At 36.3% G+C, this 72,089-nt stretch overlaps 1 protein-coding gene across 1 annotated transcript; it reads right to left on the bottom strand.

Moving 5' to 3' along the window:
- Positions 1-12,353: 12,353 nt before the first annotated feature.
- LOC131847403 (uncharacterized) lies at positions 12,354-65,890 on the bottom strand. Its single transcript, XM_059196979.1, has 8 exons — positions 65,702-65,890; positions 49,457-49,557; positions 43,346-43,554; positions 24,499-24,639; positions 20,911-21,113; positions 20,249-20,433; positions 17,147-17,270; positions 12,354-13,852 (listed from the first exon to the last, which is right to left on the bottom strand). Exons 1-8 carry the CDS (start codon positions 65,888-65,890, stop codon positions 13,742-13,744), a joined length of 1,263 nt encoding a protein of 420 aa, XP_059052962.1. The 3' UTR covers positions 12,354-13,741.
- Positions 65,891-72,089: the final 6,199 nt, after the last annotated feature.

The following is a 72,089-nucleotide window of genomic DNA, read 5'->3' as shown; positions in this document are numbered from 1 at the left end:
TAAGATAATGAGGTGTTACAAGATATGGATAAGCCGTGAAAGCTTTTAAGGATGTTATATTTGGAACGTTAGGGGTAATTAGATGTGTAATATTATGATATAAACACAAGTAGGAAGAAATTGGCAAACGTAGCGTAGGACGCCCCGCAGTGTAGCGACGGCATATGTAGGGTTTCGGATAAACAAATCAAATCAAATGAAATCATAATATCTTTATTCATATAGGTCTATTACAGACTCTCTCTATGATATGTCAAAAACTACCGTTAGTTCGGAGAGCATTCGAGCTAAGAAGATCTGACAAGATACTCACCTCTTATTCTTTTTAAATCTGCTGGTGTATGTTTACAAAAGTACAGATATATTGTCAAATTAATAATTAGGGAGAATAGAGTGAGCACCAACATATACTATCGCAATTTTGTCAAAAGCAAATAGTGTAACCAGTGTCCGTAACAGAACGGACCAGTTCCCATAAGTAGCACCCGTTCACGAGTATGACGGTAAAGATTGGACAGGAAGGGCTAATGATCGTGCGCAGTGGCGTATCTTGGGTGAGGACTATGTCCAGTAGTGGACTGCAGTGGGATGACATAATAACACAATATACACTTCACATTAATATAAGATGTGTATGTCTGTGTAAGCAATATTTAATCCTATATTTGATACTTATAAACTTTTAATTTTTTACTTTCAACTACTATGCAACTCGGCACGACTTCAGTTCAGGTAAGCTGGCAGAAAATAAGTTGGATTTTCTACACTCTACATTTTTTTCTACATTTTTTCAATATTCATATATCATGCGTCTCTAGAATAAAATATTTTTGCTAAATATGTTTTGTATCTTCAATTTTTGCAATTATAAAGCCAATATATTATAATATCTTGCAAATATATATATTTGCAAATAATTAAATAAATAGACTCGCACCGCCTTTTTAACCGGCTTCTAAAACTGGTGGAGTTTGTATGTTTTATTTTTTAGCTCAGAACCATGTCACTTCTTACTTAATACTTTAACGCAAGCGGAAGCACCATATCATAATCTTAAATCATATCAGTGCCTATATAATTATATGGTACATGTATTGAATATATAGTAACAGTAATAACTATGGATAATTCATACAGTACCTACAATCAGATTGAAATACTAAAATACTTACATTATTTAAATATGTATAGAAATCACTTAAACTTTCATTAATACAAATATTTGCATTGTGCGAGGAATCGAACACACGACCACTTTAAGTAAGGCGGTACGCTAACAACTAGACCACCGAGATCGTCAAATTTGGCAGATTTAATGAAACGAATAAATGAGACGCGTCGCACGAGAAATCCCATAACACATTTCCATTTCCGTGAGGCAAAGATAATAAAGTTATAGCCACGTTAATATATTTGCATAAATTATGGGGAACCAACAATAAAGGGAGTATTCTAACAAACTTTTTGTCACTCCTCGCCAAGTGCGAAAGCGACTGCTGAAACCGCAGCGTACTGCTGTTCAGACATTAATTAAACTTTGTGGCATATACAGTTTAACATTTTTTTAATAGTATTTTTAGTAATTCCAGACCAATAAAAAGGGGAGTTATGTGTGCAAACGTCCGTGGTATCACAGTCAACAAATGGATTGACCAATTTTGATGAGTGCTTTATTGTTCGAAAGCTGATGATGTACCTAGCTTTCATTAAGGTGTCGAGTGATTGCTTATTTAGTGTAGTAAATATAGTTACCGAATAAATTTTATGAAGAATTTATGTCGAGAATTTTTTAATTTAATTTTACTCGTTGTTTTATCGTTACTTGTTATCACAACGATAGTAGATGATTTGAACTATATTTATTTACGTCCTCGGTGGTCCTGCAATTTAGGATCCTACCTTATTTCTGGTGATTATGCGTTGAATCCTTACACAGTACAATTGTTCGCATGTCTAATAATATTATCTAGTTGTTTTATAACTACTATATAAAACAAGTAAGTAAGTGTGTAAATATAATTATTAATTGTGTAATATGTACAACAAGCTATGCCGACCTAAAAAATACAAAACATTATTCTACTTGTCAATTTTCTTTTTATTTCAAATAGGATGTAAGTGGCACTCATATATTGCAATCGAATATTGCGAGGTACTAACAACGTCATAAATCGAGTGCAGATATTACCACTTTAGTAATATGGCCAGGGTTGTCATAATTTAAATTTCAAATTGCTAAACTACAATGCATCTGTTATCTCACCGCTTTACTTAGTATGGTCGTAGGTTCGATTCTCGCACGTCTGTTTTCATTCATTCATCATTATTCATAGTTATGATCTATTTATAAGTATGGTTTTTCTTTGTATTTTCTATGAATGGATATATCAGAAAATGCACAAATTTCTTTTATATTTTTTATTACTCTACATATACATAATAAAAAATATAATAAATTAAAAAGTAATAAGTTAAAAAGTAAACTAATTAAACACTTATAAATACATATTATATGAAAGAGTAAAAACTCTTGGCACAAACATTTTTATGATTAAAAGGAGGCTTCTATATTAGTAGTAGTACCAGTAAACATTGTGTCTCCCAAATAAAGACTTTTTAATTTAAATTGATAAAATCATGTTTAATTAAAAACCACAAACAAGTTTATGGTCTGCAATAAATTAATGTAATAGTTTTATTTTGTAAACAAATTGCGTAACCCAAATAAAGAATATATATAATATACTATATACCCGGCAAACGTTGTTTTGCATTAAAATTTAAAAAAAAAATTAGGGGTGGACTACCCCTAACATTTAGGGGGATGAAAAATAGATGTTGGCCGATTCTCAGACCTACTCAATACGCTTATTTCAACTTATTCACAATTTCATGAGAATCGGTCAAGCCGTTTCGGAGGAGTATGGGAACGAAAACTGGGACACGAGAATTTTATATATAGATAGAATCACATTTAATTAAAAAACAAAAACAAGTTTATGGTATGCAATAAACTAATGTAATATTTTTATTTAGATAGTAAACAAAAATACCTACCCAATATCTCACAGGGGATATCAGGATGCCAGATTCAGATATATCAACCCTAAGCACTCGTACATCGTTGGCGGCGTGCCAATGAACTAGTATCAAAGCGAGCGAGGCTTCTAAAATATGTAGCCATCTCTCATTTCATCAGTAAATTAATGTTGACGCTGCAATCTTCTCTAGCCTGCAATGAAATTTTCAACAATAACATTTTTTATTTTTGTCTGCGTTTTTAGTAAAATAACTGTACATCGCCCCCTTATGGCTACCAGGCCAGAAGTCACTGGAACTGCTCGGAGTTTCTCTCTGACACTCGAAGTACCAAGCTCCTGCACACTAAATCTGTATATATATATATAATAATCTCAGGACAATTCACACAACGCCATCAAAACTCAAGTAAAGCTACCTAATGCTTGCGTTACGTGTACTAGATAGCTGATACAAATACATATATACGTTATAGATATATGTATTTTTTGGTAAATACATATTATAGATAGGAAATGCCTAGACCGACACAAACAATCATAATCATAAATACAAAAGTTTGTGCCGTGCGAGGAATTGAACCCGCGACCATCGGAAGTAAGTCGGTGTGCTAAACCGCTAGACCATCAAGGCCGTTAATGCTTACAAGTAAAAGTAAAAGCAGGCAAAAGTAAAAAAAAAGTCAAGTAGTATGTAATACTATAGAAATAGAAATAATCTTTGTTCAAATAAACTTAATACAAACACTTTTGAATAGTCATATTTTTTTATTCTACTAACTACTTTACTCCTTCGAAACGCAGAATCATTACATGAAGAATGAGCAAGTAACTTGCGTGTTGCTCTTTTGAATAAATGTTTTTTTTTTTAATAAATAATTCCACAATAACAAGTAAGAGGCATGTGATAATCAACATAGAAACCGCTACGCACTCACTCTTAGTGAATCCGACAATGTTGTCTGCGTAAATATTTTTTAATTGGCTATTGAAATTCTTCAGTACCAAAGAACGGAGAAATATTTTTAAGTACCAATTACAAACGCAATAAATTCACAGAAACACTACACTTCATCTTAATGTTGGCAGTTGACAATCCTTTTGAGTACTCCACCTAATATAAAAGTGGAAAAATGTTTTTGTTACGTAATCTTATATATAAAATTCTCGTATCACAATGTTAGTTACTATATTCTTCCGATACGGCTTGAGCGATTTTTATTAAATTTTATTCAGTAGGTCTGAGAATCGGCTATTATCTATTTTTCATATCTCTAAGTGATAAGAGTTGTCCACCAGTAACATTTTTTTTATAATGTGGCATAAAAAATACATACAACAATATAAATTTCTCCTTTCTATCACTTTGATTTTAATTGATATGGCAAAATAACGTTGGCAAGGTCAGCTGATTTTTTTATTTCTTTAAACTTTATTGAATTGTGTAATAGGCGGGCTTAATGCTATTAGCATTCTCTACCAGCCAACCTTAAGTAACCTAGTTATATATGTATATTCTTTTAATAAATATATAGCTGTATAACTTTATAACACCTGCGTCACGTCACGAGCAAACTTAAATCCCAAGCGAAAACTCAAACAAATTCCCCAAACTTCCCAACAAATATGACGTTACCTTTAATATAAACAATGGTAGGGATTAACGCAAAATATACGCAAATTAAACAGTACACGGTCATTATATACGCTTTATGCTAAAACCTGTAATGCGAATATAAAATGGGTGCTTTATCGAAATTAAAATGTGACCATTTGTCATCGTACATTTAATTATCTTTGGACCTTAATTACTTATACATAGAATTCTAATTACCTAATTATATATGGGAGGGATTACTGGTTGAATAAATGTATATTTAGTCGGGGCATAAATACTGTTACAATTAAAAATAAATAAAATATTTTATTTGAATTTGGAATTTGTCATTCTTTTATGAATGTTCGTTTGGTTTTTCACTCATTTTCGCGCCAATCGGTTGTGATGTACTTTTTTGATATTTAAATGGAGAGGGATGGTAAAGAGAATCGAATCGATGTGTTTGCATTACGCTGTAATGCACAGCGATTCGGTCGTAATGATTACACAAACTAGGTATGGAGATAAATACAATTTTTTAAATGCTCGAATTTATGGCAAGACTAAGTATAGGTATTTATTTTTTTAATATCATAGATGTTACTTACTGCCTTAATAAATGGTTTTCACCATAAGCTGTTAGATCGTTTTAGTAACGTTATGGCAACTATCTCGAACATCATACAATCATATAACGACCGTGATACTCCATGTGTTTTTATACTTTCACAGTCATATCTTTCTCCGAATCGAAGCAAAGCAAATAGTTTAGTGGCTAAAATATGTGAGACAAAGGTAATCCAGCCAGACTTTCTGCAAAGAACCTATCTAAGAAGAAATATAATAATAATAACTTTGAACAATTCTGTTAGGTTAAATAAAATATACTTATATATTTAAAAAAAATGTATAGGTACTCATAGAAAACATTCACTCCTATACAAACTACAAGTAGCATAGATATGAATACAACGTTTTTAATCGTGGGAGAATTGAAACCACAAACGTTGGCGGTATGTTGAACTGCCAGACTATGTAGTTTGTCAATATATGACAATAATATAGAGCGAATTCCTACTTTAATATAGAACCGCAGCGCATATCACACCTTCATCTAATAAATCAGCACTGGAAAATTCCAGCACATTATTGGTTTTCTTTAGAGGACATTTTATATAGGTCGTTTAAACAAAAGCACTCAAACGGTTGTTAGCACGTCCGCATCATAAATACTCCGCGCAGATTTAGTAGGCCCCAGTACTGGTATTTCTAAGGAATCCAATAATAAATATTAGTGGAAAATAACCGAAAGGTTCAGACTCTAAGTAGAGTGGTAGGTAAAAGATGCGAGCGAGACCTGAATCTTAAAAAAATATTTAGGTGATACGTATAGATAACTAGCGTGATTTTTTTCGTATGGAACAGGCTATGGTCAAATACCATACTGCTTAGTTTTCGGTATGTTACATACTTTGTGTAAACATATGACTTTTATTTTTTTTAGAAATATCTAGAGTAAATTCATGTTACTTTTTTAAAGTTATTAAAACTCAACTACAATATTTAAATAAATGCGAAACTACACGCATTTCATATTTCGAATAGTTCATTTATATTTAGAAAAATATTTTAAATCGCGACTTCTATTTGCCAGACAACGATGGCATGAGAAGAAATAAAAAATACTTCTTTCACAGAGCAAGTATAATTACTATGTTATAAAAACCCACTGACTGAGATGAAATCTTCAAAATTTCTTTATACTATTGTTAGCAAAATGTAATATTAAAAAAAATTATTGCATACAAAAAAAAAAAATTATTATACTACTAACACCTATAGATTATAACGATTGTATATACAGGGATATTTCAAATTTCGAACTCCAACATTTTAGAAAATGGTAGAGTTCGAAATTTAAAAATACGTTGTGTCTTCCTTTTATAAAATTCCCGCTAGAAGGGAAGACATCTTATTCACTGAATCCAGGTAAGTCACTGATATTAATATCTACGTAGTAATGAAAAGCAAATAAGCAATAACTTCTAATGGTGAAAGATACTTCACTTATTCATATCGAACAACTTATAAAAGAACAATTTCATATGGAAGAACTCTTTCACATGTCAAGTATACCATTCAACATCAAAACAAAAAAGTGTGTCAAGAAGGTGCCAAGTTCTATTGTGCAAGAATACGATAGGGCAAATCGAGTGTCTTAATGCCAATTCTAGCGGCTTTGTACCCTCGAATCCGTTATAAGCATCGCTTTGTTATTCCCTCCACGTACGGTTCCCTAGTAATTGGAATTCCCAGTGAGATTCTGATCTTATACTGGAAATCAATGCCATACATCTCGTTTTTAGAGTTTCGATAATTCGTAATGATGTCAAATTGGCATAGCCCACGAATGTTGCTGTCGAATCAGAAATCAAGCCGAGCGTCCTGATTGTCAAAGGCCAATTGGGATTGACGTATTATATGAATCATACACCATAATTCATGTATTACTCAGTTGTGACTGACAGAACAAATTTTGTTAGGTAAATGTATTTCAAATTTGAACTTTATGCTAACAATTATAATGATTACCAAATATTTGATATTTGTATTGATATATATGACTGCCTCGGTGGTTTACCACACCGGCTTACATTCGATAGTCGCAGGTTCGATTCCTCGCACGGAACATTTCTATTCATGAGTATGATTACTTGTATCGATCTGGGTGTTTTCAATGTATATTATATATTTGTATCAATTGTCTAGTGCCCAAGCTCTGCGTGGCACTGACACTTAATGTGACTAAGAGTTTCATAATTTCTAACTCCCCTCATCCTTGTCACATTTCTGACTCCCCCTCCTTGGTGTGACGTTGCGTATCTACAAATAAATAAATTAACAAATAAATAGCATTTATATTTTTTTAATTTCCAATTAAAATATATTTTTTTAAGATGTAGATTGTGAAATGTGATATCACAAATATTATGCCTCCTCCCATCCATTGTCACACTATGTCACACTACCAATTCTCGCTCCATTCCGTAAAGAGTGATACAATTTATTAATGAATATTCCAATATATTAATGTGACTCTTTATCGTCAGAGATTACCGTTCATTACGGTGCATTGATACGACCATCGCAATACAATGGGGTGGCACAAAAATGGAAAATAATTACAACGAAGTCTTTTTAACGCTCCATACCTTTCTGTATAAACCTACCGCTCAATTATTGAGGATATTATAGTATGGATAAGATGTAGACTGTGAAATGTGACGTAATGAAATTTATGACTCCTCCCATCCATTGTCACAATATGTCACACTTCCAATTCCCTCTCTACTCTGTAAAGTGTGACACAATTAATTAATGACCTCTTACCATGAATATTACAGTATATTAATGCGACTCTTATCGTCAGAAATTACTGTTCCCGAGGACTAAGGTGTAACGCATTACAACCTTCAGTGCCTGAAATGGGATATCGTCATGGTACACCATTACGGCGCATTGTTACGACCATCGCAACACAATGGGGTGCCGCGAAAATGGAATTACAACGAAGTCTTTTTAACGTACTATACCTTTCTTTATAAACTTACCACTTAATCATTTCAATTGGCTGAAATTAGAAAAGACAGACAGATTTAAACAATAACTTCTACTTCCCGTAAAGTTTTATATGTTATTAGACCTTATATCAATACTAATTGTATCCCACAACGCTGCTCGCATAAATTCGAGTACAATTAAATCGGCGTCAAACCCGTTCTATCTTCATTGGGAAATCTAAATTTAGTCTCGGTAGTCTAACAGTTTAGCACACCACCTTACTTCCGATGGTCGTAGGTTCGATTACACGCACTGTACAAACATTTATATTCATGAGTATGATTGTTGTTTTATATGTATATTGAGAATAATAATAACCCAGGATAATTCACACAGAGCTATACCAAGCTAAGCAGAGCTTGTGTTATGGGTACTATACTAGTGATATACACACCATAAAAATGTATTTAGTCATTTGCTTCAGTTATTTAGTACCCATTACACAACACTAAGACTGGATAATTTTTCGTATTTATAATATTAGTAACATAATCGGTAACTAAATAGTGATTTATGTTAGAATTGTTGCTAATTATGGTGATTTATCCCAAGTTCCGTTGGTTTAAGGAAGTTTGCTCATATTAAGCCAGAATCATATTAAGTCTTCACTTAACAAAACAAAGATGAATGATGATCATAAAGAATTTAGCCCCAAACTTTATAACAAACAACATACTAATGAAGATGGACGCCTGTGTGCCACGTTTTGATAACTATATCACAAAGCGAATATTATATGAGATATATAAATTTGAAACGAGATATACTTGTTTGATCTTGTGTTAAATATTTATAAGTTTCAATACTATGATAATGAGGCTTATTAAATGCTGAATATGGATTAGATATTAGAAGTCGCTGATTGTTTTTCATTACTGACAGATTGGCACATCATGAAATGAAAGCTTACCGTTTGATCTAAAAATATATTCCCTATACATGATTTTTGGTATTTCAATATTAGCATATAATTCTTTTTAGTCTCATTTCTGGTATATATTTACCAAAGCGGACTGTGCGAATTCGTTTGCGTGTCCCACCTATTTTAGCTTTTTTTATCTCACGATGCATACCAATCACGGCGGCCCATCTTATGGTGAATAGTTACCGTACCCTATGGATGCTTGAAACACCAGGGGTGTCACGGACAATTTGTCGACTCTTAGGAAACCTTAATATACTACTCTTCTTGAAAAACCCCATGCTGTAGTTTCTAGAGAAGTTAATCAGCTTGCTTGATAAGGTGTCTTTCTGTTGGAATGGTTCTCTGGAATAACAACGCATGGTAGGGGTATTACGAGCCCCTTGATGACTTAATATCCATGTAGTTTATATATATTTCCGACGTTTGCATAAATATTACCTTAATATTATGGAAAGTACATATAAATTTAATATTAATATTGTTGTCTATCTTCATCGAACTTATGTTCTGTATACAGTAAATATAATAAAACTCTTAATAATAAAAAAATACAAAATATGAATTATAAAACTATATACGTAATAATACCTAGTATATATATAATAATTCTTAGTTGTAGACCACTCATGCATAAATGAAATATCTAATTTGGAATGTACACACTCTATCCTGAGGAGATAAAAACCAACTCTAAAGAGCTCCTAAGAATATGCTTCAATTCTTGTCCCTAAGGGCCCAGGCAACGAGCTCTAAAAAAGGACTGCTACTACTAGTCTCTTTAGCACCGATTAATAACCCAAAAACCGTAATTAAAAAAAAAACTTTAACATTAGAAATGTTATATTTGACATAAATAATGTTTTAAATTGTATTAGTCATACAAAGTAATCAATATCACATACCAATATACGACGCTGTTGTTAATAGTCAGTCCATTAAATATAGATTGGTTGTCTGCATCCATATTGATGTGTAATTGAATTTGGCGAAGTTAGTCCTAACTCTGACGTCAATAATTCATGTACATTACGTTCCTACGAGACGGTACATGCACTACAAATTAGTTAATTCCCACGAAACATACAAACTATTAGGTATGACATTATACTTATTTTACTATAAGATTAAAATTAACAGGTTACCCGAAGGTTGCTTGTAAAAATTGCTTTCATCAATAAGGACGACTCGTTGTGTATATAGACATAATTTACTCATTAATTGTTCTATGACAGAACAATTACTGAGTAAACTATATAATGATAGAATTTTGCAGTATACGATGTTAGAACTTCTATCATTGTATACTACAAAAAAGCATATTTTATCTATCTAATTAGTGTATATGCTTGAAAATAACACTGTAAGATATGGCTTTTTATATAATTGGAATAGCAAACAGACTGACCCACCTAATGATGTTGAAATGACAGTCAACCTCCGGTACTTCATCATACACATTCTTATCACTTGAAATCTGAAACCACAAGTCGAATATGGAGATAAAATTAAAAGTGCTTAATTTAATTTATTTTTATGATTATATTTTTATTGTTATTAGTTTGCAAGTGAAATGTCTATAATTTTTTACTTTGCATGTTTTTATTTCTCGGGATAAAGTATTATACCTTAATAGAGAAGAAATCCGTCGTTTAGCAGTCTGCCCTACCTCACCTATTACGCGAACCAATTCTACCGGAGTCCTACGCGCTACGCGACATTGTGATCCTGGCAAACTGGTCAGAGTCACTGTACGGTTCTTAATGAGGTAAGAATCCCACACATCGCGAGTATCGTATCCTTCAAAGTTTACCAGGCCTCACTGGCATGGTAAACTTTTATAATTACTATATTAGTACCCTTGTAGGGTATGATAGTATTACTCTACTAACATTTGAATACTCTAACTGTAACCACAAATCAGAATTGGAAACTAGTGCAGTAAATGACTAGGTCGGGAGATACTAAAAAAATAGATATAGAAGTACATACAGTAGAAAAAATAAAACTATAAAAATTAGTAACCTTCTTTAATCACATATTCAAGAGAATCATAAGTAACAGTTTTCTTTTGAAGCATCATAAAAAATGACAGAACATAATATTAAGATTGACAGTTTATTCTTAGAAAATGTTTTCCCTCGTATACTCATAAAAATGTCAAATGTCAAATAAACATTCCATTGCTGTGTTCATCTCTTTCTTTCAATCTTAATTCTTAATGTTAGAAGGTAACAAAATAAGATATCTGTTTAATAACAACTTTATTGGAAATTTTACATTTTTATGAAATTAAATTTCATTTATCAATTCTCAATAAAGCTTTTAAAAAAAAAAAAACAATAATAACATATGAGCAAAGATGACTGCATAGATTCAAGTTTCTTATATAATATGTCTGAAACTTACATTTATAAGACTAGTATGTACATTTAGACCGGCTAAATTGTAAGAAAAACTAATTTCGACTCTAATCTGTTACACATAAGTACTTAAATTTATTCTGATGTTTTATGTTGTAAGTTATATCACTATAGGTTTACTAGCAGTTCTCACACTATCATATATATAGGATCTTATTGGTATAAAAGATCACTTCATTTATTCATTTTTTATATTACGAAAAAAACAAACTATTTTAGATTTTTGATATTATCTAGTAAATTTACTTTTAATATAAATTATTTAGTTATAAATCTAAGACTTACATAGGATCCTATATGTATGATATTGAGATATCTCAAAGACAGAATATATATGACTCACATTTGATGACTAAAAATCCACCAGTTCAACCACTTTGTCCTTATTTTATAGATGAAATAATACACTTTATTTATCTTTCTTTACCGAAAAAAATGTGAGAAATTTAAAAAAATAAGGCGTAAGTGATAATACTTTTTTATTTAACTGCAATGGTAAATAAGCTGACGTCTCACCATATGGTAAGACCATTGTCTATATGCAGGATTGCTATTCGAGAAAGCTAAGATGTCAAATCTCCTAATCCCATAATTTCACCTTTCAACCAAAACACATTTACAAAGCACGTAAAAGATTTCAATGAGACAACGGTATCCACGCAGGTGGCTTTCTACAAAATTTACGTCAATAAAAGAATTAAATTGAATATAATAAAAAAAATTCAATTCTGGATTTAAAAAAATGTATTTATTTGTATATGGACTTGTTATTTCTTGGTTGTATATCTTACATGTTGTAAATGTGTAATATCACCTTTATAAACAAAACGTATATGTTCTAACTATGAAGATATCGTATTCTTTACACATTTTATTTATATATATGTAGGTATATATATGCAGAATGGTATATGAATTTGCTGACTTATTTTTATAATTACACACAAGAATCTGCGCACATTTCATGAACTTATAATATCACTTCAACTTAACGTTTACTTTCAAAGTAAATATTTAATATCAAGTATGTTCTCAATTTTACTATCTACAGCTGATACTAATTCAACATTATATAGGGTAGAACCAAAATGGCGATCAATAATTTAGAACGTTGACAAATAAATTGTGTGCAACTTTTTTTCAAACAAACTGAAGAGACAAATGGTTATTTAATTATTTAATTTGTAATTAATAAATTGGACAAACTTACCTATGTGTATCCATTTTTATTTTTGTAATGTTGATCTACAAGAGAAGGACACTGTTCTGGCACGGTTGTATGAATGTAGCCAAAAATCTATTTTTTAGACTGCAACACTGCAACGACGGGGATTCAGCGGGCCCGAGACAAAACGTCAACGGTTAAACGTTCAGATTCAAAATTTTCACTAACGATCGCATTACGCATATGCATTGGGCACAGTATGGCGGCCTGTGAACAGGGATTCGGACAAAAAAAGCATTATGCGAGCAGCCCGCAAACAGAACGGACGGGTTGTGTGCTTTTCTAATAATTATTGTAATAATTCAAATTAATTAAAAAAGTTTTTATTACATTCAAGATAAACAACTCACAAATAAGCGTAAACAACACTGCTAATAAATTATATTATTCAGCGCGATATACATTTATTGTTATAAGTTTGTTGTTTACTATTTACTCACATACTCTACATTCTCTCATTGAATTTTATTGGTTTATTTTCATACGTATTAACATACTCGTGAACTACATACAACACACAATTGTAATTTAAGTAATTGGGTAATGAATAACAATAATATGCGTGTATATACACACATTTTCATAGAGATGAGAATATTAAAACTAATAGGTTTCGATTACTGAATATATTGACCACCATTTCGATTAGACCATATATTTTATCGTGATACAAACTGTCACAGACACATGAAGTACATTACGATGGTCCTAGTTTATATACTCATTTCTTATACACAGAGATCTTTCACAATTATCATCATTTCATTCTCGCAGCAATTTCAATTTTCTGGATATTTCATTATAAGTCCAAAATCACTGTGTCCTTACATAAAATATTTATATCAAACAGTACGATATCACTCGTTATTTTTTCTATTACATTACTTATTATCGTATTTTCTTCACAGGTTTCAGTTACGTGTCACGGAGTGTAACGTAAGGGGTTGTTATTCCGTTCACTTGGCTCGAACACTGCTTTTGCGCTTGTCCGGCTTTTGGCACCAACACCAACTGCTCCAGATCGCCCTGTCATCAAAAATGTACATGACTCTACTATATGGACGTGGGTAATAGCAGCTCGGTAATTGTCTACTTTTAAATTGGATTCTAAAATAAAACTAGTTTTGACAAATTAGTGTAGGAGAAAAGGAAAATAAACTTTTACGGTTAATAAAAACACATGAGTAGATATACTATAAAGGTCGTTAGTAATAACAGCTAATTTTAAATTATGTTCTTAGAAAAAAGTAGTATTTTTTTGAATTGATGTAGAGCGTTTATTAAAATAATAAATATATTTATTCGAGTAACAAAGATTAATTTTTTGTCAGTAACATTATCACAATTGTAATTTCCTAATTTAGACTTTGGGATACGTAACCCTTACGATTTTCAAAAAGAAACATGAAAGTATTATAAAGGATGTAGGTAAATTCACATGTAGTCAGTAAGTCTTAGCAAAAAGGAGACTAAAAATTGTCTAAAAAAAATAGTAAACTTAAATATATTTAAACATATTGGCAAAGTTATGGAAAACTGTTTTCTGTTTTTATTGAATTTATAGGTACTATGACCTATAAATTCAATAAAAACAGAAACTTCCACATTTTTGGAGTTTATTGAAAATTAATAACAAGCCTTAAAAAAACATACGAACGTTATTATTTCCATGTAGATAATAACATTGAAAAACAAACAAGAGAAATTTATTGGAGATATAATGTATCCGTAAAGCCTGATTTAAATATCGTGCAAATTAATGTTCAAGGTTATTTCATCATTATTTTGCAGATTTTTTTCATTATTTTACTTGATTTCAGTTTTTAAATTCCTAGATATTTGAATACTCCGTGACTGCGGATAGATCCTACTGCATTTTAAAATAGAATAGTACGTCTGAAATTCTGTTATAGTTTTGGTATAGAGCCAAGAGAATAGGATAAAATTGTATGATTAAGTTATTGACTGTGTGCGGCTTATGCAGAAACAAAATGAGAAAACCGACTTCAAAGTAGGAAGCCAAGTGTCGAATGAGTAATGTTACGTAAAGTTTTAAGAAACTATAGATTTTTAATACATTGTGCTATAGTTATAATGGTTTTTTAAACTATTTACATGTGTTCGTAACTGGTTACTTTACAGTTTCACGAAATTAAATTTGACAAGGGCAGAGGGTAGTTCAATTCCGCGGAAGGACTCATGGCTCAACGGCTGAAGGCCAACTCCTGCTGATGGATATCACTTTAGTCGGAGAAAAGTTACGTCTTTGCATATAGCAGCATTATAACATCAGCTTTGAAGTTTACATAACATTATTTTATGCTATATTTACTTAGTACAGCAATATGTTATCATATATGCTAACAGCTCACAAAAAGATAATATAACAGTAATTGTATCATATTATAAGAGTGCGTTCCTCCCCCAAGCAAGCAGAAGAACAAAAGAAAAAGTTATTTCTTTTTTCAAAATTTCCACATTATTCTACAACGTCAATAAAGTAAAGGGTACACTAAGGTAAAATTCAGGTAGAATACTAAAGAAATTGAACCATTTTCACAGAGAAACTAAGTGTAAATCTGACATTAAATTTTGAACTTTTCGAACTAAACTTACCATCTGACCACGGTTTATATTAATAATGTAAAATATTACTATTTACATCTTTGGTAAAATTGTTTAGTAATATCAATAATGTTATTAATTCTCCCTTTACATCTAATCCTGTACTGGGAATTCTTGAGTCGATTTGAAACATAGCTTTAAATATGCAAATATCTGCAAAGCTGCCATGTAACATATGAGTATTAAGGCACCTCTGCAATGTTAGAATAAATAAAGCCGTCAAGATCAAGTTATATTTACGTAGACTGCGTAGGTACTCGAGTCAAGTCGAGTAAAGTCAAGTTGTGTGTGAAAGTCATTGAAATGCCTGAGTTAACAATATTTTTTGTTACTTTGAAGTCTTTTAAAGAGATTCGAGTAACAGATATGATGATTGCAAGGAGAGATGCGTCAAAAACATAAAAGTAAATTGTTGAAGAATTTATAAAGCCAGATTAAAATGCTCTTACTTTTTATCTATGAATAAAATATAATATTTAAAAGTAATTTGTGACCGTATAATTAATTTCAGAATATTTTTCAATGAACAAATAGATTGACAAATAAATTATATAGTTATTACAAGGCACAAGCAATTTTGATATTATAAATATATGTAATTTTACATAGTTTGACTTGACTTAAGATTAATTAATTTATTGAAGCTGTAGTAATTTAAAAAGGTCGTAATTTAATATGAAAAAGAATATTAATTCTCTGCTGTATCACTAGAATCACAAAATCTATACTTCATTCTCAAGTTACGGCTTACGACTTTTTTTAATGAAATAAATCTTCATTATAGTTTGATGGAAATATATATATATATATATATATATATATATATATATATGGTTTATATTACTTTTAGGTGGATTTAAATATTCTACACTCCATCATCTGATTCGCAATGAATACTTAATCACTAAAATTTCCCTGTTGCGAAATTTCAAGCGCAAAATTTTAATGACAAATTATTTGTAATGGAATTAATAATTAAATTAATCTCAAAATTCTAAATGACAGTATTAATACATACCTTTTATTTTACTTTAAATTACATCAAAGAAATTATTTAGAATAAGTTTTGGACAAAATTCACTATTCTTTAGTGGCGCTGTCGATATTCATTATATTAAAAATTATCCTATGTATTAGGATATGATCGATCTGTATAAGAAATTTCATTCGAATCAGTTTTGTAGTTATTCCATATTATTATTCTAGAATTATTCATTTTTGACACAAAAGAATAACAATCATTTACATATACTGTTATGAATAATAACAATAGTGTATGTAAATGATTTTATAGACATATAAGTATGTATAAACATATAGAAATGAGCAAGATAAAGAGGCAAAAAGGGAAAAGGGCGTATTTATCGGTGAAAAGCGATTTTATGAAATGGATTTCATTTAATATTGTATAAATAACAATTTAAAGTATCTAATATAAACACGAAACTCTAATGAAATTACTACGTTGTTATTTTCTAATCATAGGTTCATCTGAATCTTGACACAAACGAATAAAAACTCACGTTTTCTGAGCTAGTAACAATATGGGTAAACAAAAACATACTCGTATTTCAGTAAATTCCAGTCAATCAATTACACATAAGTAAAAAAAAGATATAAGGGTCCTAACTAAATATTTGGGCAGTTCTCTTTTACGGGTCGCTTCAGTTTTTATTTAATAAGTCGTCCACTTACCGAAAAGAGATAGCCTATAATAAGATCAGCATCCCTCGGTGTAACCAGGGCGTCTTTTTCTAACACATCAGTCCTTAGCCAGCGGCAGTCGACATATGCACGTACTGTGTTGTCATCATGAACACTACACAAAGAAAGAACATTACAATTATTATCTATAATTCATTTATATTATTGATTGGGTGTTAACATGAATAATTATATGGTAAATAAAGTGAGAACGTCGAGAGAGGTAAATACTTTCATTTACCATAAAATTATTCGTGTTAAGATCCGGTTAACAATATAAATAATGTGTATCAAATACGAAAGATTAAAATATTATATTAAAATTAAATAATATTATATTAAAATTCAATTGAAATTTTGTAAGCGTAAATATTTACGTTCCGCTCTATTAGGCTTATTCTATTATTATAGTGAATACAAAGGTATTGTTTTAAATATTGTACATTTTTTACATTCTCCTAGTACTACAATATTACAGTTTGTATTAATAGTACAATATTTTATTGAGTTTAGTTATTCTAGAAAATTATCATAATAGCATGTTTTGTATGTAGAAGAATCAGAGAAATGCACCCTTAAGAAACATCAATATAATAATGTTTATGTACCTACCTAATACATAGCAATAAATATACTATACAACTACCACTATTAATAATTTCATAAACTGATTTTCATAGATTGTTTGAGTTCAACCTGGCGTAATATTAATATGAATTTAGTATACAAAATTCATAGGTGAATTGATATTAATTTCACGGCTGAAATGATTAAATCCAACAAGACCTAACTCTATATAATATTTACCAACCGCTTTGTATTTATAACCCTTTTCGACCTACCAGGTGAGTGAGATAAAAAACATGACCGTAATAAACTATATGAAAATTCTACGTACGAATTCACATGTTAGCTGCTAACATGTACAAGCAATCTCTGGAGAGATATACCTTTCGATCATGTTAGGGTATCCAACCCACCTTCCAATTTGATTAGAAACATGCTACGCGAGATTAGTACCAAATTAACTGGAAATATATTTCAAAATTATCTTATTTATATAATAATTGTTTATCATTTATTATATTTGCACCGCCAACAATTATTATCTGCACCAACTATGGTTGACTGGTAGAAAATGCCGCATGGTGTAAGTCCGCCAAATGTACTTGTATTGTGTGCATTGAAGTTAAATAAATAAATATTCACCCTTTTTATTTTTTGACTTACTCAATTTAAAACTCTGTGACATAAAAAGGGTTTTATTTAGTAAAATTATAATATTAATTGTGACAATAAAATCACATGAAGTTAATATTAGTGTGAACTGCTTCATTCATATTAGACGACTATATTGTCTTTCATGAACTATTGATAATATAAGAACGGATACGTTTTTGTATTTATAAAAATTAATCGAAAGGAGAAAGGTACATAGTATCACATTGCGTTGCATTTGTCTTACAGCTCATGACAAATTTGAGATCTACTGTGTGGTCAAAATAATAAATACCTTCTCTTTTCATTATGATATTATGACAAGTCAAGAGGCCTGTAGAGAAAGAGATATTGAAAATTCGTTTAAATCCATAAAAGTACTCCTAATATAGCAGTAATTATTGTTCTTAAACCAATTATTTATTGTAGTTATTTAAATGAATTCCATTTCTTTTAACTGAGTATTATTATCACTATTATTATCTTTTTATACAGACATAAAACACCATTTTCAATACAATGATTACACATACACTTTAATATTTATCATAAAATTCATATCTAAATAAAAACGCAATGTAATATTTACTAGTCGACCCTGTAAATTAATTACAAAAAAAATATTGCATAATTTTAATTAAAAGTCTGATACTACGAACTTTGTGTCGAGTTTTCATTTTCGCTTCATTTGAGATTAAATTAGCCCATGGTATGGAAACGAGATATCATTAACTCGCAATTTACGATGTATATTTTACTTATTAAAATAATTTATTGACGTATATTTTTTATAGCATAAGGGACAATTGAGCTTGTGTCTCACCTGATGCTAAGTGATTACACCGCCCATATTCTTATCATTACGCATCACACATAATATATAAATATAAATAAATAAATAAATAAAAAATATATATAAATATATATACATCTGTCTTGAATATGTCAGTCGCCACGCATCTTATTATATAAGATGTAGTATGATTTCAAATATGGCACTAGATCTTAAATTAGGTCAGTTGTAAATATTGTAACATCCCTACAGTACAGTTACATTTAGTTTATTTTTTGGAAACTGCCAACTCTCAAGGGATTTAAATTCAGTTCCTCAGGAGTTGTTGCCAGCCAAAGGGGCCCCGAGGCCCGAACATGCACCCTCTTAGGGGATATATGGAACATCTTTGTCTATCTTTTATTTGACGTATGAGCTATGACAGTGACATTATAGGGATGCGTGACAGCTCAGTCCTGGTGTGGTACCAAGTGACTCTATGCCGTGATATTCATGGTGCTGTTCATTAGGTGAGCCGATTATTTGTATTTGGAATTTACATAACAAGTAATATTTTTATTTACCACTAAATAAAACTGGTGTAATAGCGCCTCTGTAATCTGAACTTTAATAGGATTTTCTATATTTCATCTGCCGAGTTTGATACGCTTTCGCGCTGTGAGGCTCAAATATATAGCTATTAATAAACTAGTATATTGTTTTGAAAATTACAGAAATAAAATTTTAATATGAACGGTGGATAAACGCAATAGCGTTTATCCACCGTTGATATTAAAATATCACCGCCAGAAACTAAAATATCATCCTGACCATAGGTCAGGATGATATTTTAATTTCTGGCGGGTACTGCGATGGTGAAACTCAGTAGCTGGTATTAGTATATCCTAACTATTATTCAGACTACGTTCCGTGATATATGAAGTAGAAAAAGCACAGATATGCCATGACTCTTCCAAAAGCCAATGGGTTGAGTCTATCACAAAGACATTGACGTAGACGACGTTACCTCACGTCTACCTTAGCAAACTTATATTTACTGAAAGAAAGTCATTGCAAAATAAGATAAGCTTTTAAATAGCTACCTGATAGCAATATGGTGCCAACGGAAGTCGTACAAAGGTACTGCCAGATATATTGATCTTGAGGAACCGGAGCCGGCGTGTACCAGTCGTGCAGCACCACGACCAGCCAGCTCTAGAGACAGGAACGACCCGGACCGGTGACGCGACCTTATGGAGAATAAGGTTCCCTGTCCGTATCCTGCACTCTGTAACAAAATATTCTGATAAATATGTAATACTGGCTGAATGTAGAGGCATATGTTACTTTTTTACCATTTGTAAAATTTTTCTTTTCCATATTTTCATACCCCAATAATAAATTTAATATTTTTTATGTATGTTATGTAATCATATACTGTGGCTGGTTTTCAGAATTGAGCTATTAAAATAAAAAGTTGTATAAATAATTCTACTATCAGTTGCTGAAAATAGAGCATTCAAATAAATCATTAAGTTTTTTACTATATATTGCGTAACAGTGATTTTTCCTAGATTAAAACCGAAACTACACAACAAAATGTAGCTCATTATATATAATTTGTGTACAAAATTTTATATACAATTCTTACTAGTAAATTATGTCTAACTTACTAGTAAGAATTGTATAGCCTAGCGTAATCGCTCAGCTATGACATAATAAGCTAGGTCAGATAGCATTAACATATAATACAATATTCACAAACCTCAGGTCTCAACCTTAGTGAGACAAATAAAGTGAACTCTCTTGGAAACGTCTTCCCCGCAGCAAAGAGCTCCGAAGATGCGATCCATATGTAAGAGTTGGGTCTTAGACTGAAGGCATGTGGTCGATCAGCCACATGACCCCACCGGGCTTGTGCTGGATGGAAGTTCCGTCTTGCACCCGGTGCTAAAGGGTTTATCGCTCCTGTACAGACAGGTGAAGAAACATATCGATTATTATTAGCAGGTCATGGGGGCTCAAGGCCTCATTGTTAGCAACGTTAGTAACGTGTGTCAGTAATAGTGGTCTGCTCTGGACACCATCGTTATTAATGGCGGGTAAAATTGCCATGACGGGCTTACAGAGCTTCATGCATCTTATCATACTCTACTAGTGCTTCATCATTGTATATATTTAGCACTGGCAGGTGTATCACACATAAATGTCGATTATCCAAAAAAACTATATTTTCCTTAGTAAAATAACATCTAGTTGATACTTTGCAATTATTGGCTGTAATTATGCTAACTTCATTCTTATTCTGAAATTTTCCATTAGTCTTTCGTACCTTGTAATTTGTCTGTAAAATTGTTTGTTTTTTGTAATTTGTTTGTAAAATCTTGTAATTTATTCAAGTTATGTCACATCCCCCTGCAATCCTGAATTCAATTGCAAAGCAAGGCATCCTATTTGCATTACTGATTGAAATAGCATTACTGATGTAAACATCATGCTTTGGTGTTTTGTGCATAAAATAAAAACTGATTGTTGTGCATGTATATACAGAAGATATAATAATATGAGAAAAACTATCATTTGGAGACTTTATCAACGTACTAAAAGTCAAAATTATGATTGCTAGAATTTTTGTCTGTTTTCCTGAATGTTTGTGGGCAAAACTCAGATAAATTTGGTTACAGTTTATATTAATAAAACAAAAATAATCTTTATTTTGATAAACTCTGATAAACTTTGATAAACTCAGTACTTTTGTAGTAGTTTTTTTTATAGTCATATTTTTTATTCTACCATCCATTCCGAACGCAGATTCAACACAAAAAGAATGAGCAAGAAACTCGTATTTATATCTTTTGAATAGATGTTTTTTTTATACATAACTTTTGGTATTTGTTTTAATTTAGTATTTCTTTTATACCAATTGGCGTGTAAACAAAACTGTTATGAACTATTGGTGTACGAAGCCGAACAATCAGTTAGAGTATGATTTGAAACTTTAAGTGCACAAAAACTGGTATATATTTAAATATTTCAGTTAGTTTTTGCCATGTAGATAAAGTTAGTCCCTGTTGTAACCAAACTGTACGAGTCTATCCATATTTCACTCGGTAACTGTGTAACCTCATTACTATTCCACACTAAAGGCAGTCAAGGTGCATTAACGGATGACTTTCCTGGCAGTTTGTTTGGTAATAGTTCCTTCCATGCTCGATCCGAAAGTGTGAGGTGAATATTTTATAAAGGAAGTGGCTTTGTGTTTGACTACAGAACTTGTTTCAACGTGTAATATATGCGAAATATGATCCAACTTTGCAACATGTTCATGCCGGGTAATTTTGCTATCCCTCACGCCGGTTATACCTAAAAAATTTTTCATTCTTCTTTATCAGGTTATTAACCTTTCAGAGATGATTCTGGAAATTTAACGAAACCAAAACCCAGAAATTCTGTCAACGATCATTTGATAGAATTTTTGGCTCACCATAGACTGCCAACTGTTTGAGGGTCATATTATGCAGTAATTATAAGTGAATAATATATCACCGTTTTTATAATAGTATAGAATATTGAAGTTCTCTGAAATTTCACGCATAAATTTTTAGATTTGAAGAAGATTTAAGAAGATTTTCAGATTGTTCTCGCAGACCACTTCCAATGCTTCCACGAATCACTTTTAAGGGGCACTGCTTTATATAATTGTATATCTAAGTAAACATTTAATACTTTTAAAAACGAAGAAGCGAATTTGAAAACACCCGTCGATTTTTAACTAAACAGAACCTAACTTCGAAGCAAAAGTCGTTTCATTTTATGAATATTATATAATCTCTTTGAATTTGGTAAGAATTTTTGCGTTGCTCCGACCTTCTTTACATTTTAATTGAATTTCATAATAACTACAAAATCATTGATGACTGATGACGACCTGATCGTACTAACGATCTTTGGCTATTGTTAGTAATGGGACTAGCAAACCAATTGCTAGCAATGTACCATGTCAATTTGACCTCCATGCGGTAAGTTTCTCCTTGAACTCTTCGTCGTTAATTCCTGATGAATTCCTCAACATGAGCATAACTAACCCTATTTCATACACATCCTATCGCCAGTATATACCGTTAACACAGTCGAATGCAATGAACTGATCCATTTGAGTTAACATCCATAAAAGAATGCTCTTTGCGAAATAAATTATTTATTTTGTAGAAAAACAATGAATAGTTGTTTATGGGCCCTTGTGATGGAGTTTTCTCCTCCTAGGATCGCAAAGTGTACTTAACAATCAGAAGTTGAAAGTTCGGTCTGGATTATGGTAATGAGTTTACAGATTGCTTTGTTGAATATTGCACCATTGTTTTAAAACAGAATGATATTCAAATGAAAACTTTTATATGCTACAGAGCTAATTCTAATTTAAAAGTAAATATTAAAAATCAATTGCTTATCTGAACATATATAATTTAAATTCAATTTTCAAATTGTGTGTTTGTAAATACATATATAATATATGTACATAGTAAACACCCAAATCAATACAAGCAATCATACATATGATTACAAATGTTTGTACTGTACGAAGAATCAAACCTGCTACATCGGAATTAAAACAGTGTGTTAGACCACAGAGGCCATCAAAAGAATAATAACACAAATAAGAACATAACATCACAACACCAATAATAGATAAAATCTTAGGTAATTATTGTAATACAATTTCTGCACGCATTCTCAATAGTAAACTAACTCTTAGTTTTCACTATCTTTTAAAATTATCAAGTAACTATCTTTTGCCCGCGGCTTCGCTCGCGTTAATTTATCCCCTTAGGGGTGGAATTTATTAAAATCCTTACTTAGGGGGTGCTTACGTCATAGTAATTTTATGCATGCAAAGTCTTAGCGCGATCGGTTTAAAATTGACAAAGTTTCATACAAACTTTCATCCCCTATTTTATCCCCTTGGGGGTAGGATTAGTCAAAATCCTTTCTTAGCGGATGCCTATGTCATAACATCTACCTGCATGGCAAATTTCAGTCCGATACGTCCAGTGGTTTGGGCTGTGCGTTGATAGATCACTATGTCAGTCACCTTTGAGTTGTATATATTTAGATTTATATGTAAAACAACGTTGCTAAAATGTTTTCAAATATATACAACCCGGCCTCAACAAAAATTGTATATTCAGGTAGTGATGTAAGATTACAAGCACCGGCTTGTAACCTTGTAAATTACGAAGTTACTTTACAAGATCATTAATACTGCAAAGATCTGTATGCAATATTCATGATATTCTACTACTATGTATACATTTTTTTAATTATAATCTAAGTATCGTACTTTTAAAGATTGTACCTTCACAATTGAAGGAGTTACACGACCTGGCCTGGTCTCCATAACCCTCGCAGCTCGACCTGGAACAATACCTCCGCCTCATCTGTCTGCCGCCTCCACAGGATCTACTGCATGCGCCCCACTCCCCCCATCCCGCCCAGCCTGTAAATTATACATATGATTAGCATTTGTTCATATTTATCTAGAAAATTAAGAAAAAAAAAACAGAATAGCAATCAAGTTGACGGTCTACCGAATGGAAAGCAGTAACTGTCACAAACATAAACAGCATTACGGACGTCATGAATTAGGTGTCAGTGTCCATAGATTACCGTAATCGTTTACCATCTGATGGGCCGTATGCTAATTCGCCACAATCGTAGTATAAAAAAATAATCTCTTATGCATTGATAGTCTTCAGGACTAAGTTGTCATGCTTCCAAATACTGTAATTTCACTGCAAAATCTGACTCTTCGAACCAAACTGGAACACTGGAAAACTAGCAGCTAGACAGAAGTAGGTGAAGTAGAAGCAGGATTGCCAACATTGATACTTTGTATTGAGAGACCTAGCTTAGTGGTAGTAATAGTGAGACAGTCAGAGTTGCCAATCTTAAAATAGTTACTTTTGTATTAAAAACAATTAAAAATCTGATAAAATCTTGTGCTGGCCGCTGCCCCCGGGAGTCGGAAGGCGCGTCGGCAGGCACCGAGTCGCTGGTACGCCCGGACGTCAATCTATCCTCCTCGAGGTGAGAGAGTGCCCTTTTCAAAGCACTCCCTACCTGAAGGGCCTCAATCAACGCCGCGGGCGCGTTGCGGGTGAAGGACCAGGTGCCTCTTTATAGGCACCACGATGATTCGTCCTGAGAAGGACGTTTACACGATGCTGATGCGACGGTGACACGATGCGATGACACGATGCGTGAAAAGGGTTGTGACGACTATGCTTGACGATGGCGATGATGGACGGGCAGTAAATGAGAAAACGGTTCTTGTGGTTCAGAATGCAGAGGCGAGGAGAATTTCTTCAATGGTTGATTTTGCTATTCAGAAGTCGAGTTCGCTATTCGCTAATCGAGGTCAGATTCGCTATTCTGAGGTCAGATTCGCTATAATTTGTAGCGCTTTTGGACGCTACTTATATACGATTTTTTGCTACTAGCCAGCGGACCCTTGGCCGCCCTATTCTCCTCACCCCTTTATACAATTTTTATTATATTTTATCAATCTTACATTTTGTGTTTACAATTTGTGCATCAAACGTCAATACCATCTTTAATTTACATTTTTATTATGATGTGTGCGCTGCGCGACGTGCGGTTTAAGAATAATTCGCGATTTCGCGGATCGCGCCTTTTATATGACCTCGCTCCCCTTCCCCCTCATATATATATAGCGCGGGAGAGCGAGGTCGCGCCACGATTCCGCTGACCGACGCGCTAGCGAACGCACGTATGTGCTCGCTAGTCCCGCCGCCGTCTCGCTGTTCTCTGCTCCCTCGAGCAAACCACCGCGCGCACGCACGTAGCGCAGTTACGTTCGCGCGTTCTTAATCATATACTTCGCCGCGTGTTAGGTGCACTCGGTGCACCTAGCGTGGCCCGGGGCCTCCGTGTCCCGCGCCGACCGCGGCCGACCGCGCTCTCGGCATCCGTTCCGACACAGTGCTACCGGACTTTCCGCGTGTGTAGTGTTGTGTTGTGAGGACTGAAGGAGAAACTCTCTTCGTTCAAGTGAAGTGAAGTGTTGTGTGTGGACGTTCAGTGGCACGGACTGTCGTGAGTTAGGGAGGTGCGTCACGCCTATTGCGCGACGCGCCGATCCGAGCCGCCGCCGCTGCCACCAACACCCGCCGACGCCTGCTGCCTGCCGCCCGCCGCCGACGCCACCAAGTAGGTTCGCTTAGGTACACATTTTTCACTCAATAAGATTAGTGATCTTACATATTAGGGTCACATATCAATAGGCACTCACCCCCCTGCCTCACCCGGCAGGGAGGCCCCCGCTGACACCGTCGGCTGCACCCGCCGACGACCGTCCTTATCTTAAGTACCCTATTGTTTCATTGTATTGTATTTGTATTGTATTGTTGCATTGTTATTGTATTATATTACTATTTCTACTCTTATTCTATTCTTTTGAACAGTGGTAATTAACATTACCACTGTTCAAAAATGTCCTTATCAGAGGCCGATATGCCTCTGTTCTTCCAGTTCCTGGAAAAAAAGTGTCCCGGCATCTTAAATGCTTTTATAGCATTCAAAGCCGCCAAGCCTGTGCACTTAGTGTACAGCTCGCCCCACGCGTCCCCAATGATGACTCAGACTGACACTGACGAATTCGAGGACGATTCCCAACGGCTCCCGCCGCTACCCCCGACCCAAGCCGACCAGGCCGATCCCGCCTCTCCGTCCATGGAGCAGGACGACTCCGTCGCGGAGCTTGACGCTCCTAGTATGGAGCTCGACGCCATCCGCGACGGCGACGTCCCCTCTCCCATCCCCCCGGTCTCCTCAGACGAGGACGATTTTATTCTTGTTGGCAACAAGCGTGCCAAGAAGGCCCAGGGCTCCCAGCCAGCCAAAACAAAGCGTGCCCATGACGGCACCGCTAAAACCGCCCCCGGTCCGAGTGCACGCAAGTCGCACCCCGAGACCAAAGCCCCGCCCCCGTCATCATCCAGGACAAAAGTGCCTGGAACACCGTATCCAATATGCTTAAAAACAAGCATATCAATTTCAGCCATGCTAAGGCTACCTCAATAGGGATCAAAGTATCAGTCCCATCATCTGACGACCATCGTCGTCTCACCACCTTCCTGCGGGAGAAATACATAGGTTATCACACCTATGCTCTCGAGGAAGAGAAAAATCTCCGCGTTGTAATACGCGGTTTACCCAAGGAGCTCTCAACAGACTCCATCCTTGAGGACCTTCAGTCCCAGAATTACCCAGCGCACGAGGTACATCGTATGTACTACAGTCGCGCTCACGCAACAAGGCCGCTATCGACCTTGTTCTAGTCGTATTAGATTTATCCCCAGAAGGCAAATCGATCTTTGATATAAAGAGCGTTTGCCAACTATCCTCGCTCTCCGTAGAGGCGCCTCGCAAGCGTACCTACCCCGGACAATGCCACCGTTGTCAGAACTACGGGCACTCTGCCCGTAATTGTTTCGCTCGCCCACGGTGCGTCAAGTGCCTAGGCGATCACGCCACCGCAGATTGCGGCCGTAGGCCCAACACCCCCACGCCCCCCAGTTGCACCCTCTGCCTCACAGAGGGTCACACCGCGAATTACCGCGGTTGTTCACGCGCCCCACGTCCCGCCAAAAAGAAGGCCACCCACACCCAGGGCAACCGTGCTCCGGCACGTGCCCCCGCCAAGGCTCAAACACAACCCGAGCCACTCGTACCCGCCCTCTGCCTGCTAACAATGCCTGGATTAAACCCCCGGCAATTGTAAGCAAGGTAGCACCCAACCCGCCCGCCCAGAAAGCCCCGCCCGCCCAGTCGGCCCCGCCCGCCCAATCGGCCCCGCCCATGCCCATACACAAACCCGTCCCCAAAACACTGCCCGCGGCCCCCAATGCCAACGGCAGCTCCCTCGCGCAGGACTTCGCATTGGTCGCTCGCTTAGCCAGCACCATCGACCCTAACGAGATTGCCCTTCTGGCCTCCAAGCTCCGCCTGTATAAGGAGTCGCCCCAAAATAGGCTCGCAGCCGTCTGCGAGCACATCGGCGTACTTACCGCCATCCTCAATTTTAACCTGTAATTATGGGTACTCGAGCTCAGAGAGAAAAGCCTCGGTCCGTTCGAATAGCGTTTTTTAACGCGTTCGGATTAAAAAACAAAAGGAGGAAATCGCCTCCTTTCTCACTGACCACCAAGTCGATATTCTCCTCGTGCAGGAGACCCTACTGAAACGTTCAGTCCGCGATCCTAGAATCGCCAATTACAACTTAGTTAGGAACGACCGCACCGCCTGTAGAGGCGGCGGTACGCTCATATACTATAAACGGTCCCTACATTGTATACCGCTACAAACACCGCCTCTCACTCATATGGAGGCCTCCGTCTGTCTTCTCGGCATGACCGGCCACCGACCGCTCGCCGTGGCATCCGTATATCAGCCTCCCGGCAAACTACTGCTGGAAAGCGACCTACGCGCCCTCCTAGATATCAACAGCGCCACCATTCTGGCTGGCGATTTGAATTGTAAACACACCCGCTGGAACTGCCACGTGTCCACGACAAACGGCCACAAACTAGACAGACTAGCCGACTCGCTCGAATTCGAGATAATCGCCCCGCTCCGCCCTACTCATTATCCCCATAACGTGAACCACCGACCCGACATACTGGACATGGCACTGCTGAGGAACGTAACCCTACGGGTGAGCTCCCCAGAAGTCCATGCCGAGCTTAACTCGGACCATCGACCGGTAACCCTCCTTCTGGGCCCTCCGCCCGACACGCCACTATCAACCAAAACAATAACAGACTGGCAACGACTCGAGAAATCTCTCGAATCGACCGACACACCGATACTAAACCGTATTCCCGACGTCATAGAGTCCACCGAGGACACTCTATATATATATATATATATATATAACCACCTGCAGTCGGCAGTCAAGGACTGCTCCAGGGAGGTACCGGCGACGGACGACCGTCGCTGGCAGCTCCCCGATGACGTAAGGAGGTTAATAAGCGATAAGAACGCAGCCACTAGAGCGTACGATCGCTACCCCTCCGAACCGAACCGGGTGCGCCTGCGAGCCTTACAGCGTAGCGTTAAGGAGCGCATCGCGCAGATCCGGGACGGTCGGTGGGGCAAGCTCCTAGAAGAGATAACGCCATGCCACACCGCGTACTGGCGCATAGCGAAATCTCTCAAAACCGACCAACAGACAAACGACATGCCCCCGCTAGTCCGACCCGACAACACTATAGCCTTCTTCGACGAAGACAAGGCTGAGTGTCTAGCGTCCAACTTAGAAGCCCAATGCTCCCCCAGCACGCTCCCAGTCGAGGCAGGTCATCTCGAGAAGATAGACACCGAAGTCGAACGCATCGCGTCCACCCCGCCCACCGAATCCCTCTCACCAGTCACGCTTGATGAGGTCAAAACGCTAGTTGAACAACTACCTATCAAAAAATCACCCGGCTCAGACGGCATATCGAATAGATTAGTCAAAAGTCTGCCATCCCAACTTTTGTTATTACTCGTCGCTATTTTTAACGCGGCGCTGTCCAACGCTATATTTCCAGACAGCTGGAAAGAAGCCGTGGTCATTGGCATCCCCAAGCCCGGTAAAAATAAATCCGACCCGTCCAGTTATCGTCCTATCAGCCTCCTCAAGGCTATAGGCAAGCTGTACGAGCGAATCCTCCTCGCCCGCCTAAAGGAGTTTATATACTCCAAAGGCCTGCTCATCAATGAGCAGTTTGGCTTCCGAGCCAAACACTCATGCGTCCATCAAGTGCACCGCATCACGGAGCACATTCACAAAAACAATCTGTACTTCGCCACCAAGTCCCCCAAAGGCGGTACAGGCGTCCTATTTTTCGATGTGGCTAAGGCTTTCGATAAAGTCTGGCACAACGGCTTGATTTACAAGCTTCATCAGTTAGGTGTCCCCGACAGGCTAGTACTCATTGTACGAGATTTCCTGTCGAATCGCTCTTATCGCTACCGTATAAACGGAGCGTTATCCGACCCGCACCCCATACGAGCCGGCGTCCCTCAGGGCGCCGTCCTCTCTCCGATGCTCTACTCGTTGTACACCAACGACATCCCCAAATTCTCCGACTTAAAAGTCGAAATATCGCTGTTTGCCGATGACACGGCTCTCTTTACATCCGCCAAGTCCCGTGCGACAATAGCCAGACGGCTTCAGAAAGCCGTAACGATACTGGGCGAATGGTTCCGTCGGTGGCGCATAGAAGTCAATCCCGAAAAAAGTGCAGCAGTGTACTTTAGCAGGGAATTCGACTCTATGAATCACCCGATCGAACTATTCGGCCAAAACATCCCGTGGGTTTCGAAAACGAAATATCTCGGCGTCACCCTAGATAGGAAACTAACGTTTCGTCCTCACATCAAGCGTGTCCGCGACCGAGCCGCCTTTATACTAGGGCGACTCTATCCTTTTATTAACAAGCACAGTAAAATGTCGCTTCGCAACAAGCTGACATTATACAAGGCTTGCATCCGTCCCATCATGACCTACGCTAGTCCCGTATTCGCCCACATACCCTACTGCTTAATCAACAGACTGCAGGTCATTCAGAATAGGTTTCTGCGTCGAGCCACCGGTGCGCCGTGGTTCGTTCGCAGCGTAGATCTCCACCGCGATCTTAATCTGCCCTCCATCAAGCAGTTTATGAAGGAAGCGTCTCGACGCTACTTCGACTCTGCCCAATCCCACCCTAATCCGCTTATAGTCAGTGCGGTCGACTACGCACCGAGGAGTAATATCCGACATACGCGACAACGTCGCCCGAGGCACGTTCTCATTGACCCCGACGACCCCATAACGGCAGGTAACCTCCCCACGGGCCCACCCGTTCCACCCCGACCACACTTTTACACACACACACGACACCGTCCTCGCCGGCGAAGACGACGACCTCGAACACACAATATCGCGCATTCAACCGGGCGCTTGCGCGCGCCCGGGCGCTCCACACCGGCGCCCCCGGGCGCCTCTCCGATCGATCCCCCGTCCAATTCAAACGGGGATCGAAATTACGACGGCCTGAGCCGAGGTTCGAACCCCTAGTGGTGCCCTCAGACTAAAGTCGTATCCGTCGGGCAGGAGTTGGCCTTCAGCCGCTCCATAAGTCCTTCCGCGGGTTTGGAGTGCCATCTGCACTCGCCCCATAACGTCCGGTGAAGCTGTAAAGGCCAGCTACGGCCAACAGCATTAGAGTAGTCCGAAAAAAAAAAAAAAAAAAAAAAACGAGGTCGCGCGTCAGTCGAACGAATGCTGCCGCGCAACGCACATTACAATTATTATTACATATCTACAAATGATTACATAATGATACTTTAAAAGATCCCTTTTTATAGTTTATGCCTATGTATTTTGGGATCTATTTTTTATACTATATTCTATTCTGTTTCTATTTGCCGACCTATTTATTTTTTTAGGGATTGAAACCACAACCATTATAATCATTTATTTGTCATCTTATCCTATATATCCAAGCATTTTCGTAAATAATAACATAAAGTACTTAAATCTCTATAAACTTATCCCTATCAAATCTATTAATCTTAAGGTGTTACTATGTAACAATTGTACTATTTATAAATTTGCTATCTCTAATCGAACTTATTTCTACAATCTATGACTATACATAATCTTTAAGCGGTGGTCCGGAACATTATTCTCCCGCCGCTGCAGCGGTCGTCGAGGGCGCTGCAGGAGCCTTGTCTGGTTCCGGAGCCCGCTCTTCACTATCAGCAACTCCCGTTGGCAGGACCACGAGTCGTTTGGTTGGCCTCCTCAGCACGCCATTCTTGGTCTGGATGTCGGCCACTCGGATGACGCCGTCTGGGCCGGGAAACACTGCTATTACTCTCCCGCGCGGCCATGTGTTGCGCGGGAGATTGGAGTCGACGATCAGGACTAAGTCTCCGATGCGCAGAGGTTGCCCCGTGCCGCGGGGCTCCCGCCGGTGTTGAAGTTCCGGTAGGTACTCCCGGAGCCATCGGCTCCAGAAGTGGTCTGGTTTAATCTGGTATTCTTCTGTAGCCGTACGTGCTAACCGGCAACCCAGGACAGCGGCTTGCAACTCGAGTCTTGGTATAGATACTATCTTCAGAGGTGAAACTCGCGCCTTGGCTATGGCGAGTGTCACGTGAATGTTGCCGTCCTTGTCTTGCACTCTCCAATACACGGCGGCGGCGTAGGCGTCCTCGCTTGCGTCTACGAATGTGTGCAGTTCCCTGGATGACGCGCTGCTCAGCTCCGGATGACATCGTGGCACGTTGATATGGCGTAAATTGACTAAGTGCTGTGTCCACTTCGTCCAGTCTTCGGCTAACTTCTCAGGCAATTTCTCGTCCCAGCCGATGCCGATTCGCCATGTTTCTTGTAAGATACCTTTCGCTTGCACGGTGACGGGTGATGCTAATCCTAGTGGGTCGAAGAGAGACATGACCGTACGGAGGGCTTCTCTCTTCGTCGGTGTGCGACTTCCGTTGACTATCTCTTGCGGAATTCGGGCCATATTTAAGTTGAAGCCCAATGTGTCCGTGGCGGGCCTCCATGTGAGGCCTAATATTTTCTCTTCTTTGTCGGCTCTATCTATGGAGACGGTCCTATCTTCTATTCTTGTGCTGTTGTATTTTTCTTGTAGTTGTGGGCTGTTCGATGTCCACTTCCTTAAATGGAATTTTGCTTTCCTATGTACGGTGTCAACTTCATGGGTGATTTTCATAGCTTCTTCCTCCGTTTGGAAACTTTGAAGGTAATCATCCATATAGTGGTTATGGATAATTGCGTCGGCTGCTCTTGGATATTGTTCCTTGTGTTGTTCTGCGTTGTGGTTCTTGATGTACAAAGCGATGCACGGTGAGCAGGCGGCGCCGAAGATCACTGCTTTCATTCTATATTCGCGGGGTGGTCCCTCCCGCCGGTGTTGTCGCCACAGGAACCGCAGGACATCTCTATCTTCTTCGTTGATTTCTATTCGTAGAAACATTTCTTCTATATCTGCGGCGACGGCTATTGGATGTTGTCTGAATCGCATTAACACCCCTGGTAACGATTGAAGTAAGTCCGGACCGGTCAGCAGATGATCGTTGAGTGACGTCCCCTGGCGCGAGCGGCTGCATCGAAGACTGGACGAACTTTCCCCGGCTTAGCTGGATGAAGCACGGGAAAGTGCGGAAGATACCAGGTGCGGGCGTCCGATGGGGTGGTGGCGGCTTCTTCTGCGTAGCCTTTTTCTATTAGGAGCGCTATTTGTCGCTCGTATTCTTCTTTCAGCTGTGGATTCCTATCTATTTTCTTCTCTGTGCTGTACAGCCTGTTGAGCGCCGCATCGTAGTTGTTCGGCAACTCGACTTTATCTGTTTTCCACAGTAGCGATGTACTATATCCCCCATCTGGCAGAGCGCGAGTCTTCTTCTGTAGTATCTGTAGTGCTCGCTCTTGAGGGTCGGCGCGTGTCTTTCTTGGCAGCACGCCTAGTGATTCTATAGAGAAATATCTTCTTAATTCCTATTCTATCCTCGGCCCCCTCACGTATGTGATATACATGGTGGACTTGATGGCCGAGACTGCGAGTGGACGCTCCATGCAGCACCCACCCGAGCGGAGTTTTTGATGCGACTGGTTGTGACGAGGATCCTCGGCGAACTTCTATGGCCAGTAACAGTTCCCAATTGTCTTGGCCGATGAGGATCGTTGGTGTGGCGTCGTGGTAACACAGTATCTTCTTGATGCCAGCCAGGTGTTGACATCGTCGGATATCCCTTTCTTCTATTTGTTGTTTGGCGAGTTTGAGTCCCTTCATTGTCCTGGCGGAGATCTCATACTCCTCTTCTGGTCCGCATAACGTTAGAGTTACGCGTCTCGAACTATTTGTTCGAACCGTTGCGCCGGCCAGTGCTTCTATTTTCAGTGGTTCTGTCGGCCCCTCCGCGCCGACTCTTGTGGCTATTTCCTCATCTATGAGGGTGACGGTAGATCCATCGTCGAGGAGGGCGAAAGTGTCGATGCTGGCCCGCGGTCCGACTATTTTCACCGGCAGTATTTTGAGATAACTGCGCGGCGAACGTGTGAGCGAGACGCCTGTCGATACTGTTGCTGTCTCTGTCTTCTGTGTCTCGCTCGCTGCCCTGTAGTGCAACAATTTGTGATGCATACGTGGACAGTCATCTATTCCGCAAGTCTTCGTCTTGCAGTTATGTGTCTGTGTTCGATATTGTAGGCATCGGAAACACAGACGTTGCGCCTTCGCTATTTCCCAACGCCCGTAGCTATTTTCTTTCTTGAATTTTTCACACTGTTGCGCCGCCGTGTGCGAATTTGATTTGCACACGGGACACATTGGCTTGTGGCGGGGTGGGCTGTCCGTCTTGCTCGCTGTATGTGTTCGCTGCGGACGGGTTTGAACACGACGACTTTCCGACGGCTTCGGTTTGTCGTCCATGCTTGCTATCTTCATGGGTTCGGCGCTTACGCTATAAATTTCAGCTTCTATCTTCACGAAGTTGTAATACTGTACTAAATCCGGTACGTCTTCGTGGGCTTGCTGCTGGCAGTAAACATACCACCTATGTCGAATGTTCGGCGGTAGTTTTTCTATTAATAACTTCGCCACTTCCGGGTTGTATAGGAAGTTGATCTTCTTCAACGTCTTCAATGATACGATGCTATTCTTGACGGCTGTGGCGAATCTGCAGAACTCCCCCGGTGTGTCCTTCGGTGGTGGAAGACTCCGCAGCTTTGCTATTTCGACTTCTGCTATGTTGTTCGGTCGACCGAAGGTGAGCTCCAACTCGTGCATGATCTCTTCGGCCGGCGTGTTTGCTATTAGGAGGCTCTTCATTGCTGACCTAGCCTCCCCTCGTAAGGCTCTCCGGAGCCTTTCTATGTTCTGCGACGGCGTTAGATACCCCGCAGATTCTTCGTAGGCTGCCTTGAAGGCCAGCCAATCGGTATGCGCCCCGTAGAACGGTGTGAGTTCCCCTCTATACTGTGCTGCTAGGGGACCCGACGTTGACGCTTGTGGGTGCGGCGCGACGGCCGCTAGCGACGCTGTAGTCGCCCTGACGATTTCGGTTACTGCAGTTGCGAGATCACCAACTTGAATGGTGTCTGTGGGTGCCAATCGTTGGTGAGTTTCTATGGTACCCCGAAGCGGCTCCTCTATTCTCGCCGGTGTGGGCCTCTTCGGTGGATTCGGTGGTGCTTCTGGTGGAGGCGGTGGTGGCTCGGACTGCTGCTCGAGCCATTCGACGACCCTATTGTGGCCGTCTTGCGATGCTGGTTCCGACGGTTCTTCGTCTTCTTCTCCGAAGGCTTCCAGTCGGGCTAGCTTGGCCTCCGCCAACTGTAATCGATAGCGAATGACCTCTTCTCGGGCGATAGCGATTTGTTTCTGTCTCTCCTTTTCTCTATCGGAGAGCTGTGATCGCGCCGTTGTTTGTTGAACGACGGTTTCTTCGACGTCTTGTGTCCCTTGTGGCGACCTCGGCGGTATGCTATGTCGAATAGGGAACGGGTTTTCCCTCCGCGGTGGGTCTGGGACCTGTTCTGCATCTGTTTGATGCTCTTCTGTCTTCTCCTCTTGCATCTTGCCAGTTCTGCTTCGTGTGACGGGCATCTTCTATTTTGTCTTCTATTCTTCTTGATCCGGCTCGAAGGACCAGCAGATGTGCTGGCCGCTGCCCCCGGGAGTCGGAAGGCGCGTCGGCAGGCACCGAGTCGCTGGTACGCCCGGACGTCAATCTATCCTCCTCGAGGTGAGAGAGTGCCCTTTTCAAAGCACTCCCTACCTGAAGGGCCTCAATCAACGCCGCGGGCGCGTTGCGGGTGAAGGACCAGGTGCCTCTTTATAGGCACCACGATGATTCGTCCTGAGAAGGACGTTTACACGATGCTGATGCGACGGTGACACGATGCGATGACACGATGCGTGAAAAGGGTTGTGACGACTATGCTTGACGATGGCGATGATGGACGGGCAGTAAATGAGAAAACGGTTCTTGTGGTTCAGAATGCAGAGGCGAGGAGAATTTCTTCAATGGTTGATTTTGCTATTCAGAAGTCGAGTTCGCTATTCGCTAATCGAGGTCAGATTCGCTATTCTGAGGTCAGATTCGCTATAATTTGTAGCGCTTTTGGACGCTACTTATATACGATTTTTTGCTACTAGCCAGCGGACCCTTGGCCGCCCTATTCTCCTCACCCCTTTATACAATTTTTATTATATTTTATCAATCTTACATTTTGTGTTTACAATTTGTGCATCAAACGTCAATACCATCTTTAATTTACATTTTTATTATGATGTGTGCGCTGCGCGACGTGCGGTTTAAGAATAATTCGCGATTTCGCGGATCGCGCCTTTTATATGACCTCGCTCTTTTTTTTTTTTTTTTTTTTTTTTTTTTTTTTTTTTTTTTTTTTTTTTCGGACTACTCTAATGCTGTTGGCCGTAGCTGGCCTTTACAGCTTCACCGGACGTTATGGGGCGAGTGCAGATGGCACTCCAAACCCGCGGAAGGACTTACGGAGCGGCTGAAGGCCAACTCCTGCCCGACGGATACGACTTTAGTCTGAGGGCACCACTAGGGGTTCGAGCCTCGGCTCAGGCCGTCGTAATTTCGATCCCCGTTTGAATTGGACGGGGGATCGATCGGAGGGGCGCCCGGGGGCGCCGGTGTGGAGCGCCCGGGCGCGTACAGGCGCCCGGTTGAATGCGCGATATTGTGTGTTTGAGGTCGTCGTCTTCGCCGGCGAGGACGGTGTCGTGTGTGTGTGTAAAAGTGTGGTCGGGGTGGAACGGGTGGGCCCGTGGGGAGGTTACCTGCCGTTATGGGGTCGTCGGGGTCAATGAGAACGTGCCTCGGGCGACGTTGTCGCGTATGTCGGATATTACTCCTCGGTGCGTAGTCGACCGCACTGACTATAAGCGGATTAGGGTGGGATTGGGCAGAGTCGAAGTAGCGTCGAGACGCTTCCTTCATAAACTGCTTGATGGAGGGCAGATTAAGATCGCGGTGGAGATCTACGCTGCGAACGAACCACGGCGCACCGGTGGCTCGACGCAGAAACCTATTCTGAATGACCTGCAGTCTGTTGATTAAGCAGTAGGGTATGTGGGCGAATACGGGACTAGCGTAGGTCATGATGGGACGGATGCAAGCCTTGTATAATGTCAGCTTGTTGCGAAGCGACATTTTACTGTGCTTGTTAATAAAAGGATAGAGTCGCCCTAGTATAAAGGCGGCTCGGTCGCGGACACGCTTGATGTGAGGACGAAACGTTAGTTTCCTATCTAGGGTGACGCCGAGATATTTCGTTTTCGAAACCCACGGGATGTTTTGGCCGAATAGTTCGATCGGGTGATTCATAGAGTCGAATTCCCTGCTAAAGTACACTGCTGCACTTTTTTCGGGATTGACTTCTATGCGCCACCGACGGAACCATTCGCCCAGTATCGTTACGGCTTTCTGAAGCCGTCTGGCTATTGTCGCACGGGACTTGGCGGATGTAAAGAGAGCCGTGTCATCGGCAAACAGCGATATTTCGACTTTTAAGTCGGAGAATTTGGGGATGTCGTTGGTGTACAACGAGTAGAGCATCGGAGAGAGGACGGCGCCCTGAGGGACGCCGGCTCGTATGGGGTGCGGGTCGGATAACGCTCCGTTTATACGGTAGCGATAAGAGCGATTCGACAGGAAATCTCGTACAATGAGTACTAGCCTGTCGGGGACACCTAACTGATGAAGCTTGTAAATCAAGCCGTTGTGCCAGACTTTATCGAAAGCCTTAGCCACATCGAAAAATAGGACGCCTGTACCGCCTTTGGGGGACTTGGTGGCGAAGTACAGAGTGTTTTTGTGAATGTGCTCCGTGATGCGGTGCACTTGATGGACGCATGAGTGTTTGGCTCGGAAGCCAAACTGCTCATTGATGAGCAGGCCTTTGGAGTATATAAACTCCTTTAGGCGGGCGAGGAGGATTCGCTCGTAAAGCTTGCCTATAGCCTTGAGGAGGCTGATAGGACGATAACTGGACGGGTCGGATTTATTTTTACCGGGCTTGGGGATGCCAATGACCACGGCTTCTTTCCAGCTGTCTGGAAATATAGCGTTGGACAGCGCCGCGTTAAAAATAGCGACGAGTAATAACAAAAGTTGGGATGGCAGACTTTTGACTAATCTATTCGATATGCCGTCTGAGCCGGGTGATTTTTTGATAGGTAGTTGTTCAACTAGCGTTTTGACCTCATCAAGCGTGACTGGTGAGAGGGATTCGGTGGGCGGGGTGGACGCGATGCGTTCGACTTCGGTGTCTATCTTCTCGAGATGACCTGCCTCGACTGGGAGCGTGCTAGGGGAGCATTGGGCTTCTAAGTTGGACGCTAGACACTCAGCCTTGTCTTCGTCGAAGAAGGCTATAGTGTTGTCGGGTCGGACTAGCGGGGGCATGTCGTTTGTCTGTTGGTCGGTTTTGAGAGATTTCGCTATGCGCCAGTACGCGGTGTGGCATGGCGTTATCTCTTCTAGGAGCTTGCCCCACCGACCGTCCCGGATCTGCGCGATGCGCTCCTTAACGCTACGCTGTAAGGCTCGCAGGCGCACCCGGTTCGGTTCGGAGGGGTAGCGATCGTACGCTCTAGTGGCTGCGTTCTTATCGCTTATTAACCTCCTTACGTCATCGGGGAGCTGCCAGCGACGGTCGTCCGTCGCCGGTACCTCCCTGGAGCAGTCCTTGACTGCCGACTGCAGGTGGTTAGTAAGCGAGTCGATCGCAATGAGAGTGTCCTCGGTGGACTCTATGACGTCGGGAATACGGTTTAGTATCGGTGTGTCGGTCGATTCGAGAGATTTCTCGAGTCGTTGCCAGTCTGTTATTGTTTTGGTTGGTAGTGGCGTGTCGGGCGGAGGGCCCAGAAGGAGGGTTACCGGTCGATGGTCCGAGTTAAGCTCGGCATGGACTTCTGGGGAGCTCACCCGTAGGGTTACGTTCCTCAGCAGTGCCATGTCCAGTATGTCGGGTCGGTGGTTCACGTTATGGGGATAATGAGTAGGGCGGAGCGGGGCGATTATCTCGAATTCGAGCGAGTCGGCTAGTCTGTCTAGTTTGTGGCCGTTTGTCGTGGACACGTGGCAGTTCCAGCGGGTGTGTTTACAATTCAAATCGCCAGCCAGAATGGTGGCGCTGTTGATATCTAGGAGGGCGCGTAGGTCGCTTTCCAGCAGTAGTTTGCCGGGAGGCTGATATACGGATGCCACGGCGAGCGGTCGGTGGCCGGTCATGCCGAGAAGACAGACGGAGGCCTCCATATGAGTGAGAGGCGGTGTTTGTAGCGGTATACAATGTAGGGACCGTTTATAGTATATGAGCGTACCGCCGCCTCTACAGGCGGTGCGGTCGTTCCTAACTAAGTTGTAATTGGCGATTCTAGGATCGCGGACTGAACGTTTCAGTAGGGTCTCCTGCACGAGGAGAATATCGACTTGGTGGTCAGTGAGAAAGGAGGCGATTTCCTCCTTTTGTTTTTTTAATCCGAACGCGTTAAAAAACGCTATTCGAACGGACCGAGGCTTTTCTCTCTGAGCTCGAGTACCCATAATTACAGGTTAAAATTGAGGATGGCGGTAAGTACGCCGATGTGCTCGCAGACGGCTGCGAGCCTATTTTGGGGCGACTCCTTATACAGGCGGAGCTTGGAGGCCAGAAGGGCAATCTCGTTAGGGTCGATGGTGCTGGCTAAGCGAGCGACCAATGCGAAGTCCTGCGCGAGGGAGCTGCCGTTGGCCTTGGGGGCCGCGGGCAGTGTTTTGGGGACGGGTTTGTGTATGGGCATGGGCGGGGCCGATTGGGCGGGCGGGGCCGACTGGGCGGGCGGGGCTTTCTGGGCGGGCGGGTTGGGTGCTACCTTGCTTACAATTGCCGGGGGTTTAATCCAGGCATTGTTAGCAGGCAGAGGGGCGGGTACGAGTGGCTCGGGTTGTGTTTGAGCCTTGGCGGGGGCACGTGCCGGAGCACGGTTGCCCTGGGTGTGGGTGGCCTTCTTTTTGGCGGGACGTGGGGCGCGTGAACAACCGCGGTAATTCGCGGTGTGACCCTCTGTGAGGCAGAGGGTGCAACTGGGGGGCGTGGGGGTGTTGGGCCTACGGCCGCAATCTGCGGTGGCGTGATCGCCTAGGCACTTGACGCACCGTGGGCGAGCGAAACAATTACGGGCAGAGTGCCCGTAGTTCTGACAACGGTGGCATTGTCCGGGGTAGGTACGCTTGCGAGGCGCCTCTACGGAGAGCGAGGATAGTTGGCAAACGCTCTTTATATCAAAGATCGATTTGCCTTCTGGGGATAAATCTAATACGACTAGAACAAGGTCGATAGCGGCCTTGTTGCGTGAGCGCGACTGGTACATACGATGTACCTCGTGCGCTGGGTAATTCTGGGACTGAAGGTCCTCAAGGATGGAGTCTGTTGAGAGCTCCTTGGGTAAACCGCGTATTACAACGCGGAGCTTTGTCTTCCTCGAGAGCATAGGTGTGATAACCTATGTTTTTCTCCCGCAGGAAGGTGGTGAGACGACGATGGTCGTCAGATGATGGGACTGATACTTTGATCCCTATTGAGGTAGCCTTAGCATGGCTGAAATTGATATGCTTGTTTTTAAGCATATTGGATACGGTGTTCCAGGCACTTTTGTCCTGGATGATGACGGGGGGGCGGGGCTTTGGTCTCGGGGTGCGACTTGCGTGCACTCGGACCGGGGGCGGTTTTAGCGGTATAGGCACGCTTTGTTTTGGCTGGCTGGGAGCCCTGGGTCTTCTTGGCACGCTTGTTGCCAACAAGAATAAAATCGTCCTCGTCTGAGGAGACCGGGGGGATGGGAGAGGGGACGTCGCCGTCGCGGATGGTGTCGAGCTCCATACTAGGAGCGTCAAGCTCCGCGACGGAGTCGTCCTGCTCCATGGCGGGCGAGGCGGGTTCGGCCTGGTCGGCTTGGGTCGGGGGAAGCGGCGGGAGCCGTTGCGAGTCGTCCTCGAATTCGTCAGTGTCAGTGTTCGGTTCGTCAGTGTGAGTCATCATTGGGGACGCGGGGGGCGAGCTGTACACTAAGTGGACGGGCTTGGCGGCTTTGAATGCTATAAAAGCATTTAAGATGCCGGGACACTTTTTTTCCAGGAACTGGAAGAACAGAGGCATATCGGCCTCTGATAAGGACATTTTTTTTGAACAGTAGTAATGTTAATTACCACTGTTCAAAAGAATAGAATAAGAGTAGAAATAGTAATATAAAACAATACAATAACAATACAACACAATAACAATACAATACAATGAAACAATAGGGTAAGTCAGTACTTAAGATAAGGACGGTCGTCGGCGGGTGCAGCCGACGGTGTCAGCGGGGGCCTCCCTGCCGGGTGAGGCAGGGGGTGAGTGCCTATTGATATGTGACCCTAATATGTAAGATCACTAATCTTATTGAGTGAAAAATGTGTACCTAAGCGAACCTACTTGGTGGCGTCGGCGGCGGGCGGCAGGCAGCAGGCGTCGGCGGGTGTTGGTGGCAGCGGCGGCGGCTCGGATCGGCGCGTCGCGCAATAGGCGTGACGCACCTCCCTAACTCACGACAGTCCGTGCCACTGAACGTCCACACACAACACTTCACTTCACTTGAACGAAGAGAGTTTCTCCTTCAGTCCTCACAACACAACACTACACACGCGGAAAGTCCGGTAGCACTGTGTCGGAACGGATGCCGAGAGCGCGGTCGGCCGCGGTCGGCGCGGGACACGGAGGCCCCGGGCCACGCTAGGTGCACCGAGTGCACCTAACACGCGGCGAAGTATATGAATAAGAACGCGCGAACGTAACTGCGCTACGTGCGCGCGCGCGGTGGTTTGCTCGAGGGAGCAGAGAACAGCGAGACGGCGGCGGGACTAGCGAGCACATACGTGCGTTCGCTAGCGCGTCGGTCAGCGGAATGTATGACCTCGCTCCCCTTCCCCCTCATATATATATAGCGCGGGAGAGCGAGGTCGCGCGTCAGTCGAACGAATGCTGCCGCGCAACGCACATTACAATTATTATTACATATCTACAAATGATTACATAATGATACTTTAAAAGATCCCTTTTTATAGTTTATGCCTATGTATTTTGGGATCTATTTTTTATACTATATTCTATTCTGTTTCTATTTGCCGACCTATTTATTTTTTTAGGGGATTGAAACCACAACCATTATAATCATTTATTTGTCATCTTATCCTATATATCCAAGCATTTTCGTAAATAATAACATAAAGTACTTAAATCTCTATAAACTTATCCCTATCAAATCTATTAATCTTAAGGTGTTACTATGTAACAATTGTACTATTTATAAATTTGCTATCTCTAATCGAACTTATTTCTACAATCTATGACTATACATAATCTTTAAGCGGTGGTCCGGAACAATCTTGTACTCAAATTGGATCTCCGATCTCGTGCATTGTAGTATTTTGACAGATTTACATTTATATATATTAGTAAAAATTAATTTGTTCCGATAACAAAATAAAATTATTTGCAAAAGAATTGTCGTAAGTTTGCATTCTTGGATAGAGGTATGCGTGCAAAAGATTTTATTACAAGTCTAACTCAGTACTTAAACCTATCCGTATATAAAATAAAACTTATAAAACGTATAAAATCATAATAAAATAAAAGGATAACAATATTCAGTAAAGAAATAGAAATAATCTTTATTAAAATAAACTTAATGTAAGCACTTTTGAAGAGTCATACTTTTTTATTCTACCACTCATTCGGAACGCAGGTTCATCACAAGAAGAACGAGCAAGAAAATTGCAAGTAGCTCTTAAATAAATATTGTTCAGAATTATTTATTTAGGAATTTTGTGTGAATACATACTGCCACATAGTAAAGTTGACATAAATTAATCTTATATTAGTTACTTGAGTATCAAAATAAATCAGTCATAGTCATCCGAGCAGACCAGTCCCTACAAGAAGCATTAAAAAGAAAAAGAAATATTTAACCTTACAAGTTATGGCTTGTGAGATCTGAACAGGCTCTCTCCGAGGACTTACTACACGTACTACTACTACACACTATTGCAAAAAAACTAGTACAAACCAACAGCATTCCAAATGGCGATGTCTACACCTAGACTCCAGGGAACTGCTGCAGCTGTCGCTTCCAGCCAGGGACCGTCAGCTGGCGTTGTTTCCAAGTCCACAGCTGGGTCACTGACCCTTGAAAATACCACCAGCTCACTTTGAGACGGCGCCATACTCCAATTAAAGCAGTCGCCGAGCTGAGGACTTATTTTTAAATTCACCTGCCTGTGGACAAAACAGAAAATACTTAAAAGCAATTCACAAGTCTAGTATTTTTAGAGACTCATTACGCTCCATTTTATCGAGAAAATTGTTTTTATATCAGTGAAGAATTGTATTTGAGTCAACAGAAATTATTATAAGGTAACCATTAAGTTTTAACAGTATGTCTATTATTTTTGCTTATTGATTTAAATTATAATTATATTTAGACTCATATTTATTATTCATATTTATATATTTAGTATTCATATTTATTACTTAGTAGTATCAATATTTCTCACTTCAACTGAATTTTTTACGGGTATTGTCCTAGAACTTTTTAAGTTAGTTCTATAGTAGCCTAAAAATAAAATAATACAAATTTATAACTTGCCTTTTAGATACGTAGATACTCTATAAAGTTATTGTTTTAGACATTTTTACATAAAGTTTTACTACAATTTATTAATATTATGCCTCTTTTTTTACATTATTTATTCTATGATGATAGCAAACAAGCATACGGCCAAACTGATGGTTAACCGTTGCCGTATCCTATGGACGGCTATAGGTACTAAGTACATTATAAATCAATACGTAGTTTAGTTATAGGGTAAGAATATAATATATTCACCATTCTTTTCTATATCTCGAATGTAAGTTACTTTTAAAGACACATGAATGATGTGTCTTCAAAAGTCATTATATTTTCATGTCTATATTTGAACACGCGACCTCCCGATCTAATTCAAGTTAGTAATCCACTGGGCTACAATGCTCTAAACTTAATACTAATAATAAATTCATAATATAATTATTAATGCACACAAAAGCTACTCTTACCCCGTACTTAAGTATAATAACACTTCAAACGTTTCCAATAACTCCCATTTTGATTAAATTATTCCCTTGTGTTTGAGATATTATCGTCATCGTATCAAAGATAATGTTATTCAAACTATAATTATAATAGAAAATGGCCACAGTGGTCTGGCGGTTTAGCACATCGCTTTACTTCCGATGGTCTAGGGTTTGATTCGTCGCAAGATGCAAATATATGTGTTTATGAGTATGATTGTTTGTATTGGCCTGGGTGTTTTCTATGTATATTATGTATGAATTAAAAAAATGCATAACTGGACTGGGACTAGATGGCGCTGTGTTACTTGCCAAAGGACATTATTACTATAATTGTACCACGGACAATATATGTGGGATAACATAATGATGAAGCTGCGTTTACAGTGCTAACTGGAAATGGCAAAAATGTAGACATCACAAGATATAGGTACTAGTATTTATAATAAAAAAAATATCCCGCCCAAAAATTCTTCTTTCTTAAATCATAACCAGTTGTATTAAAACAAATTGCTTTTGCAGACAAATTATATTACCTAATTGTTCATTTTGTATTCAATTGGAATCTGAATTTTCATAAAGTACTACGTAAGTAACTAGTAAGTAGGCTACTATTCTCAAAATTCAAATATAATATCAAAAGAACATATTCATTTACAATATATTTTAACACTTATATACGTTTATACATATACGTTATTTAATATTTTTAGATTCTTCTATATTGAAATCTGTTTTCCGCATTTAGACTCTCATTAGGGCCGTTATGTAAGACTATTCTTATATCTAATATAATATAATTAATGCTTCCAGTTTCGAAACATACATTACACTCATCTAGTCCTCGGGAAATGTCGATAAAAATATATAATAAAACTACCGGAGAATTTTAACTTTTTACAGAATAGAATAAATAATCCTTTATTTAAATAAACCTAATTTAAGCAATTTAGAATAGTCATCATAAACTATTGCTCATTCGGAAAGCTATTCATCAAAAGGAGAACGAGCAAGAAACTTGTGTGTCGCTGATTATAATGTTAGCGGATATTTAACACACACCTTGAAAATAATCAAATCAGGCTACTGTTTTTCATCATAACTTGTTGCGCCTGTCAAGGTCCATATCTTACTAATTATTAACGCGAAAGTTTGTAAGTAACTTATACATCAGAATAACACATCATTACATAGTATAAAATAAAGTCGCTGTCGCTGTCTGTCCGTCCCTATGTATGCTTAGGTCTTTAAAACAAACTGATTTTGAAGCAGTTTGTTTTAAATAGATAGACTGATTCAAGAGGAAGGTTTGTATATATAATACATGTACATCCGTGCTGAGCCGAGGTGGGTAGCTAGTAGGTTATAATTTGAAAAGATATGAATAAATTAGGCGAAATATAGTAATAAATGTTAAAGAAGTACGAGGCAGACGAACTTCGGAAACATAACTGAATATTCGGAAGGCGGATCAGCTAGTTAATAGATAAGACTATTCTTTTTTTTTAAACCAATTCATTTATTCGCAGAATACAGTACATATAGTTGTATACAATATTAAATATAATGTCCAGTGTATTCAGCCTGCATACAGGCGTGCAATTTTTTATATATTAATATATTTATGTCATTCTGATTATTTCTTCAATTAAATTAAAATAAACATGTCTTTGGAATTATTGGCATATATAATTACTATAGATTATGCATTAAATTACTAAATTCCATAAATTCTTTGACACTACTCAACACAATAATCTCAACACGGTATATCCTGAGATATTATAGTGTAGTTACGAAGATAGTTGCATAGTATACGACGTGAGCTTGCACATTCCTGTCACGCAGCACTTTTGCTGGGAAAATTTAATTACACGGATCACGATCTTCCAAACTTGGTGCTTTTAATTGAGTTCCGTACTAATCTTTAGCTTGCTTCCACCAAGTAATGCGGTGGAGTGCAAGTTATAGACGACGAGTTTATATTTATACTAGCAAAAATGCTTCAAGAATTCTGGAGTTACGAATTTTTTTTTTGATAATTCACACAGCGCCATCTGGACCCAAGTTAAGCTAGTTAAAGCTTGTGTTATGGGTACTAGATAACTGATACATATACATAGATATTTTTTTTGTAAATATATACATATTATACATAGAAAACACCCAGACCGATACAAACAATCATACTCATGAATACAAATGTCATACAAATGTGTTACAAACGTGCGATGAAACAAACTCTGGTGTAATAAAGTAGAATTTATTACACCAGAGTTTGTTTACATCGCATATTGTAATATTAATATAATAAGAGTTATTAAAAAACAAACAATAAATTATTATGATAAAGCAACAGAAATAAAAGTTACACAACTAAAAGCAGTAATGTAAATATTATATAATATAATACATACACACAAGTGCAGTGAGCATCATGCTTTCTTGAATTTGTTTCATATCAAAGAGGATAGATATAAAGTGATGATGATGGATGATCAAATAAAAGATGGATCGACTGTGTGAATATATGCATAAAGGTAGAATAATATATAAGTCCATGTCGCTGATTGGGACGAATGGAAAAAGATATGTAAGTACAAAAATACGTAGATATAGAACAAGTACTTCGATGACAACAAATAATGGCATAAAGGCAAGATAATGCTGAGAAAGATGAAGAAAAATAACAATATATAAACATAATATCTTATTAAACTATGCTTTGGTAATACAACAGCAAAAGCAATTTCACACATCGTTACAAGCGCTTATAACTTGGACCCGGGTATAGAAGTTGTGCGTGTTTCCAACACTCTTCTCGGACAAACTTCAGCACTTTCAATACCTCGGCTGTGGATTTCACTTCGTTTGTTTTGTTAACCGTTATAACGCAGGACACGAGTCTTGGCAGTATATTGATTGTTGTTGCTTATTAATAAATTACTATATCCTGAGGTATATAGTCTATGTTACAGGATGATAATATAACTTTCTATAAACGAATTTATAATATTGATCAAGTATCTTTTGAGTTTATCCATTACTAAAATACATACAAAATTCAAATCTTTTCTTATTTGTACACTGAAATTCATTTTTTAACATAATACATGGCTCATATGACTGATTATTGTGGCTTGATATATATACACTGTGTTTATATTTAAAAGGTGAGATAGCGTAGTGATAATTTCGTGTACTGAGGCATTACAACATATTCCTCAGGAACGACAACGTATTAAACATCCGATAATGCTCGCTGTCGTATTTATTTTCATACTAGCTGCAACCCGCGACTTTCTATGCTTTATTTAAATGAAAGATCGCTTATGTTCGTAATCTTGATACGATCTATCTTCATTTAATTTCATAAAGATCCATTCAGCCGCTTAGTTACGACAATATAACAAACAGATAGACACATTTGACTTTCGAATTTATAATACTAGTATTATAAATGCGAAAGTCAAATGTGTCTGTGAGAAGATGGAAATAAATTGGTATCCATCGATATACAATGGATACCTCACTCTTGTTTTCCATTGCCGTATCTTAAAAAAATACTGAATCATAGTCCTTCATTCAAGTACTTAGATCATAGTATAGTGATCATAAATTCCTAACTCGACCCTATAAACGAGTCACGGTGACATAGAAGATTTTTAAGTATTAAACGCGTTCAAATTTGCTAAAATGCACGTCATCGTTCAAGTTTAGGATCGTGGGTAGGATGACAAGTCATTTCTGAAAGTTGACAAACTTACGTAAGCACAAGAAAGAAAAATCTGTAACCATGTGGCGTTTATACTGTCTTTATAATTCTTATGAACGTGAGAAAGTTTGAATATTAATAACTAAATTTAAATTACCCTTTCATTATACCCTTTATTGCAACAAAAATAACATTAGGCAAATTTTTATACAAGATAAATTAATTTATACATGCTACTATAAAAATAAAATGATAAAAATATCATATCATACACTCCAATTTAAAAATAAAATGAAATAATATTTTTCCAAAGATTTCATATAGGCAGTCAGATTGAATTACACCTACTGTACTTATAAATAAGAATGCTATTTCATTCACAATATATATTTGTTTACAATACTTTATTGTCCTGTATTATTAAACTGGTGCTAATCTTTTTAGCACCAGTTTAATATTGAAGCAATGTTTATTAATTATTATAAACAGTATTAGGACAAATAAAATTTGTTATGTATAAACGGAATTTACTTTTTTCCTAGTTTATTTATTTACACCAATTTATATCTCCTCAATTTTGATACTATAGTGGTGGCAATAATACATGTAACTTTGTCAATTCAACAGACATCGTAAAAGGTCAATACTATTTTTTCACTATGTACAATAACTCGAACAAACTGGGTAAACTTTTTGACTATAAAAAAAGTGATCAAATTACAACTACAATAATTTTAGATTATATAATTATTATCAACATGATGTAATTCCTTGGACGGTGCAAATATTTGTTTTTCACCGTTCATTCGTCCATTCATTCATGAGTATGATTGTTTGTATCGTTCTAGGTATATTCTATGTATATTTATAAAAACAAAATTAAACATTTATATCAGTTGTCTAGTACCCATAAAACAAGGTCTGCTTACCGTGGGACTACATGGCGCTGGGTTATTTATTTATCTTATATATAAAATTCTCGTGTCACAGTTTTCGTTCCCATACTCCTCCGAAACGGCTTGACCGATTCGAATGAAATTTTGTGAGCGTATTGAGTAGATCTGAGAATCGGCCAACATATATTTTTCATCCCCCTAAAAGTTAGGGGTAGTCCACCCCTAAAATGTTTTTTTTACTTTTTAGACAAAATTTTTAATTTCTATGTTTTTATGATACAAAAATACATACAATCCTAAATTTTCACCCTTCTATGATCAACCCCTATTTTTTTATACCGTTATTAATTTATATGGCAAAACAACGTTTGCCGGGACAGCTAGTATAGATATAAAACAGCTGCTGAACCATGCTGCTGAAACAGATTAGGTATTAGGTATTGATTTTATAACTTACCTATCAGTAGTGTTGTACGGCGAGCCAGAATATTGGCTTATAGACGCCAACTCAACACCTCCCCTGTATATTGACACTAGTGCCAAATCCAGGGTTTTACTCTGTAACAATAAAAAATACACATTTAGTATATTATGTAATGTCATTAACAATATAAATATTATTTTTGTATGCTTGCAACTTGCAAACATAATATTACGACGGCCTCGGTAGTCTAGCGGTTAAGCACGCCGCTTTACTACCGATGGTCCCGGGTTCGATCCCTCGCACAGTTCAAATATTTATATTAATGAGTATGACTGTTTGTGTTGGTTTGGGTGTTTTCTATGTATACACATATTATGTTTATATTTAGAAAAAAAAATTTTGTATATATATCAGTTGTCTTGTAGGCTCGGTGGTCTAGCAATTTAGGATACCGCCTTACTTCCGATGGTCGCGGGTTCGATTCCTCATTTGGCACAAACATTTTGTAATGGGTGTTTTCTACGTATAATATGTATGTATTTACGAAAAAAATATCTATGTATTTGTATCAGTTATCTAGTACCCATAACACAAGCTTTATCTAGCTTAACTCGGGACTAGATGGCGCTGTGTGAATTGTTCTGAGAAAAAAAACACTGATTCGGGCACATTACTCCATTATCATTAATTAAAAAAGTCTCTACAATTGAAATTAAACATAATTGTTTGTTATTGAAACCTAAACTTAGTAAACATTATATAACGCCCATCCACTCCACTACATTGTCGAATACCATCAACTTATTAGCTACATATTCAAATCTGAGGAAACTTAAACTTGGTAAGACAAACAAAAGTTAAATGGTTGGTTTATACAGTCTACCTTAAGATTCGATAGTTGTATAATGTATTTATATGAAGCACTGAATTCGATGTAACCAGTATTTAATGTAAACATCATACTTGGGAACTAGAAGAAAATCTTGAAATTATTAGGTACTCTATTAGGACGCATCCGCATTCGCAGGCTGCTCGTATAATGTCCGAGTCACTGTTCATAGGCCGCCATCTTGTGCCCCACTACTATCGAAAAACCGTAAGTGATAACAACACTAAATACCTTGGTGTAGCAACAATAGTAATAACAACCAGGGTAATAACAACCAGGGTAATAACAACCAAATGCCAGAAGAAGTCAGCGTGGTAATTCTTAGAGGTTTTAATGTGTTGATAAAACACCAGTTGTGCGTGCGTTGACTAGAATTTGACAAAAAAATATATAATTGGGTACATCAGTCTAACCTACTTCAGCTTGCTTTGTAAGCAGTATTACGATTGTAGGGTGTAGGTATAAGTTAAGTAAGTATAAGGCAGCTAAATTACAGGAAATGAAGTCGTCTAAGTCCTCCAAATCTAAAGAGCGTTACACCGCTCTTTACTTGAAGGACTTAATTTGACTAAGTTTGACATGTCTGTGTATCTGTATATGAATTTCTGCCTATGGCATCCTAGTACCCAAATGATTACGATGCATTTTTTTATTTGTATGTTACGCAATATAAATGATATGGTTAATTTTGCCACACATTTTGAAAACAAATGATTTTTTACTTGTTTAGGTTTCATACAAATTTTATAACAATTAATTTTTTAAATAATATTTAAATTAACCAGGGAAAACATAAGTAATGTATAATCTGATCTAATAATCAAAATATCTCCGGATTCGGCACCTATCTATATTTGTAAGGCTAAAAGCTACTATATTCGGATTCTCTACCCACTCCGTAAAAAACTTCGTGAAGATAGTATAAAATGAAATGAAATTGGAACTCGCAACAATAGTTACATTTTAAATCAAACTATATAATTTTCCAGTTCAATTGTTCTCGATTAGAGAAACATTGGAGAAGAAATAAATGTCAAGCTCGACCTGCGCAATTAGTGTTCGTAAAATGTTTAATTTGAAAATAAATATTTTATTTATGGCGCTGATATAAAACGGTAACAAGGTACACAGCTGTAAACTTTTTACCAGTCTACACATAAACTATTACATCTTACCTATGTTGTGGTCCAAATCTACTTTTTAGGCTTGTATACTACATGAACTAGTTTACAGTACTTTCGCTCTTTAGTTCATCTGATAAAACGCAAAAGAACTGCTTAACAACCCATATTTTCTGGAAGCAATACTTTATAGCCTGGACGTTGAGTAGCCTATTGCCTTTCTAAATCGAGAGCGAACTAAATTAAATGCTTCTAGTCACAAACTATTTCGCCTAGACGATAGGACTGACGTCGCACATTGACGTCATGACACCTGCACACGTTCTAAATTTAAATTGAAATTTCATTTATTTAATGAAATATTTCATTATTAAACATCAGTTTTAAGAAAAAAAAATACTTTTGCTAATCATACACCTATTTTGAATTAGGAACATATTTTCGTTGTTACATTGTAATTGATGATGTGAGGGATTGAAATGTATAAGTATAAAATAAAGCCATGGAATCTGCACACATTCCTATTCTAAATTTAAATTTCATATAAAAAAAAGAATTACTCCATTAGTTCTTTCAATTATAGGATAAAAGGCATGTTTCTAGAATATGATACACCGTGATAACATGACGACGTGACGCCCATACTGTTGTTCATGAAGTAAGTATATTGACGACAACAATAAATATAAATCTATAACAATAAAAATATCTATAGACTGGCTATCATTAAGTTTCCTGATATGTACATATGTGCACGTATATATAATATATACTTAATATGTTGCGTATTTCGTATATCCGCATCCAGGCATCCAGTTATAGTTGTCGTGGGATGTATATGAGACGAGTTTACAAAGTGAATGAAGCAAGAGTTACGTATAAGTTACAAGGTAAAATAGTTAGTTTTCTCTACTTACTACCTTACTTACTGAAGTTACTTAGCTATCTTCACTAAGTAACTTAGTACTAGATATAGATATAATTAGAAACATTGACGTTACCAATTTAGGAAATTATGAAAACCACTATTACATCAACAAACATAATGTACCAGAATATATAATCTTCGAAAGAATATAAAGCTTTTGAAATATAAACTGTACTGTTTTAGCATAGAGCAGTTTTTCCTTTGCACTTTGTAGGAAAAATAACTTAGCATGAATATGTGCATGTATGTCTATTTTCCTTGCGTATAATATAAATAGGGTTGCGCAAGAAATATTAATATTTTCTTTTGTCCCATAACCGAGAATTTCGTATTCTTGTAATAGTGTTTTATAACAGAGAAGACAGTTAACAGAGCCAAGTATTGTAATAGTATACTATTGGGTGGAAGGTTTTTCTTAGAAATGTGAACTCATAATTCCATTGCTAGCAATGTACCATGTCAGGATGACTTCCACGTGGATCTCCATGGAAACCATCGTGATAAGTCATGGTGAATTTACCACGAAGGGTGAACTCGCCTGACCGCATTCTCATGTTTTTCTCCAGTGGTACCCTGCCAGCGTAAACCGTTCGCGCAGTCGGGTGCACCATTCTGCTATCATCCATAAGGAATAAAAAACTGTATAATATTAAATCAAATAGACTAAATTGTATATTTGAATATATTATTTTTTTTAGGTAATTGGAAAGGCGAAGAAATTTACGCCTCAATACATGGGAGCACCGTCGCTTATATAAATACATGAACAGTCCTATGTACATTACACCCCTGGGAAAGATCCCCCGTCCAATTCAAACGGGCATCGAAATTACAACGGCCTGAGCCGAAGCTCCCTAAGACTAAAGTCGTATCCGTCAGGCGGGAGTTGGCGTTCATCCGCTCCATAAGTGCTTCCGCGGGTTTAGAGTGGTATCTGCACTCTCCCATATCCTCCGAGGAAGCTGAAAAGGCCAAGTGCGACCAGCAGTAGTCTAAAAAAAGATATATCACCTTTATCATGACCGCGGCCGTGACTCGTGATATCGCGGACGTCATGTCACTTTAGTCTCTGGAATGGCAATGCGGGAATGGTCCTGGGTTGTCATTCCGGAAGACTGTTATGCCTCCATAACTGATACTTTCACTGCTTTATCTTCATTTAAACGAAATACAGCTTCCAAAATTAGCGTGTGAAATAGAGACGGAGACGACTTTTTACAAAGTTTACTCCGGTTAGATTGACATTAATTCTGACATACATTTGGTAATTTGTTTTTATTTATCGACTAGCTGTACCCGCAACTTTGTCCACGTGCAACTTAATTTTATTCTTCTAAAATAAAAGTAGCCTAAGTTACTTCTTATTACATCAGCTACCTGCCAAAAAAAGTCCCGTCAAAATCGGTCCAGCCATTTCAGAGATTAGACGGAACAAATAGACAGACAGACAGACAGAGAAAAATTGTAAAAAATGTTATTTTGGTATACCATATTTATCATACATAGAATCAATAATTACAAGATCTTAGATTTCAACAAAAAGATAAGTAATTACAGTGCGAAATAGACTAGCTATTTCGCACTGTAATTACTTATCTTTTCACTATGGCACGATAATCTATGTATTTACATTATCACTATTTAATAAGCAGAAACTGAATACAATTTTACGTTAAAACTCATACATCTATTATATTTATAACATTAATATTTAACAAATTATGTATGTTCTTCATATTAATTTATACCATTTATTATTATAATTTTTTTTTATTTATTTATTTATTTATTCATTTATTTTATTTATTATTAATTATTGCATCTTAACAAAAAAAGAATACAATAGAAAACAGAATATTTAGAGTATCATCATTACATAGTATAAAAAAAGTCGCTGTCGCTGTCTGTCCGTCTCTATGTATGCTTAAAAAGCTAGCCACAGATTTTGAAGTGGTTTTGTTTTAATAGATAGAGTGATTCAAGAGAAAGGTTTATATGTATAATACATGTATACCCAGGCGAAGCCGGGGCTAGTAGCTAGTATAGATATAAAAGGCGGTCTTATCGCTTAAGCGATCTCTTCCAGACAACCTTTGGGTAGAGGAGAAAAACAGAAGGTGGTGGATGGTGCATAATGGAATGAAAGAAAGACAAATAAGAATAGTAATATATAACACATATACACATGTTATAAACATATATATTACACATAATATACAAATATCATTACATTTTTTTTTATCCACTGATGAAGTCTCCTTAGTAGATATTTTATTAAAACGATCAAGATTGAGTTTCTTTCCATTCCATTTCGATCGAAATTATTTTCCGCACTGTGCATTAAAAATCAAATATTATATAAAACTCTATTTGGTATGGTTTATATAACGTTGAGAAGGCAGTTAACAGATGCTGTACTTATTTCTATAGCATTATACTAAATTATTCAGACTAAATTGTAGTACTAATAAAATTTGCACTATATCCCAAAGGGTTGCTCTATTCGAATTAAATTGGGTTTAGACACTTTATATCAAATATTCATGTACAATAACTGTCAAAATCAATTTTCATTGTTATGTCCGGGGAATTGTCGATTTCCATTGCAGATAATTTAACGAGTTGTTATAGCAACATGAAATGAACATTTGGCTGCTCGCTACTTTACCTGTTTTTTTATACAGAAGGCAGTCGATTAGTATTTATAATACATATATATATATATATATATATCTATTATCTACCTACATTAGTACTTGTATCACATATATCTAAATATTATTATATCATTTTATAAGCCTTAATTTTTTTTGTTATGATTTTTTTTGCACCGCCAATAATTTTTCTCCGTACTACCTATGGTTGACTGGTAGAAATTACCGCATGGTGTTAAGTCCGCCAAATGTACTGTTACTTTGGTACTGTGTGCATTAAAGTTATATAAATATAAATAAACAAATATCTATCTATCTATCTTTAGATCTTTCATTAAATAATCGTGAAAATGTAACAAATAAATAGACACTTTCGAATTTATAATAATTTTATAAATTTTAATAATTAATAAATATCTAAATAGTGTTTTTAATAATAACTTTAAAATTTATGAAATATGTATCAATTTTATTAATTTATGTAAAAAACTAAGATAATTAATATATGTATTTGCATGTTGATTACTGTTAGGACTAAATGTAAGAACTAGACAAATTCAATAAGACTACCATCTACTATATGTACCACTTTTATGACATATAAATAAAATTAATTTTATTTATGTTTCGATCTTTCAAAAAGATCAGTCTTGAAAATGTAACGAATAAATAGATAGACAGGCATTCGAATTTATAATATTTCTATATTGTTTATGTAATTGAAACGTATGGTATTGAAATTGAAACCTTACCATTTATCTTCTGGTAACTAACCGCCGCCTATATATATGAACAGTACATCAGAATACAGATTAGATAACCTCGTGTCGCCTGCAGTATCTCCTCCTGTCCTCTCTGGAGGATCATCCAGAGGACTACGATGTTATGTCTCTTCAAGCAAAACTTATCTTACAAAGCAGGTTGCTTGGCGGACGAAATGGATGAGAAGGTACTCACAAAATCCACTTTATACAAAGTCTACATAGGTAAATATATTTGTTTACATAAATACGCTACAATTGCTCCTTAATGTTTATTGATTTGTCACTAAAAATAATTATTCATTGTCATCGTGTTTCTATAATTTATCAGCGGGCGATACGATATCCATAAGTTTTACCTTCACTATATATGTATATATCTGTGTAGCATTGCTAACACAATGTCTTACTGTTCGTTGGTCGTAAATAGATCTCCAGCTAATACAAACTTATTCAGGGGTATGATTATTTGTATGATATTTATAATATAAAATGTATACCTAATAAACAAATACATATTACATTATTAAACTTACATTACTAATTTATGATAATTATAATAAATATATAAAAAATTATAATAATAGAGAAAAAATTCTAGATACCAAAATGTTGGCGTTGAGTAAAGAAGTTCCGTAGTATTAAGTAATATTAAGTATTCTTTATTACAAATTATAAACATGTATGTATATGACATATAGATAATTATATAGACATTTTTGATATTTCAATATACTGGGTGATATCCAAATAAAATTTTATTTGTATGTCTACTGTTATATATATATATATGTACATTTTTATCAACTGTATCACCATACAAATGTTATTCACAGCATAAGTTTCTAGTACTTTCCATATCTTTACGTATTTTGTTATGAAACTAAAAGCATTACCCTATAGAGATAATATCCTTATGCTTAACGATGAAGAAATAATGTAGGTATAGTGTATAGGCCGTTAAACTATATGGGCAAAGTAAGGTGCGGCTGCACTTAGTTCCATCCGCTCTGATAAGCCAATAACTATTATATGGCAAAAGAATATCTTAACAGTTTCAACCGATTTGCTTAAAGAAAAGTTATTATTTTAACTACATTTCATATTTATTTATTTATAAACAGTACAACAATTTGTCCTTAAAAATAAAGTGACATCCTGCTCCCTGAACAGTAAAAATCATGTACAAATAGTAAATTATAGGTAGTATATAATATTATCCAGTATTAAATAATTCCAAATAATTAATTTCATAGACTAATATTTGTAGTATATACTTCACACGGTTGTACATGTATTATATATATAAACTTTCCTCTTGAATCACTTTATCTATTTAAAAAAAACCGCTTCAAAATCCGTTCTGTTTTTAGCAATAGATAGACGGATTCAAGATTCATGTTTCTATGTATGTAATACATGTACACCCGAAGCCAGGTGCAGTTAGTGAGTTTATATCAAAGCAATATTGAAATCAGAAAACAAACAATAATTTAAAACATCACAGTAATATATAAAACTAAAAATATCCCTGGATAATTTACACAGCGCCATCTGTTGTGGGTACTACTGTACTGTACTATTACTGGGTATACTTGTGTTATGAGTACTAGATAATTGATATAAATACATAGATATTTTTTTATAAACACATACATTTATAGAAAACAAGCAGACTGATACAAATAATCATACTCATGAATACACAAGTTTGTACCATCCGAAGAATCGAACCCGAGACCATCGTAAGTAAAGCGGTATGCTAAAGCAATATAATGATCTATAACATACATTATTCATTAAAATGAACAAGGTTCCGCAAGTAACAAAGTGGAAAGTAGATAGTCATGTAAAGTGCGTGGTCACGTGATCAATGACCATTTTGTTTCTTGTGAAAGTGTTTGAGTTTCATGAGCTCTGTACTTGTCTTTTGGTTTCGTATACTCTAAATGATTAACCTTGCATACTATAGAAATACTGCATTGTTATTTTTATGTATAACGCGATATCTACCTACGATTTTTAGTTTTAGGTTAATAATGTTAGTTAGGTATCTTTTAAATTAAAAAGTATTAGATATACTATAGATCTACGTCAATAACCACTTCGAATATCTTACTATATATATATATATATATATATATATATATATATTGCCCTCGCTTCAGAGCAAAAAGAACGCAGCTCGAAATTGAAATAGACATTGTTTAAATAGAAAAAAAAATCTATAGAATAGCAGTATATTAGTAGAAAGAGTACCAAAACTAAATAGCAATTGTGTAATGATTTTACACATGAGGGCATAGAAAATAGTATTTAAAAGATTTGTAAAAAAAAAATTATTTATAATAGCTAGTAGTAGTGCAGTTGTTATCTTATTATAATATATGCCGTAAAGATTAAGTAAAATGTGGGTAAATAACAAACAGTCAAAAGCCTGGAAATCAATATCCGGGGATAGCGAATCTCGGCCAGTCTGTGCCATGTCAGATTGACCTTTATGCGATTGCTCTTGGAAACCATCGTGATAAGTTCCTGAGAAATTTCTTACGATGGGCCAACTAACCAGAACGCGCATTCATATTATTATCCTGCACTGGTGCCCCGCAGGCATAAAACGTTAGCTCAGAAGGATGCACCGATCCATTATCATTCATTAAAAAAACCTCATAATGTATTAATTCGGAGATAATAATTCCCCGAATTAATCAATTTTGGTATTTATTAATACCAATTTAATGTTTATAATTAATTATACAATACTGCATCATTATGGTATTTTTCGATGGAGAAAATCCGAACTTATCAGATTTAACTTGCCAATACCTTTTACGAGTCATAGAAAAAAGAAACCCACTCATTTTCCTCATGTTACCATGATTAAGTACGACAAAGCTTAAGTACCATTTCAATTTAACTGAACTTGTGATAAAAATATTTTTCTATATTGCATAAAGGGCCTTAAATCCTATATTGAGGAAAGCTTTCATATTATATTTCGTTATATTATATTATTTACAAATTTTTATATTTTCGTATTCTATTTAGAAAAACCGCAAACAAAAATTCATGTCTTACTCCGTATGAATATTAAAAGATCTTTTTTGAAGATGCTCGTAAATTCTTATAACGCCCATTAAAAAGATTTGAGGCACATGTTTTATGTGTAAGCAACGAATACTTTACTTTCCTCAATATATAATATTCATTTTATTCCAAATTGTATACAGTAACGTTTATTACAGATGTTATTTCTTCTATTTCTAGAGATCCGAGAGCGAAAACTAAAACTGAACCTAGGATTTATTTTATAGTTTTGTGTCCTTTATAGCGATTGATATTTATTTCATGTTCATGCAGTACCTACTGGACTAATACGAATGAAATTTGGTAAACAGATGGTTCATATGCCTGACAGTTATACGCAAGCAACTCCATGAAATATAGCTTGCTTAACATAAATTCTTTGTTACAAATCCCAGCGATTTCCACATTCTGTCTTGTATCTAAGGAAATACCAATCACCCCAACGAGCTTGTAGGAATGAACATGAGGGAAACGATTCCGCAAATTAGGAACAACATTGAGCTGGCAAGCATTGGCAGTTTGCGAGTTCAGATTTATCCATAAACTCAGTAAGCGTAAAACTACCTTATTATATAACTGTATTACTAAAAAATATAATTTTTACATAAGTATTTGGTAAGTGGTAATCGTCATCAACATACTCATAAATAGCATCACATACATCATGTTGTATGGCATGCGCAAGCGTATGGCATGCCGTGCTACTGTAACTAGGTTATTCATAACTGCATACTGCAAATTGCACATTTTTTTACTATTCATTTGATGGTAATTATAACAATCTACATATATAAATACCACCATGAATTTTCCATTATCATATGACTTAGACTTGCTATTCCGGAGAACTAAGATATCATAGTTCTATGAACAGTCAAACTACTGATGCGTTGACATTCCAGAGGGCTAAGATAAGCCAATTAATAACCAACTTATTCTGCAATTTCACTGCCTAATCTGCAAAAGAAAGCAATACAAAGCAAGTTGCTTATCATCTTTGTCAACTGCAATAGGTCAGTACTTACGCAAACAACTAGTCTAGTCTCTGGTAAAAATATATTATAGACTGGTTGTCGGATTTAGATATGTATGAAATGAGTATTGTTAGCAACAGTATTATATAATTAAGCCCAAGGCACAAATGAAAAACAATAATGAGACAATTTGTCTTGCGGGCCGAACAACGTGTGGGTTGTAATTTGTTAGGGCCTTTAGAGTTTCGAATTTTGGGCTTTACTTCCACTTGTTGTTAATGAAACATTGTTAGAAACTTGTGAATAGAAAGTGTTAATAATACCCCTGATATAACGTAGAAATGTCTATCGTCTTTTAAATGTAATCTCTTTAAAACATTATTATTAATAACTATGTATAACTTAATTTATATTTAAGGCATATCTTAATCTTATTAATACTATAAATACAAAAGTTTCTGAGTATGGATATTTGTTACTCTTTAACGCAAAAACTACTGAACGGATTTTGATAAAAATTTACTGTAATTTAGCTTATGCATCAGAATAACACATAGGCTATATTTTTTATTTAAATTTAACACGAGTCAACTGCGGGCACAGCTAGTGATATTATAATTTCAAAAACTACTGAACGGATGATTCTTAGTTTTCATCTAACAATAGAGACATTTCTGAGGAAGGTTTAGGTGTATAATTCATTAAAGTGTAATATAAATTAGGTGAAATAATCGCGCGAAGCCAGGTCGAGTCACTAGTTATTAAAAAATATAGTATTAGCAGAATCTCAGTGATTAAAGGCGATCTATTAAATTGATGGTAAATAACTTTATCAAATATTACACTGTTCAGCAATTTTTGTTCTCCGATTTCCAGCCTACCAAAATTCAGCCAATTATATAAATTTAATATTAAGTGTAATTATGATACTGTTATATCTGTATATCAGATACCTATCAAATCCATATAATTATATTATATAATACGGACTTGGCTTTCCGTATAATATAATATAATTTTCCGATGGTCGCGGGTTCGATTCCTCGCACAGTAGAAAGATTTGATATGATAGCTTGGTCGCTAGATGGCGCTTTGTCAATTGTCCACGGTTGTTATTATTTTCTTAGTTCTCAGATATGGGACCAAGTCTGCTGTGCTGTTTGTATTTTCGGGTAACAGTGGCAACCGAGACATGTATGTATCTCGATAAAAACTTAAAACCTAAGAAATATAAATCGGCTGTTTACACAAACAAAGACTAACTTGTATTGACAGTATCAGATTTAGTTACCAGGAATAATGTATTAATCAAAATAATATTTAATGAAAAACGCACTTTATTACTAAAGCCATAGAGTACACAATGGTCTACCCAATGAATCAGCATGTGTTAAAGTTAGTCCAGATTTATCTGAATTTATTTATAGTAGAACTCTGACAATGTAAAATATATCGTTTTCTACACTATTGCAGTAATGAAATATCTTTAGGTATTCATGTATTACACACTTATGATATGTCTAATCTACCATCAGTTCGGAGTGCTTTCGAAGAAGTGACGGTAGATTTGACATATAAGTGCTAAGATATATATATAATAACTAACAAGAATATAATAGAACTTATATATTTTCAAATGAGCTTGTACGTGATTAAAAAATACAGATTCATTTTTAAATTAAATAATGGAGCATGGAGTGACCACTAGCATATGCTATTACATTTTTATCAAAAAGAAATAATTTTATTAGTGGCCTCCATTCATATGAAGTGAGGTACGTTAGTATATCGTCAAAAACACTAAGGACTGTCCTTAAAATTAGGCTGTCCTCAAAATAAAATGTTGTGACGTTATTTTGTGAGAGCTTCATTCCCAGGACGACTCTATTTCAGTCCAATGCATTTTTATGTGTAGTTAACTTCGCAACATCATTTGTTTTTTTATTACAACATTGTAATTTAGTTATATTTATTGTTTAACTTTGCTCTCTGTTGGTTTGTTTAATAGTTTTATGTGGTAGCAGATGAGTTTTGTGATTTCAAATTAATATAAAAATTGTAAATACTACAAATACATTGAAGTTGTTTCTAAGATTCATATAGAAATATGTAGTGGTGCGACACTAAAATCTACATATTAAAAATAATAAAATTAGTTCAATACAAGCATATAAATAGACGTTTATTTTTTAATACATTATCGCATTCAGAATAGAAATTCAGTTGAAAAGAATGGTTAATTATACATGTTTCAGATACAACTACAAAACTAAATACTAATTAAACACTACTATAATTTGTTATACTGCCGTAATTTGTAACACTACTATAAATTGTAATACTTCTGTATTATGCGATACTACTATAATTTGTAATACTACTCTAAAGTATAATATTACTGTAATTATCATGAGCATGCGTTTAGATAAATCTTCAGTTAATTAATGTAGATGAATGTTAAATCTCAACACTTTATATGTGAACACCTATCTAAGGGTACAGGGTAAACCCACGTCATGTTACCCCGGTCAAAATAAACTTTTGTTTCCCTGACATGAACTTCATACACGAACGGGTTCTCATACACCATCCCGACCTATCTGTCTGCCATCAATCTTTTTTTTACGGGAGGAAATTGCTTATAACAACATGCCGTAACTTTGGATATTTAAAAAAAAAACTTTGGGTAGCTTCATGTACGAGTATCTCATGAGTCCACAGTTTTATGATAAATTAATAGCTCTCGGCCCGGCTTAGACCTCATGCTATATAAACATAAACCTAATATTTAGTATTTATGTCAAGGAACTTAAATCGACGATAACCAATTATGAATAAAAAGAAGATGGTATAGAATTTGTATATCGACAGTAATTAATTGTATTTTTTTTATATTTATTTTTTTATGTATCTGTTATAGAATACCTATTTTTTTTTTTAATTTACCTATTTTTATTGAATTGAAGAAAATATTCTAATGATAACTGTGGACAATTCACAAATATCCATCTAGTACTAAGCTAATATTGAGCCCGTGTTATGGGTACTAGACAGTTGTCTGTCCATATTTGTTGTCTGTCCATATTTGTACTAATGCTCCATTAATAATATCGGATCTAAAGGCCAAAATGCGTTTGAATTATTTATTTGTTAAATCAAATCAATGCATGTACAAAAGCCTCTGAAGTGAATTCGAGCAGAAATGTGTTAGTAGATTATATTTTTGTTCCAAACACAGGCAAAACAATGACGGTATTTTCCATTCAAATAAATTGCATTGTGGTCAATCCGATTGGGGAATTGTGGGATTCTAAATAGATCCCCGATAATGCACCGCCATTCGAAATTATTTCATACCGAACCGACCACTAAATGTATTTGCATTTAATTACTTTGCGGAACGTAGCCCGTTTTATTTGAAAATATATTCCAGTATTGGATTAAACTATCCGACGATATTAGCGGATTATAATTTTAATTGAATTATAACAGAAAACAATGGAATCCAATTTAATGAAGGCTTTTGTTTTACCTGACAACTTAACACAGTGAAGGAATAGAAAGACAATATCATCAATCTTTCTCGAGGAAACCCCAAAATTAAAATACTATACCAAACCGTCCAGCCATCATCGTAATAGTTATGTAATTGTTATGTTAAAATGTTATATTGTATAATTATAAGTGACCGATTCGGGTTCTTTTTACAAATCTTCCATGCTCATTATCTTTGGTTGATAATACTTTCAGAATCAGCGATATAATGCAAAAAAATCTTATTCTCAAGTGCTTGTATTAAGTTTATTTGTATATAGAAATAAAGATATGGAAAGATATGGAATAATGATTATTTCTATTCTTTTTTTATATTCAGATTTTTATTATATCAATACATGTAATCAAGTGGGGAAATGGTCTCGCATAACAATACTTTATTATGAATAGACTGATATTTGAACTACTGACCTGACTGAGTTTATTGCTTTCATTGCTCCTATTGGTCATGTGATGTTATATAGCCTTCTATATAAAAGAGCTATTCAACACTAAAAATTTTTTGAAAATACGTTCAATAGATTCAGAAATTACCCGCTACCACCTCGCAAACTTTACCTCTTTATAATATTAGAATGTTGATAGTAGTATCATAGATAAGACAATACAGATTAAACTAAAACAAACGCTACATTTTAAATGAAGTTTACCACGATACATTAGTTAAAAACATATATAGGTTATGTTTCTTAAACAAACCCCCGTCAGATATATTTTTTTTTTTGTATGGAGTTAATAAATAGGAGCTCACCTCCGGTGAATTTTTGGTTACGCTTCCTTCCTTCCTAGAATGTCGCTGGTTGTTAATTCTTCGCCATTTTAATTATAAGTAAATTTTACTGCACTCTCTCACACATACACAAAAACACTCAATTTGATTCAACATGCGTTGGCACTATTAATATTTAATTAAGTAAGATGGCGTTCCTAAAACAGTGATTACCGGCGATCAACTGGGTCGATATCTATTTGGTTTTTAGGAAATAGGTAAGGAAGGACATATTGCGGATGACCGTGCGCGTGAGTGAGACAGATACGCAAACTAAAAATGCGCGCGAACTTTTTCTCTATTATTGTTATCTAATAATTGTCGATGTATGAGCGTGATTGCGTGTGAGTAAGAAAGCTAACTGAAATAGATGGATTGTTGATGCATAGGGAATGAATGTCGAAATTGGCAAAAATTGACGAGAATATATTTAACGTAAATATATTTATATATAGAAACATATGTCAGTAATTATAGTACGCATTGTTAATATGGTTTCATATATAAACAAAACCCACTTGAAATGTTGAACAGTGACCTCTGCCACGTAGGCGTCACAATGAAACGCTTTTTGGCAATTCCCACAGGAAAAAGGGAATAAGATTTCCGCGTGGGTGATGCAGAGGATTTTCCTTGTATTTCTTCTGTTAATAAATAAGCAATGACCTAAATACAAACGACTAAGCATATTACGTGATATGTATAACCAATGTAATGTACTTCAGCGATTTTATTTTATTATACTTACTGTTCTTACTTTATTCTGACTTTTAGACTAAGGAGAAAGCAATGTAGGTACATATTAATAAAATATTAAAATGGCACGTGAACGTGACCAGGCAAAATCTTTCTATTTGTGTGTTAATATGTACGAAACATAAATTATATTTTTATTAGGAACTAAAGTTTTTGAATACATCATTATAATACAGTACTTTCTATTTATATATCTATAAATTTTTCGCATATTAATTATTGTAATACATTGACCTTTATTTTCGGCAGTGAAATTACAGGGTACAAAGCCATGGCATCTTAGTCCTCCGAAATGGCAATGCATGAAGAGTTGGTCACGTGATTATGTGATGAAAGTAGTGCTGTTCATGTATGTTCAAAAGCAAATATTGCCATTTATGAGAAAGCCGCCAGCTTTTTTGCCATTCCGTTATATCTACAATATATATACATATAACTGATGAATTCTACATAAATTAAATGAATTCCTATATTCTTCACTCTCTCCATAACTTGAGAACAACAATTAAAATTTTTTTATTTATATTTTGCAAATTGTTAAATTTGTAAAGTGAAAAATTATGATATTTACCTAGGTTGAAATTCTGGTAATTTTGGAACGTTTGGAAAACCATTTTAATTTAACCATCGTTTAAGCATTCGCGCATTTGGTAGTACTAATTAGAAATTAATAGCTAATATAAGACGACATACATCAGGTCATCTTATAAAATATGAAAAAAAAACAAAAATATTATAATAAGATATTATTTCTTCTGAAGTAAACAAAAAACAATTAACTCACCTGATAATGTGTTTGTATGACCACAGCCCTAAAAACTATAGAAGCGTCCTGAACTCTGGTCTCAAGTGGCTTCTCAGCGAACTTTGGACAGAGACTGTCACAAACTATTGTCCGGAACAAGAACAGAACTACCACTAACAAATCCCTGTTGGAAACTCTGCCCATCGCTGGACAAAGGGTGAATGCCATTTTTAACGTTATCTCTCAACTTTTAGGTTACATTTTCGAATGGCACGTCCATCGCACAACACAATTTTTCTTCGCTCTTCTTTTTTTCTGGCGTTTTCTGGTTTGCATTGTTTTATCTGTAACAATCGACAAACAAGAAATAATTAGTAAACTAGAAAAAAAATCTGTTCTGGAAAACTTTCGAAATTACTGATAATTTGGGCATATTTATCTAATTCTGTGTAATAAAATTGGGCATATTTATCTAATTCTGTGTAATAAAAGGAAGGAATTTGTAGCAAGCGTTTTTTTTTCCTAACATGGAACGAAGTTGAGACTAAGTGAAAATTTTATAAACGTATGCTGTACTGTAATGTAAAATCAAAATGTCCCTTTTAGTCTTAATAATTGAAATTATTGAGCAGTTTCTATAATTGTACAACAGCGCTAAATATTTATTAAAAACTAAACGAGAATCTGACAGCCCACATGATGGAAAATTTTAAACATTCTTTATAAATATAAACAAAAAGGAGATCAAAAATATACAATAACTCCCACAACAACTCACTAAGCCTCTTAGGAGGGCTAATAAGGTATTATAGCTCTGTACCGATTACCATTTGATAGTAGATAGTAGTAAAATATAATAATGCGTACAGAAGATAAAATAATAATCCTGGACAATACATTCGGGAGAAATGGGATTGTTAGTAAGGTGGACTGTTGATTTCATCGTAATGTGCCATGTCAAGATCATCTTGATTATGATAAATTCCTGGTGAATTTGTCACGGCTACCAGATCTGATGTCATATTCAAGTGGAATCCCGCCTGGGTAAATCGTTAAGTCAGGCGTATGTACTATTTTATTATCTACATGAAAAAAAAAATACTATGCGTATTGTCGAAGCCGCAACTAGCGGAAGTAAACAGGTGTGCTAAACCGTTAGACAATCGAGGTCCTAAACTATGATGTTCAGATTGAGCATTTTTTTTTTACTTTCTTTTTTACATTATTATTCCTTTTCCATTATCCCATTATTTCAGATCGACACAGTATATTGTCCAATTTACATAAACGCCTTTTTAAAGTCATCATTATAATTACATATCATAAAAGTGTATTCCAATGGTAGAGATATACATACATCATATGTAGAATAGATCTAAAAGAGCGGGTAGACAGAAATGTCTGTTCGTAATAATTGTTTGCATCTACCGTTATCTGCAGTCGACTCGTGTAACATTATTGAAATATCGGAATGAAAAATAACAAGGAAAATAAAATCATGGATTTGTGGGGTCGGTAGTAAATAATATATAAATTAAATAGACCCTCAACAAATAATTAGTATATTCAAATAATTACAAGATTAGCTATAAATTGTTTAAAAAAAATGTGTCTGACGTGACGTGTGACGTGAGATCATTTTACGGATGAACTATGAAACGTCTCTGCCTGGTCTGTAAGCGGCCAATCGTCATGAAAGAAGGTAATTATATGAAACGATTATTGTATAATACACTGTAGTTTATATTATATGTATAATCTTATTACTTAAGAATTATAAATACGAACATTATATCTAAGGAATTAAATTTAAAATAAATCCTTCTAGAGTTCATACTTAGTATACTATGTAAATTGACGATATCAATTCCACGTTTGCTTACAACGTTCACTCACATTCATTCACTAAGCAAATAATTGAATCTGACCTTTAACACTTCTAAAAAAGAAAAATATACACAGTTTTACAAAAAAAAATGTTTTATAATAACCGAGGCGGGTTTGCATAGTCAGATAAAATATTCTAAATGAATTTATGCAACCAATTACTTTGTTTTTAAATTAAATTAAAATATTTTTATTTATGTAAAAAAACAGATCCTTATGATGTGTCAAATCTACCGTCAGTTTGTAGTGCATTCGAGCTAAATCAATAAGTAATAAACAATGGTTTGCAATATGCTGTGCCAAAAAAAAATCGTTACGCAGACTCATATAGAAATTATTTTGTTCGTAGCGACGTACCCCTAGCATCCTTCATATTTCTTGAATATACCTACGGTGTTCAAGTATTACTATGTCTAGACGTTATTAAGCAAAATTAACATATCAACATATGAATGCCAGCTAAATTTTAGTTTAAATATGTAATATTATATTATCTGTGGTTTAAGTAATTGTGCACTAAAATATAATGTTTAGATTTAGAAAAAAGAAATATTAAATATGAAAATAAAAAGTTGCACTTCAAATTTTTTGTGCAAAAAATAATAAGTACTTATTTATTTATTTATTTCATGCCATTAGTGGCTCTTATTATAAATACCTTATAGAATAACATGTATATATGTATATTAATTAATATTATAATAGTAATGTAAAATGAAAACTTATACATAATTTGCCGAGGTACACTCTAAAAAGTTATCTGCGTGGGTCACCTCATCTTAATCTGATCTATTTCAGCAGCCAAGTAGCTTGCTTTGTAAGCTGTACTTCAGTTGTAGGGCGCGATTGAGTTTATTCGATAAGAGCCATGAAATCATAGTCTCCTGGAATGGCAACGCATGAGTGATATCACAGGTATCACAAGACAATGTGATATTCGTAGTACTGTTTATGTATATAGGCAACCATCAACTTGTTTGCTATTCCAATAACATAATGAATATATATCAGTAAAATTTCATTTGTTATCTTGTTATGTATATATATACTCTTGTCTCATATCTTCACCGTCTACCTAAAGGGTGTTTAAAAAAAGATAGCAAAAGCAAAAGATTGCTTAGCGATAAGACCACCTTTTGTAGTTGTTATTGTATGTATTTGTTGCTATAGAGTGTATATAAAGAAATGATTATTAAAAAATATAGAACATATTTACTGGACAAATTTAATTTAGATGCTCTGGATGAGAAACAAAAAGAATAATTACTGCTGAAGTCGACAAAATTAATTTTATGTATAATGGACTACTCGTTTGATCTTTAAAAAGCACTTAGCTTAATGTTAAATTCTGTATTACCATACCTGATTATACTTCAAATAAAATTCAACAAATTTCCAAATATCATAATAGTTTTTAAAAACTCTACGGAAACGTTCTTACCAAAAATGTAAATAAATCAAATATAATACAGTAATAAAATTGAATACTTTTCTTTGAACCATTTTGCATGTAATAATTCTAAGGTTTTATATTAATTACATAATAGCAGTAGTATTAAATTACTTAGCAATATTTTAACATATTTATTATTGAGAGCATCGTGATATTTAACTAACTGTCTTCAACGCCAAAAGTCGTGAGTTCAAGACTGACCAACATAAAAAAAATATATATTTAATATAATATTTCTAACTAATTCTCTGAGGATGAAAACACCGATATCAAATCAAATTATAGGGTCCATAATAATTATACATGTCAATATATATGCATCTATATAATTTAGCTGCTAGGCATAAAGTGTTAGATTAAAATTCAGTTTTGTAAGAATCACACTCTTCTAAACAAATACTTGTACTAAAAATTGTTTTATGTGCTAATAAATTTTATTGTAATTTTATGTGCTAAATAAATATTACATTCTAGTTCATAACTCTGAGAAAACCGTCAATGATGTAGAATGAATTACTAGCGCCAAAGTCAAAAAGCCAACATCATTACAATCTAGTTTTGTACGAGTTACACGTTTCTAAACAAATGCTTGTACTGTTGGTAATATGTTTGTGTGTGTGTGTGTGTGTAATAAATAAATAAATATTACATTCTAGTTCGTATCTCTGAGAAACCAGACAATAGTATAGTAGTGTAATACTGTGATTTACTAACTACAAAGTCAAAAAGTGAACTTTTGAATACATTCAAGTGATTTATTTCGATAAGAGATTTTAGTAGGTTACCTTCGTTTCGCAACATGAGAATTGAGCGTACCTTCATCAACGTCTTATTTGTATTAATAAATAGGTATAGAGCGTAAACAAAGTAATTTAAACCTACAATTAACTTTCCGTAATTCAATATACATCAAATTATAACGTGTTTTATGTATGTAAATTTAATTATTGATTATAACATGAACGAGTTACGGTTAGAGGCTCAATGTGAAGGGAATGTATGGGGATGTATGAATGTATAGTTTTTATTTAGCACAGCGTATATTCGTTTTGTTTTTCTTTTTCTTTGTTTATGTTTTTCTTTTATTTCGTCTGTATACTATATTCTGCATATTCTCACAAGATGGCAACTGGGATGAAGAGTTTTTTTGTTTTATTTATATAATTCGACTCTTAATTTTATTATTTGTATTATTTGATATGACCTTTAAACCATTTCTAAAATACTCGTTCCAGACCTTTAATTAGATATTTTTTTATTTTATTTTTTGTGTAACTATGACAGTAAAGTAAATATTGAAAATACCTAATTTAAATTTCTCTGTTAACACCACTAAATATAAGGTTTATACTTATATTATATATGCATAGATATACTGATAATTAAACATACATAAAAATTACTTACTCATAAGAGTGTATATAAATGCAATTTGTAAAAAAAATTAAAATCGAACCCACGATCGTCAGTTAATAAGGCGGTATGCTGAACCATTAGAGAACAAATAATCTATGCAAATATTTCCAATCTCTACAAATATGAGGCGTGTAATACATTCGTTTGGCCCCAGAAAAAAGGTTCAGGCTGAAATTGAATAAATTAATACAATACGCATTCGTTTATCTACTTTAGGGAATACAAAAATATTAAAGCCATTTTTTTCACTGTCATTCATTTGACGAGGGTCCGTTTGTTATGGACCTAAAATATCGCCGCGGTTTGATTTTATTAACTAATGAATGATTTCAGAGTATCGATCTATTAGGAATGTTTGTAAAGTATGACAGAAACTCGCAAATGAAAATGTATTGAGATTTTCAATACTGATCAATTAGATTGGGTTTAAAGGTTCTGTAGTGTCATCAAAGGGATAATTTTTATGGATGAAAACAGAATAGTACACCCACCGATGTTAACGGTATATACTTTCGGATGATCAGTGGAAAATTATGAATTTCAATTTACTTACGAGTGCTTATTTCAAGTTATTAATGGCCCATATTATAATACTATATAATAATAATATAAATCTCTATGGTCACGATACTGACGACGGCAATCTGCCACAGTAGCGCCGATTCACCACTAGTTCCTTCATAAAGGTGGTCAGGGAAAGGGACCCGAGCCACAAATGCCTTGAAACTCGCGTTGTGACTCGTCTCTAGCTACCACCTTCAATATCAGTGGCTTCATTATTATCGTTACTAATAATATCTTCCTCTCCTGTAGTGCATTCAATATTGTAAATATATTATTTTTATTAGAGACTAGCTTTTGTTCGCGACTTCGCTCGCGTTAATTTATCCCCTTAGGGGTGGAATTTACTAAAATCTTTTCTTAGGCGATGCCTACGTCATAGTAGCTTTATGCATGCAAAGTCTCAGCCCGATCGGTTTAAAATTGACAAAGTTTCATATAAACTTTCATCCTCTATTTTATACCTTTGGGGGTAGAATTAATCAAAATTCTAGCAGATGCCTACGTTTTAACATCTACCTGCTTGCCGTTAATCACCTTTGAGTTATATATATTTAAATATCTAGATTATTCTCTCCTGTAGTGTATTCAATATTTTAAATATATTATTTTTATTAGATATATCTAGTCTCTACATTAATCGCACCATGCGAAGTCGGGGCGGCTTGCTAGTCATAACATATAAATGATTAATATTTGTTCTCACGTACTCATTCATTTCAGACTCATCAATAAATGACAACAGTTTATAAAGAGCCGACACGATCACAATATTTACTCAAGAGATTTCGTGATTAAGGTGCTACTTAACCGGTATTGCCAGATGATCGTATTGTTTCCCTTATATTTTGCGTAAAATCTCTCAAAATTTTGTTTTGAAAAAATTCCCAAATTAATAAATAATAAATACAATAATAATAATAATCTGGAAGAATGACCTCCACATATAGAGAATTTTTTTGTCTTTATCTTTACTGTCTTTAGCTTTACCGGACACAGACTAATCCCAAACTTAACAGAGTTAGTATCTTTTGTATTCTATATGAACTTAACGACTGATAGTAATACATAAATATTTACATAGTCTCTGTTATATATAACATGTTTATG

The sequence above is a fragment of the Achroia grisella genome, unplaced genomic scaffold (genome assembly GCF_030625045.1).
Source record: "Achroia grisella isolate CSIRO2021 unplaced genomic scaffold, CSIRO_AGI_Agris_v1 utg5304, whole genome shotgun sequence".
NCBI classification, from domain to species: domain Eukaryota; kingdom Metazoa; phylum Arthropoda; class Insecta; order Lepidoptera; family Pyralidae; genus Achroia; species Achroia grisella.
Note: the sequence above shows the minus strand (reverse complement) of the source record. Positions and strands in the feature narration are given on the sequence as shown.

Coding starts and splice junctions, on each gene's coding strand:
- LOC131847403 (XM_059196979.1), bottom strand. CDS start 65,890: ATGGCATTCACCCTTTGTCCAGCGATGGGCAGAGTTTCCAACAGGGAT. Junction 24,640..43,345: donor CGCCATTTGGAATGCTGTTG/GTTTGTACTAGT, acceptor TATAATTTACAG/GCTGGGCGGGATGGGGGGAG. Junction 21,114..24,498: donor TAACTCCTTCAATTGTGAAG/GTACAATCTTTA, acceptor CTGTCTGTACAG/GAGCGATAAACCCTTTAGCA.